Source organism: Balaenoptera musculus, chromosome 3 (genome assembly GCF_009873245.2).
Source record: "Balaenoptera musculus isolate JJ_BM4_2016_0621 chromosome 3, mBalMus1.pri.v3, whole genome shotgun sequence".
Classification (NCBI taxonomy): Eukaryota; Metazoa; Chordata; class Mammalia; order Artiodactyla; family Balaenopteridae; genus Balaenoptera; species Balaenoptera musculus.
Window position 1 is genome coordinate 77483011 of NC_045787.1, and position 56494 is coordinate 77539504.

General features: G+C 39.3%; 1 protein-coding gene across 1 annotated transcript; it reads right to left on the reverse strand.

The window, feature by feature from the left end:
* Positions 1-1497: 1497 nt before the first annotated feature.
* Positions 1498-52314, reverse strand: LIX1 (limb and CNS expressed 1). The gene is made up of 6 exons (XM_036845537.1): positions 50742-52314; positions 31599-31762; positions 15578-15718; positions 12639-12734; positions 5146-5223; positions 1498-3417 (listed from the first exon to the last, which is right to left on the reverse strand). Exons 1-6 carry the CDS (start codon positions 50821-50823, stop codon positions 3130-3132), a joined length of 849 nt encoding a protein of 282 aa, XP_036701432.1. The 5' UTR covers positions 50824-52314; the 3' UTR covers positions 1498-3129.
* Between the last annotated feature and the right edge of the window lie 4180 nt (positions 52315-56494).

The following is a 56494-nucleotide window of genomic DNA, read 5'->3' on the forward strand; positions in this document are numbered from 1 at the left end:
TATAAGAGATAATGTCTTGAATAGTGTTTACCTGTAAACATAGTCAAGGATAATAAAAATATTCTTAGTCTGTCTTCTTTTGTCCTGTGGCAAGAAAGAAAGGCATGGCATGATATAACTGAGAACTCTCTGAAGCATTTCAGAGATAAAGTCAACTACAACAATACTCCTGACTTCAAAAGCTTTCCCTAAAGAAACCGAAAGGTGTTAAACCTTTATGTTTTCTCTTTTTCCTGAGACCTAGCTGACCAGATTCATCATTGATGTAGGTACAGCATTTCAGGAATATCTATGGCTTGATTCTTTTCATATTCTAGAAATAGGTGAATGAATTTAACAGCAAACATATCAATGGACTATATCTTTTGAACAAATGGACAACCAAATTCTGATCATTAGAGGAACAATGACTTTATTAAATCTGTAATATTCTAACATGTTCACACAAATTTAGTGACTAGTTGGCTTTAAGCTGTTTTTTTCATAACAATCTGGTGTATTGGGGTTTTGTGAGAATTGAACTATCTCTTGTCAAAATACAGTGCAATTCTGTATTTAAGGATGATGACATTTATCTTAGAGATAGGTTAATGGGACGATGTCTGAGTTAGTTGGATTCCTGCTGAAAAGCTTAAGAAACTGTAAGTATGTGCTCAAAATTAAGAGTTCTAAACTGGGGGTCCTTGGACAGAGCAATCTATGGATTTTGGGGAGGTCCACATACGCTCTGAAACAGTTTGTGTAATTTTGAATGTATACGCTTCGTTCTATTTTCCTAGGAGAAGGTCCATAGCTTCTATCAGATTCTCAAAGGGTTTATAACCACAAAAGGTTAGGACACATAGCTCCATATATTTAAATAGAGAATCCTCCACTCTAGGCCCCTTCAACACAGTGTGCTATTGAGAACAAGATATAGAAATTGAAAAATAATAATAACCTACTTTGCTCTTCAACCCTGCTCTTCTCAGGGCCAGGATTATAGACATTTATGTGATGTACTGACAGCCGTTAGGTCTTAGCTGAAACTGATTTGCGATAAATGAGCATCAAAGAGAGCAGCAGTGGCAAAGATTCTGACTTTTGCTTCTTTTGCTGAAACTTCCCTACCATTGCAGGAAGAGTGGGCAGTTTTGACCAGCCAGGAAAAGCTGATAGTGGCCAAGACAGAACCTCTGCTTTCAGTGTACAGAATGGGTACAGTTTTCTAATTGCAGGGCAGAGAATACATTTAATATTTTCCCAGCTGATTCCTGTTCCTGCATCTAATTAGATGGTGTCAGCTTGAGGTGGTCATTGTTAAAGGCTGCAAATGCAGTACAGATGTACCTACCTTTAATCACACCCAACATGGGAAGTTGTGGCTTTTCTGAAATGATAAAGAGTAATGACTTTATGAAAAAATTACTTTAAATAGGAAGTAATTTAATTTTAAAATTTATTCAAATTATAAATATTAATTCTAATTCCCATTCAGAAATTTCTTCTAGGTGACGTTTAGCCTCATTACGGGGAGAAATGTGATTTTTTTGTTAAAACAATATTTTAAATAAAATTTATCTAATATTATATAGCATTACTGTTTCAAGACATTTGAGTAGGGCAGATATGTAGCTAAATTTTCCCTGATGTGAAAAATATGATGTATGAAGTTAATTTTTTATTAACAAGGCTAATTCCAAAATATATGCTCAGTATATAGTACTCAGTATACAGTTTTATGGGGATTCAAGGAGTGACAATTAGCACTGTAGATATTTAGATATGAAGCTAAACTCACATTTTTGTAAACTTTAATGTAATTATAATGGTTTTAGCTTTCATGAAACAATGTGCATTTGCGTAAACAAGAAGAAAAGGAAACCTTATTCAAAATTGAGAAAACTGTTTTCTTAAATTTGAATTATTGTAGTAAATGCAAGATAATCCTTTCCATGTTAAAAATAGGGAAATACTTGTGTTTAAAATTGACACTGCTGCCATTCTTAAATCTGAGTGACCAGGAACCATCTAAAAATTGGTTTGTATTTGCTTTTGGTTTTCTAATCTGTTGATTGATCCGAGCCATTTTGAAAAAGAGATGGCAATGTTTTATCCCTTCTTTAAAGAAGATTCCAGTCATTTAAACTGAAAAATGACACTACGTTTGAGCTACTGGTGGTTAAGTTCTTGAACAATAACAAAGACAGCTAATAATTCCTTTTCTCCAATGCATGAGAAATAAATCAAATGTGAATATAAGCATTGTTAAATGCTAATGATTTTTCAAAATGTTTTAACCTTTGAAATGCCAGTAACTTTCTCCATTATAGATATATGACTGAGGTGGCAGAAATAAAAATAAATCAATTCATCTATTTGCAGATTAAAAATGCATATGACTGATTGCAGGACTCATAAAAACTGGACATTAATTCTTCTTGAGGAATACAAGTGAGGGTACTATCCTGGGTGACACTTATCCCCATACGGAAGAGTGGATTGAAAAAAATTTTTATTACTATGACATTTTAAGCCACATTACATTTATATAGTATTTTCATACTATTACCACTTCAAAATCTTTGATAGTGGGATGTCCAGATAAAATCCTCACTGAAGTTTTGGATTACACCTAGTAGAGTGTAAGTGATCTTGTAGCTTACAAAGCTTAGGAAGAAACTCTGACCCCTGGATATTTTTTAAAAGAATCCATATTGTTTATTTAATCCCAAGTATTTTTTAATTGCTATCATGCTACTTTCCCCAGTCCTGGCTGGTGTTCTTTTCGGGGATGCTACATTGACCCATTCTTTTAAACAACATATATAATCTAGCAAGGCACATGTCAACAAGGCTTCAGGTTGAAGCCAGGCCTGGAAAATATTTTTCAAGCAATCCTGTCTCCATCCTTTCAGTCTGAGGTGGAACTATTTAGAATGTGATGGGAAAATTGCATTGAGTGACATGTTGGGTCCTGTAAGGGTCCTGCCACTCTGAGATGCTATGAATGGAATGGGTGGGGAGAATTAGTACAGCCTTCAGGCAGCGTCTATAGCTGCTAAAGCCTCTGATGACCTCCTTCAATGAGCTTCCTAATGTTACAGTCCGGCCTCTGCCCGCCTTGGGGGCAGCTGGGACCTGGCCTTGTTAGTGATAGCTGCAAAGGGCCGTGAGGCTCAACTGATCATCACTGGGTGAGGAAGTGTCAGGATCACTGTAGATCTGAGTCAGGGCTAAACTCAGGATTTCTTTCTTTTCTTTGTAAAAACGTAGTTCTTGTCCTGCTTTCCTGGCTTCCTCCAGCTCCCTCAGGGCCATGCGTAGCTCTTGGGAGAGAATTCCTGGTGACTCCCGCTCCTTCATGATCCAGTCCAGGGCCATGTGGCTGCGCATCTTTTCATCTAGGGAATACTGGGAATAGTAGGAGATGACTTCCTGGGAGCCAAGAAACAAAGTCCAGAGAGTCAGTAAAGAGCAACAAAGGTACCCGGGCTCATGGCCTTCTGACGCCTCATTGCCTGTGCCTCCACCACCCCACACACACCCCCAGGGGTTCTACCAATAACCAGACCTCTCTGATGTTCACAAACCGAAGCCAAATCTCAGGACATACCTCTTAAAGGAAATAGAGGGCTCAGCTGGTACACAAAGTAGGGTCACTCCAGGTTGAATCAAAACACTACCACCAGGAATGACCCAATAATGTTCACAGAACAGAGCTCTGACCTTGCTAGAAAATATGTCTTCCTTTGAAAATGCATTCCTATAACAATTAGTATGAACATTATCTCATTCATTGAACTCTTCTGCTCAGCATTATCTCCTTTGGCAAGATAGAGAGGGAAACAATTATACGGAAGGATTCGGACAGAACTGGGTTTGGTCACACCCATTGCAGAAAGCAGGGAGCTTTGAATCAGGACAAGACTTAGACACCAGGAGAATCAACTTCCTAACTGCTATGTTGTTAGCATAAGGAAGATGACAGACTGAATGGCTCACAGAAACTATGGGAAGAACTTTAAAAATGTATTATGGAATATAGGTATTATCATCATTGATATCATAATGGTACCTTCATGTACATTGTCTCTCACTTTCTCCAAATAATTAAAAATTTGTCACTGTCTGTCAATTCTCATGTTTAAAATTTGCCAATACATTGTAACATCATGTATAAGTTTGATGGATGCACTTTAAGAAGGTCTTGTGGAGTGGATGCATTGTTTATTTTTATTTTCAAGAACATATGGTATTTATTTATGACCTTAACAAATTAAAAACAATCATGGAAAAGTGTTTATAACCAACCCGGCATATTTCAAAGGCTTTTTATTGAATCAAAGGAAAAGAAAAAAAATAGCCAAAGCCATTGTCAGCTACTCATTTCTTTTCCATCTTTGACATTTTGAAAGCCAGGCTTTCTAAGCAAAGAACAACTAAAAACTCCTGGGGCTGCAGTGCATGGAAAACTCTTACACCCACCCTCATATTGCTGACTAGTAGAGGCTCTGTTCCTCATACAAATTCCTGTTAGCAAATTCTCAAAACAAACTACCATCTTCGAAGGCTAATGGGGTAAAGGAAGAATAAATCTTGAGGGATAGCAGGTGAGAATCATTAAGTGCATGGGAGGGGGGTTGTCTTTGCTACTAAAAAAAAGGGAGAAGGGTGCTTTTTATAGGTAGCAAAGAAATAGTGAGACCCTGTCTCTGAAAATTAAAGAAGAAACTTCCAAACCAAAAAACTGGAGTGACTGAAATACCAGGTTGTCCACCTTTATAATCATTTCTGTTGTCCCTTAAGGACATTTGGTGGGGATGAGAAAAATCCTCCTGCTACACAATCAACTCTACCAGAAGCAGTGCAGACTCACATTTCTTTCTGCCTTGAAGCATGGGAGAGGGCACACATTCCAAGCAGGGAGGACAGGTGCATAGAGTAGATTCAGTATTTGACTTAGAAACTAAGTCTGTCTTAATGATCCCTTCATTCTGGCATTCAGTACAGGTATCTAACTCAGTCCTATGCCCGGCCAACATTCTTCTTAGTGTGCATTTTTGGTCAGTCCCTGATGCAACTGGACTGATGTATATCCTGGAAGATGACAAGCCGTCTGCTCAGTCCATACAACGCAAACCTGTTTTTATTGGAAAATCTCACCTGTCGGGAACACTTTGTTTCACGAAGGGCTTTTAGGCTTCCATTCCAGTGCAATAGTTGGAAAATGGTCATAAGCTCCTATAAAACCCAAATACCTGTCATTAGTCTCAAAGCAGAAATGTGAAGGAAAATGTCTCAGTGATTGCTGAGCAGGGCATAACTCTGATCCCCAACTATATTGGGGAAATAGAATATACAGTGCTGTCAGAACACTTTGAGACTTTTCAAATACCACAATCCTAGGCTTTCAGAGCATTTTTCCTTCCCTCCCCTGCTATTTGGCACAAATTATTAAATAATTGACAAATACCTTTCAACATTAAAAATACATATGCTCTAACAATTATACACCGAAGAAATTATGTAAATATACCAGCACATCTTAGAATAATGTATAGGCAAGGCTATTCATTGCATCACTTTTTAAAATTGCCCAAGACTGGGAATATTTTAAATGTTCATTCTTAAAGGAACGGTTAAATAAAATATCATCCTAAAGTGTAGCAGAATACGGCACCCCCAAATATGCCACTTGGGTATATTGATTATTTTGAGCTGTAAATACTTAAAAAACTGCAAAGAGGCTTTCTCTGAACTCCCCTTATCTGCCTAAAGACAGATCCTCCAAAAGGAACACAGTTGTCATAAATCCCCTCCCCAAGAGTTGCATCAAGCAGGGAAGATTGACTCTTATCACAGAAGTAGAAACTAAAGTCCATTCCACACCCAGACAAACTTGGTCACAAACTATCATAGCTCCCATCAATTCTTCTAAGGGCCCATTCATCTTTCTTAAAGATTATTTAAGGCCTGAGAGGCCTATATCCCCTCTCCCCTTTCCCTATTAAGATGGTATTCAATCCTGAATTCTAAGCCACCTTGTGGAGGTACTCATTTTTCCCTGGGTACCTCTCACATATACATGAAGTGTACTTCTGTTTTTCTCTTCTTCATCTGTCTTTTATTACAGGGGCCTCAGCTAAGAACTCGGAAGGGCAGAAGGAAAATGATTCTTCCTCCCTACAACACATTCACCCTACCAAATACGCTGCAATCACAAAGCATGAGAAGGCTCTCTAGTTCTAATATAAAGAGTCTCTATGAGGTGTTGTTAAGTTAAAAGCAAAGTGTCCAACATGTACACTGTGTGCTACTATTTGATTAAAAAGAATAGGAGATGCCTATAAATATTTGCTTATAAACTCCTAGGAGAGTTCTGGCAAGATACAAAAGAATCTGGTAACATGAGTTGCCTCTGGGGAGAAAAAAGGAGGGAGACCTTTCTCTGACATTCTTTGTACCTTTTGAATCATGCGACAATATTACGTATTAAGGAAAACAATTTAAATGTAATGGACAAACATATAATGGACAAACTACAGAAACTGTAAAAAACCCCTAAGTTTATAAATTCAGTCAAGAAAATGCCTTAAAATATGGACAATAAGGTTGAACTGACATTAAAACTCACCCATAGTTTTCACATTCAATGGCTAGGGCTGAGCACAGCATTAAGCCTTTCTATCGGCACCATCCTTTCCCTGCATGACACCCAGGGCAAGCTAATGTGTATTCAACATACTGAAGATTTTATTTTCCTAATCGTATTAGGATTAGCAGTCTTCCACTGAAGTTACCTGCATTTTTTTTTTCTTTTTTGACCAGAGAAACATCTACTGTGGATTAGTAGTACAAACCACAACCACATAATTATTAGAAAATAACAATACAATTAAGGAACTTCCTGGTCATGAAACTAGTTATGAAAACTTAACATTTAGACAGATGTCTTATGCCCATTCAAAAAAAGTGGATTTTTATTGTCTTTTGGTCTGCTTGCTCTGGAAAACGTTTTCACTATGAAAATCAGGAGACGCAAAGTCACTCTGAGATTCCAGTTATCTTAAAATTATGAGGTAAAAGTTAAAGTGATAAGATCATCAGAAAAAATAGCACTATTCTCAAGTCTAGAACTGCCATTAGAATGTAATGCTTTTCTTCTTTTCAGTTTGGGATACAGTTTGGGATTTTGTGTATGTACTACTGCACAGTAAGCACCCCAAGAACCCACAGAGACCTTAGTAAAAGCAAAACCATGTGTTTCCATTAATTAAAATATGACATGGACACCAGCTGAGCTATATGCCTCCTGCCCCAAACACTGACCCCACCATCTGCCCAGGGTCCTAGGTCCAGTGTTTGGGTAGCCCACCCCTCTTATGCTAATTTGGAAAAGTGAGAGTGGTTTGTTCCATAACCAAATCTTGCCTAATCTGGATCTCACCACTATGCTTCTTATCAAAGTAACCCCAGTAACTGAGGAAGACAAATTTGTGCTGCCCTTCTTACCGTACCCTCAAGCCTACTCAGTGAATGCTTTGCAGCCATAAAAATGAATAGGAATGCTCTTTTGGTTCTGATATGGAATAGTCTCTACCGTGTTACAGGAGGGACAATATTTACAAATAAGACATTTTGTTTTATGTTTTATCTTAAGACTCCACTTAAATTTTGTATTCTATTGTTTGCGCATTTTTTTTAAAGAAGAAAATAAATACGACTCCACTCCTTTCCCCACCCTGCAATCTTCATGTAAAGCTGACAACCCAGAAAGATATACTGAGTTTATCCTGTGGCTTCCAATAGCCCTCTTGGCATTGTCCTTGCATCCTTGTGGCCCAGTTTGAGAAACAACCTATTGCCAACAGAGCTCTTAATTCCATCCTCTGACAATTGTTGCCTTAGTAATATATTTTTCTTCCAATGTCCTCTCAGCTCTTATTCTTATCTGTGCACTAAGCCCCCCATCCAGATAAATTTCTTTCATGCCACTCAGCAATCCTCCTAAGACTTCAGAACCCACAATTCTGTGAACAGAACCAGAAATCTTTCCCATGTGCCTTGGCAACCTACATCTCTCAAACACTTCCCCACAGAGACCTGAACTGTTTCTGCCTGCAAGAAGACGATCCTCCTCCTCCTCACCCCCCAAATTTCTATTCTATCACCAAGCAGTTTTTCCCTCTGCAGTAATACAACTGCCTCTTCTTCATTGTTGCTCTTGTTCCTAAAATCCCCCAGGAAAGATAACCTTCTGTCTGCCTTCTTACATTATGTCCTGATCTAGTTCTTGCTCTCCTCTCTGGAGATATGACTCTCACCATCGTCATATAAAGTATATTGAAATATTTCCACATTCTTCCTGTCCCACCTCTTTATTTCCCCTCATATGACCAAGTTCACTATCTTCAGATCTTCCTGAAGCTGTATGAGTCCTGGGCTCAACCCCAGGAAATCCTTGTGTGCCTCACATTGATTCCATTGGAAATCCTTGCATTATGGGCAGACTGGCAAGGAGAGGGTAGCCAGGGACTTCTGTGAGGATTCGTTGCATCGTTTCACCATGACTCCTCACTGTCTGGTCTTCACAGCCTCATTTTCTACCTGTCGAAGCCCTATCACTTTGAAGGAAGTCTGTTTGGTGATCTACCTGTCCTGCTCCTTCCTCACTGAAGTCTTTGTACTGTGTTTGTTACGTGGGCTGATCTAGAAGCCTGGGTCAACTGGGTGGGCTGACAGATAAACAAGAAGCTGGCCTAGAGGTGGGGTTGGGACTAGGGTGAGGTGAGTGAAGCAAGATTTAAGGTACGTCATACAAGTTCAGGGTCTTTTATTTAAAATTCTGCCTTTATTTAAAATTTGGATGTTTTGTTTGTTATGAATTTTTGCACATTTGTTTTGAGTTTTTAAAATATTGCATTATAATATTATTTGCCTTGATTGCTGAATTTTTTGACACTCCTTTAAATTTTGTACCCGAGTTCAATGCCTAACTCTTCTTACCCTAGTCTGGGCCCTTCTGGGGATTTGTCTCAGGGACAAGGCTGGCTTCACGAGCTTGTGATCTGTGCAGTCACAGAGGCTCTGAGCTTGGTTTAGTGCTCCGCTGTCTTGAAATTCTTAGTAATTTTTCAATAAAAGGCCCTGAACTTTCATTCTGCACTGGCCCCATAAATTATGCAGCCAGTCCCCTTCAGCAAAGTAAATTTAAAATCGAATGGTGAATCAAGCCCTGCGTTTTCTTTCTCTTCAAGGAAATTGCAGCTGTAGCTTTCATTCTACAGCTTTTCTGGTTCATTTTGTCATTCATTAAATTTAAACCAACAACAACTGGGCTCTGTCCTCACAGTGCTTCCTGGTGTTGCCTCCTATGAGAAACAATGTTTGGCCTCCCAGCTACTCCCCGGGGAGAAAATGTACACTGCTTCTCTCTGGAACTCTGTCTGGGAGACTGGTTTGGTTCTGTGATTCATCAGAAATAAGAAAAACAAACAGTGTAAATGGAGAACTTGAAAAACAGGTGGGCACAATCTCCCCACCCAAGAGAATAGATTTAAGAGGAAATTTGTTTATGGGATGAGGTTTTAAAAGGCGACCTGGAGAATTTAGCAAAGATGTAAATAAACAACTCGTCTTTGGATTGCATTAGGCTTCAGAATAAATATATTAAGCAGCTTCAGTCAAGTCTGCCTTGAATCTGACCTTGACAAGACCCAGTGGCCATCCCACCCCCCAAACATCAGGCAGTTTTCTCTATGGTGAGGGGCAAGGCTACCTTAAACAGGCATCCCGGCCTCCCTCCCACGAAGTGAAGGTAAGCAGAAGCGTATCATGTTTCCTCTGAGCGCTGCCTCCTTGATGGCCCCCCTGAAAGCCTGCAGGCAGTCAGGAGACACCAGTCTTGCTTTTATACGGTATAGTCATCCACAGCTAGATACAAACACACATCTATTACCCACCAGGGGTACTGAATTGCTGTGTTGACTGCAAACAGCCCAGTTCTGTGGTCAATTCCCATTATGTGCAGAAACAAGCTGATGCATTTAACCCAGGCCACCAAGGAATGTGTAGGAACCCAGCAGGCAACCTGGAGCTGGCGGAAGGAAGAGGGATGTGCTTCATGGCCCTCCTCCTGGGTTGCCAGCATCCCTACTGGGAGGAGGGAGTTTGGATTTTTCCTGCCTTCACATCTTCCTCTTCCTTTGTCCCTCATCCAGCACCCAGCCTCCATTATGAGAATTTATGAAGCATTTCCACAGTATGATTCAAATTATTATTTCATGTATTTTAATACCTTACTACACAGACCACACAGAAAACATGCAGCCCGTAGCAAGGCAATTAAAGTATTACTAAAAGGTGGTTGAGTACAGCCTTTCATAGTACTTGGACAGAATTTTAAGAATTTTTTAAAAAAAAATCTTGCCTTCCCTATATTTGGCAGACTAACCCACTGTGTTAAAAAGTCATTCTTGATTTTTCTGAAAATAGCTACTAAATCCTATACAAGCTATTATGTACTGGGCCAGGCAAAATTCATTGTATAATAAAAGAAGTACAATATTCTTCTGTCAGGGTTGAGGGGGGAGGAATTAACATAAATGAGATTCTTCCTTGGGGAATCACCATGCTAAATGTTTTATAAATGTCATATTATACACGCCCCACAAAAAACCTACACAATGGGCATCATGATGCTTATTTTGTAGATGGGAAAACTGAGTCTCAGAATGGTTGAGCTCACAGGTGGCAAGTGGTAGCACAGGCTTTACATGTAGGTCTGTATGGTTTTTTAAAGTTTGTGTCCCTTCTCTTGTGTCATGCTCTTCCCTTTTATTTTTTTTTCTCTGTTTGACTTTAGATTGTTATGGAAGATTTTTAAAAAAAGCAAAAAACCCTTGACAGTTCCACTCTTTTATTCTATAGCAAGGGCCCTGAAACATTTAATGCAGGGGAGCTACCTTGTCCTCATGTAAAGCCTTTAGGTTAAAGTTGTCAAGGGAATCCATCTGGTAGCCTCTGGCATTTCAAATGAAGCAGTCCTTCTTCAGAAATATATATAATAACAGTTGTCAGCTTTCACTGAGCATTAACCATATGCCAGGAACTGTTCTGGACTTTCTATGTGGTCCCATTTAGTCTTCACAATGGCACAGTGAGGTAGCACCACTACTATTATTGCTTCTATTATTCTTCCTGATTTATGTACAAACGAGGAAACAGATTTAGAGATGAGCAGCTGAGCCCACTCCCAAGCCTGGGCTCAGAACCACTGAGCTGCTGCATGCCCCTGTCTACACCAGAAGGTGAGCTTCAAGGTCTCTTCCAAACCAAGACAAGCAACGTCAAAGGTCAGGGAGACCACAACTGCTTAAGGAGAAACCTGGATGACTGAGATCTTCCTAGGGCAGGGTGAAGAAAGAGTATTTTGTGTCAATCAAATGAGAGAGTGATGAGGAAAATTACTGGTTCTTAAAAATGGGCAGGTGGGACATATCCACCTGAGAAGTGGCTATGCCATTGTAGTCAGGAAAAGAGTTTGAAAGGTACCAAAGGTGGTATTTGGAAGGTGGTGGCTTCAGGGCTCAGCTGTAACACCACTGTAAATTATACCATGATGAACATTTGTGTCCATAAAACTTTATATTCTGATTGCTTCTTGGAATCTAACCTAAAAAAAAAGACATCTTGGCAGGTAAAGTCTCCTCATTATAACATTGCATATTGATTCCTACTGGCATTGATTCCTACTGTATATGGATGGTCAACTGTATTCAAGTTTAATTTTTTAGAGAGTACACTTTTCATTCTCAATAACTTCTGAAGTTTTGTCTGCCCAGCCCAATATAGGATAATAGGAGTGTGAACTCAGAAATCAGACTGCCTGGGTCTGAACCCTGGCTGTGCCATTTGCTGAGCTGTATGACACACTTCCTTCAATGAAGACATGGGGATAAGAAATACTCACATGTTTATTGTGAGGGTTAAATTATGGTAAGATTTGTTAAATGCTTAGCACAGTGCCAAAGTAAGCATCCAATGAGCGTTAGCTATTATTATTCTTATTGCTATTAATATAATTATTTAATTTGCAAATAACAGGTAATATAGTTCCTCAGCTCTATTATTGCTTGTCAACAGTGGAATGAAAAGGGTTACAGATTGCTAAATGTTTTGATTTAGTTAACAATAGGAGATGGCAGATCTTGTTTAACAGAAATACCATAACTGAGGGGAAAATTGTTTAATATACATTGCAGCCACCTTCATCCATGACTTCTGAAAATTAAGAACCAAATGGTCACAACCAACACTTCAAACTGTTTGATTTGGTTTAAGGGGGAGCTTTATACTGAAAAGCTGGTAAAATGTTAATAGGGTCATAAGACTGTAATGTTCCCCGCCTGTTTCTTAGCTCAAGTCTTTTACTTTCCTTTCAGAAAGCAAAGATTGTTCCTGTTTGCTTTTTTGTTTTAGCCTCCTGAGGTGTGGCTAAAAGGGAGCACAGTGCTGGATTCTAGGAGGGTTAAATTAAAATGACCAAAACAAAAATAGAGCAGATTATTGGGACAGGGGCTGTTAGAGATGAGTGGCATTCCCCCAGGCTTCTTGGGGTTGTGTAGCAAAACAAACATGTGGAAGGAAGCAGGTACCTGAAATTCCAGCATGGTCTTCCCCATGTTTGACTCCAACATGTAGTGGTAGGCTCCAATGCTGGTGCTGGGGTCGTCCGCGTCATCCAAAGTGCCCTTGGGAAGTAAGCAGAAAAGGAAAATATCATGGGTTTTTCCTCCTCTTCTTTGGGTGGTCATGAATTAATCCTGTGGCCTCACAGTGAGCCTTCTATTGTCCTAACCCTTCAGGGGTTCATCCTACAACACTACAACTGTCTCCAGTTGATTTGGGATAAAATCCTTACTCTCACCATCACTCATAGTTAAGAGGATTTTGTAATCAATTTGAATCTAGCTTTTGATTAGAATGTTAACTGATTATATACTCAAAAAGAATAATTATCCCAAAGCAGAAATTCCTGTATCTCTCCACAAAGTTTTTGTTTGTGGTGGCATTAATGTTTGAGCAGTTGCTCTCCGAGGCTGCTTTCATCCATTATCGAAATCTTGAAATGCTGACTTGCTCCGTAAGATTCCAATGATCACCAAGCAAATTATGTAACTAACAGGGAAAAAATCTCCAGTTGTATGGACCATTCATATTTTACCACCATGATTCTTAATGGGAGCTTTTCATAATATGCTGGTGTTCGGCCTGGAGACATGGATTTTGGTTTATAGTTTTTCACTTTTGGACCACTTAATCTTTAGGAAACAAGGTGGGTGGGTGATGGGAAGAAATGAAATTCCCCTTCAATTTGGTTAGGGGGAGTGGCATTTAAAAAGCTGACATGAACTCAGGAATGGCATTGGGGCCTGCGCTTCAATATCCCATGGCCCTGGATTCCTGGGAAGGTGGGCAACGGCTTTGTGAGACTGAACAAACAACTGCCAGCATCAGATAGCAGCAAATTTATAGCTTTTGAATGCAATAACATTAACAAACTACTGCTGAAATATTTATGTTGGCTTTTTAAATATCCCAGAGGAAATCCATCCAGAAGCCTGCAAACCATATATATTCTCCTTCCTTAGAAATTTCCATGAAAAAATGATAAATTACATTTACACTGAGGGCACCTCCCTGCTCCTGAGTAAATTCCACACATATAAATCAGGCATCATTTTCCTAACTTCTCTTCCTCAAAGGCACTTGAAATTTACAGGGCAGGAAAATAAAGGCTTCCTTTCATCCTCAGAGCAGATATAGACCAGAGCTCCCTGAGGTCTCTCTGCCAGGACAACCACTCTCTGTCCCTGCCTCTCCCCTTATCTCTCTTCTGCATGATAAGAGCATTTATGAGGGGGAAAAGCAGCAAAAAGGTCACAGCTAGTGTGATAATGTCACCTTCATTATCGGTAGCTTCTCCAGAATGACAGAACCTTTATAGTCAGATTAAGGGAATCAGAGAATGAAAATCTCAGATGGGGTTGGTCCATGCTAAAGGCGAAGCTAGGAGGTGGCTAATCCCTTTGGTAATGCCAAGTTTCTGCACTTGAAGGACACACAGGGCGACGCCTGCCCCAGTTGAGACCCAAGGTTTCCTCCATGGTTAAAATGGTTTATAATTTGGAGGTAAGAGGATCAGGAGCACCAAAAATTCATGGGGCAAATCATCTACTGTACTCCTAGACTGCCGAGAAAATGTCTTATCTAAATTTCTAAGAGAGTTTTTGGCTCTCAAAGCACTTTGTATTTAATTACATCCATTACAGAGATTTCCAAAGCTCTCTGAAAAAAGTAGTTGATATTAAGCATGATAATTCTAACAGCTAACAAATATTGGGCATACGGCTTTTCCCATATCGAAGCAGTCAGTGTTTCCTTAAAAACATAGATTGCAGGACCTCACGCTGGCTGGGGAATTGGCACTTTTAATAAGCACTTCAGATAATTTTTTTTAATTAATTAATTAATTTATTTATTTAATTTATTTATTTTTGGCTGTGTTGGGTCTTCGTTTCTGTGCGAGGGCTTTCTCTAGTTGCGGCAAGCAGGGACCACTCTTCATCGCGGTGCGCGGGCCTCTCACTGTCGCGGCCTCTCTTGTTGCGGAGCACAGGCTCCAGACGCGCAGGCTCAGTAGTTGTGGCTCACGGGCCTAGTTGCTCTGCGGCATGTGGGATCTTCCCAGACCAGGGCTCGAACCCGTGTGCCCTGCATTGGCAGGCAGATTCTCAACCACTGCGCCACCAGGGAAGGCCCCAGATAATTTTTATGATTTGTCAAGTTTGGGAAAAATTGAGCTTCTTTATCTCTAGGTTAAAGCAGTATCCAATGGCATGCATTCTCAGGCCCTAAAAGAATCTGTGCTCCTCAAACAGCAAACATTCAAATAAACAAATCAAGGTGGATAATTTGATCCACCTTGATTTAAAGCTTGATTAATTGTGATTAATCCAGGGAGGCTAAAGAATATTACTGAGACATGGAATAGGGAGCCAGCTCCAATATCATGATTTCCAGCCCAAGTGTTCTTTCTCCTGAAAATTAATGATTTAATGGGTTAAAAATAAAACCTGCACAATTCTTTTTTTTTTAAATTAATTTATTTATTTTTGGCTGCGTTGGGTCTTCGTTGCTGCACGTGGGCTTTCTCTAGTTGCGGCGAGCAGCAGGCTACTCTTCGTTGTGGTGCGCGGGCTTCTCATTGCGGTGGCTTCTCTTGTTGCAGGGCATGGGCTCTAGGCACGGGGGCTTCAGTAGTTGTGGCATGTGGGCTCAGTAGTTGTGGTGAGCAGGCTCAGTAGTTGTGGTGCACAGGCTTAGTTGCTCTGCGGCATGTGGGATCTTCCCGGGCCAGGGATTGAGCCTGTGTCCCCTGCATTGGCAGGTGGATTCTTAACCACTGTGCCACCAGGGAAGCCCAAAACCTGCACAATTCTTAAAGAACTTGTTCACATTAGCATCTCCCAAGATTCAAATGGCTCCGTACTCTCAGTATAGCCAGCTTTTCCCTTCCCTGGTGGGTACTCACACTAGTGGAGGCAACTGCTTCCTGCACACTCTCCATAATGAATTCCTTGGTGATCCTGCGAGAGGGCAGCTCATTGAAGAGGGAGTTGATTAGGGCCACTTTAGCTGCATCGCGTCTGGCCTCAGCTCTGCTTAAGCAGCACTTAAGAAGGGAAGGAGAAAAGGAGTCATTAAAGAATTCAGCATCTCACCATTTCGCCCCATCTCAATGGGTCTATGGACATTTCTATTTATACATTTACTGTCTGCAGCTATTCCTCCATACCCATGGCTAATCCCCTGAAGATCATCCAGATTTTCTTTCAGCCCTAGAGCCCAGGCAAATGTCTTGGTTAGTCTTCAAATGTTTTTGTCTTATTTCACAGTCGTTGAAGGTCTACTATGCACCAGATGCTTTCATACTCTGTTAATAAATAATAACAAAAAAAATAATGGCTACTATTCTGTGCTAGGTGATTACATTCATTATCAGGGCCTTCCTCAAATCCTTATTTCAGAGAGAAAGAAAGTAAGGAAGGAAGGAAAATGGGAGACACTTTTAACACAATAATTAAAGACACAGGTTCTGGAGTCAGACTCCTTGGGTTCAGATCCCAACTCTGGGGCTAACTAGCTGAAAGACTGTGGACAAATTAGTCTTTCTGTGCCTCAATTTCCTCCTCTGTAAATGGGAATAATAGTAGTCCCTGTGTCACAGGGTTGAAGATAGGCTCAATCAGTTAATATAGAGAAAGTAGTGAGAGTATCCAGCACACGGCCACACTCTATGAGAGCATCTCAGGCTTATACTTTTTAACCTTCAGGTTAGGACAAAGGGGCTGCTGTCAAAATCTACTGTTTTTGCTTTTCCAGCATTTATTCCTCACCCCCCTTCTAATAATAGTCCCCTGATTTTCTCGAGGACCACCTTTTCTACCTTGCTCTCAATCCACGCAGTTTGGGTGGGACAGGAAGTTTGGCTTTCCTGAAGTTAGGGGCCATAGGCAGCCTATGATTAGTAACTCACACAAAAAAATTCGTTTTTCCCCAATTTAATACTGCTCTCCATCCTCTTAGCCTGGCCTTCCTGTGGCTCACATGGGTCTGCTCAATTTAACCTGATTCTTTTCTGTCCTCTTTGTCTCTTTTCTTACCAACTCCTCTTATTCAAGTTCTGGTTTGGTGTGGACCCTGGGTCCAGATAGAGGATGAAGCCCTATGAGAACTGCACTGCCCCTGGAGATCGCACATGTTGGAGGACCCCAGGGTGTGATGGCTCTCTCCTACAGGCTCCTGGGAACTGTCTAGGGTCCTAGATCTTACTCCAGGACTCCTAGTGGGAAACAAGCCCCAGGAAGAGAAGCCCAGGCCTGGGTCCTGGTCAACAGGGTGGGCAGACACCCTTGCCTCTGCCACTCAGTGACTGTGAGACCTGGGCTGCCTGTTCTTTGGAGCTTATTTCCTCACTGGGCAAATGGGAAGGCTAGGCTCTCTGGTCTCCAAGGTGCCCACTACCTAGAATGCAAGATTCCCAGAATCAGTAGTACTTGGTTACTGACGTCAAAGAAGAGGGAAAGTACCAAAGACCTCACTTCATTTTGCAGTTTTGTGCCTCAAGGGCTTCATAGCACCACCGGGAAAAAGCCAAACCCTTCCAGTTTGCTTTTAGCACATTCCTGCCTCCACCTCATCTGCCCCATGCTGACCATCCCTGCACTGATCCAAGAACACTCCAAACTCACGCGTTCATGTCCTCCAGAGGCCGCCTCTCCTCTCCATCTCCACAGACCCAGTATGAGTCCCCTGAGGTCAGGCCCTGGCCCCCTCTGATATGCCCCCTGTGACCTCCCTAGAACAGTTGTGACTATTAGTGCAATGATCCTGTACTTGACTATGGATTACCTCCTCTTGCCCTTCCTCCAACCTCCAGGCCTGGGAAGTGCCCCTTATATACTTCTTGAGCATCCTCCAGAGTGCTTACTCCCAGGGTCAGTTCCTGGAATGCTCATGTATGGTTAGTACGTGGGCAAAGTAATGACAAGACTTCTGAAATGGTAGGAACATGACACCAAGGAGGATGGAAAAAACATGTGTCAGGAGCCTAACAGAACAATTAAAGGCAGCTATTTTAACTTAAACAACACAAAGAGATTTCCAATATTTCCTTTAAATGAAGAATGGAGCTAAATTTCTAAATATGTATGTGAAAGGTGGTTTGGGCTTTTTCTCCTTAGTGTTGAATGACAAGCTAGAAGGCTTTGGGGTAGCTTCAGGCAGCAGCGCCCTTCAAGGTTTAGACCTTTCTCAGGGTTTAGGCCACCTGCATTAAACCAGGGTTGGGGGGATCGGAGGAGTTAGGCAGATAGATTGTCTTTGCATTATGGACTTGGCTGGAAATTTACAGGACATTGAGTTCTAAGTCAGCAGTCTAACTGAAGCTTGAGTGCCACCTCTTCCAGGAAGCCTTCCCTGACCAGTCCCAACTGCAGGCTGGGAGGACCAGCATCCATAAGAGGCACACACCACACTACTGTGTAATTGTCTACTAGTGCTCTGCCCACCGACCCCAGACTGTGAGCAACTTAAGGGCAGAGTCTGTGACTTAATCATCTCTGCATCTTTGCACCTGCAACATAGTATGTTGAATGAATAATTGAATGCAGCCTAGGAAATTCAAACACAGGTCACTAATGCGCCTGACAAAATATTCAAGAAATCCTCTTAAAGAAGAGAATTCAAGATATATACTTATTACTTTAAAAAGTCCCATTTCAATATACGCTTTATAGTATTCATAACCCAGTAACATAAAAATATACTAATATGTGAATTTCAGAGGGAAAATTGGCCATTAAGTTCAGACACTCTGAGAGTACTATTTTTGCCTGAGTGTAGGATATGTTTATTATTCTTTGGAAAATCAGTTCCCTGTTAAAAAGCAAACAACGTTTTTGCAAATATTACCTGACATCTGTAAAAGCAGCTCATTTTAACAGGAATTTGCTGTATGTAATCTATAATAATGCCATTGGGGTTTAGAATTTAGAGAATTAGATTCAGATCTGGGCACTCTTAAGAAACTTTATATAACTTTCTATCTAAATAATAGCAATTTAAACCATCTTTCATAGAGAGAGACCTAGTAAACACTACTTAGATAAAAGAAGCTATCTATTTTAAATAAGACCAGCTAAGTACTAGATCAAAGGCGCCACATACATTTACAACCAAATGGCACTGCTTCTGAGATCAAAGTGCTGCAGGGCTGAGAGAACAGAAAGAGCCTCTACCCAGAAAGCATGGAAGAGGACTATGAGACTTAACCAATTTCGAGATTTTAAAGCAGACACATGTCTTTACTTATTTTATTGTTTCAGTGTACAGGATCTTTGGTTAAAATGGGGGAGAAAGTGTACCAATTAATAAGTACATAAAATAAAATAAATTCTGAGCCATCAAAGGCTTCTCTTGCTATTGTTTTTTGCATTTCTGAAAGACAAGTACTTCAAAATGTCTATAATGTTAACCAGCCGCTTTCTTTTAAATTTTGGAGCTACAAATCCAAGCCAGTAAAGCTGTATATTTTTCTTTAGGGATCTTTTAATGGGAACTCTCGAACCATAAGGACCTGTGCTTGGACAAGAAATTTAGCTAAAAGCAATCTACTTGGCAAATCTAAATCAGAGTGTGGATTCTGCTGTAAGAACAGGCACTGTTAGAGTTACCATCAAACAGTGGGAAATGCTGCAAGAAAATAAAATATGGTAAGTGACAGGACATTTTATTGATGTGTCCAAACTGGTGGTCAAAGACATCAGTTGGGGAGTGAATGAAGTATGATGTTATTTCAAAGCAACTTCCTGCTGGCATTAGACTTCCCAGGTTGTATGGTTTATTCTTGCTGTTTTTCAGCCAGACCCCAATCATAAATACAGATTTGTAAACCATGCCTTATCCGCTAACCATTCTTACTTGTTAATATAGAGAGACAACTTCTGTCCTTTGCACTTTGTGAAAGTACAGAGCTGGAATATTTAACAGTCAAGATTTTACTAAAGTCAGCTGTGGATTTCTTTGGTATGTGGAGCCACATGCTTTTCAAGTGGCTAGCAGACCCCACTGAGACATTTATCTTGAGGCTTGGATGCCTTTCATTTGCTGGTAGATTATAAAACACTATAATCATTTCAAAGCCTCTCAACTCTAAAATTAAAGCCAACAAAAAAAAAGAGCATCTGTGGCATTGCTCAGGAAAACCATTTAAAGGCGGTGGTAGCCAACCTCTGAGATAACCCCCAGTGATCTCTGCCTCCTGGTATTCACACACTTGTGCAGTCCCCTCCCATATTGTACAGGTTTGGTCTGTGCAACCAATAGAATATGGCAGAAGCTAAGGTATGTCACTTTTTAAATTAGGTTATAAAAGACCTTGTGGCTTCCATCTTGGTCACAGTTGCTTTCTCTCTGGGAAGAGTCAGCTGGCATGTTTTGAGCAGTCCTACTGAAAGGCACACGTGGTAAGGAACTAACGCCTTCTGCCAACAGCCTTCTGAGTGCGATTGGAAGCTGATCCTCCAGATCCGATCAAGCCTTCAGATGACTCTAGCTCCAGCTGATGGCTTGACTGAAACCTCTGGGACACCCTGAGCCAGAACTACCCAACTAAGCTGCTTCTAGATTCCTGATCCTCAGAAACAGTGTGAGACAATGATAAGTTTTGCAGTAATTTGTTACCCAGCCATAGATAGCTAATACAAAGGCTTTGCTCACATCAGGCAATTGGGAACTCCCTCAGCCAACCCTTGAGGGAGAGCTCACTAACAGTAATCCTCATTGCTGACTCTATATGCTGGGTGCTGAGCTAAGCACCTTATGTCAATTGTCACATTTAGTTATTACCACAATCCTATGAAGTTGGTTTTGTTGTTATCCTTATTTTGCCCACGAGAAAAACAGAGGTTACATATCCCAAGGTCATACAACTTAGAAAGTTACCAAAACAAGATTAAACCCCATGTCTGTCTGACTTGAAAGCTCAGATTTTTAACCACGACACTAATCTGCTTGTCACAGAAATGGTCACCCACCGTGGAATAGAGAAGATATATAATTTGGCTAAAGTCTCCCAGCATCCCCCAAATCAGTACAGATAGTACTTTAGCCCAAGCTCCAACTTTGATATTCCATGGGTCATTTTGACATAAGACACCAAGAGTATCTCCTCCCATTCCCACATGATGAACTCAACTTCTTTTAGAAGAAAAGGGCAAGGAAGAAGCAGTGCATTTGTCATAAGAAACTGTGCTCAATGATAAGGGGCAAGTGCTTACAATTATATTAATACCTCTTCCCTCCTATTGTCCTTTTGATGCTTTCCTCCGCCTGGACTGTAGGGAAAAGGAAAATAGAGAGAGAAAGACCAACTATGACTAGACCAGAAGATCAAATGTCATTCCCTGTTGGAAGTTTCTCATGCTGGCTGGAAGTTGTCCCTTGATTAAGTATGGAGCCAAAAGAATTGGGGGTTTTACCACATACAATTGCTCAACAATTTTAAGATGTGTTTGGTAACTTTTCGAGAGCAAAAGTCATTTAAATCAAACTTCCCCAGCTCCACTGGATAAGAAATTCTCTTTAGACCAGCTCATTCTGGTTCTGTATTTTATTTTTGGATGTTAGATCATGGACAAGCTACTAGGAGCCCACAGGGTACACTATGAAGATCATTGCTAAGCCTAGGCCAGGAGTCCAAACTAATAGTTCAAAAACTTTAGTATTCATAGTAAGATCACCTGGGGAACTTGCTAAATATGCACATTCCCAGGCCTCAGTCTGACCTATTGAATCAGAATCTCTTCAGATGGATCGCCATGGGGGTCTGCATTTTAACAAGCTTTCCAGGTGATTCTGAGGCAGGTGGATCCAGGACTATGCTTAGAAGAATGTTGCTCTAGCTTCTGTTCCTTCTGTGTCTCATTTTTAATTGGCAGAGGCAAAACTAGGTTCTGTGGGGCCTGAAGCTTACACAATTTGAGGGACTTTGAGAAAAACAATACGAAATCACACATTAAAAAGACTGGCATGTGAATTGGAAGGAGCCTATGGCAGAAGTTTCATTTGCTTCATGGTTGAAAGGGAGAACTCTCTCCTCTACTAAAATACTCTACCCTTCTATACTCTGGTCACAAAATGTCTGGGGGATTTCCCCCCTACACCAACTAATTTTCTGATACCAGCTGGGTGTCCTACAATTTAACTCAATTCTGAAACTGTCCACCTGAAGATAGCATCAGATTCCACAGATTAATGGCTCTGTCCTACAAGATGACTCCACTTCAGACACTAATCACAACTCCAGGTTGTTAGCTGTGTTTCTGACCAACCAACTGAAAATGACAGATGCCCACAACTCCCTCCTCTGCTTCCATCATTAGCTAGAACAGCTCACAGAACTCATGAAAACTATTTACTTACTAGATTATTGATTTAGTATAAAAGGATATAACTCAGGAACAGCTAGAGAAAGAGACGCATAAAGCAAGGTGTGTGGGAAGGGGCTCAGAGCTTCCATGCCCTCTCCAAGCAAACCACCCTCCCAGCACCACCAACCTAGAAGCTCTCTGAATCCTATCATTTAGAACTTTTACGGAGGCTTCATAACATAAGCATGATTGATTAAATCTTTGGCCATTGGTGATTAAGTCAATCTTTAGCTCCTCTTCCTTACCAGGAGATGAGAGGTTGGGGCTGAAAATTCTAAACTTCTTATCATATGGTTGGTTCTCCTAGCAACCAGGCCCCATCTCTAGGAGTTTCCCCAAAAGCCACCTCATTAACATAAACTCAGGTGTGGTATAGCCCTTTATTTGTTATAAATAATAAAAGATACCTTTATCACTCCTATCACTTAGGAAGTCCCAGGGGTTTCAGGGGCTGTTGGCCGGGAATCAGACTGCATATATGTTATTATAAATCACAATATCACAATGGTATATCTACCTCTGCTAACATCAAACATGCTAATTTCTCACTAGAGAAATTACTTCTACACAAAAGTCAAGGACAGCAGCATTCAGGTTGAAAAAAAAAATCCTTTATGACTGTTCTTCTAAAAGTAGGCCCTTAGGAAGTATGTAAGTACTCCTAACTTAACTGAGGTCTCAATTTTCCTTTTTGCTCAGCAGTTTTTATTTCTTCCATGATAATTTTCCATGTGTCACACTATGCAACAGAAAGATTAAACCAAGAATGATTTGTGGGTCAGTAGGCTGTCCTGAAATAAAATAGTGGCTAATCCATTTTGTAGGATGTACGGAAATTCTTAAATTAATTGAAATAAAATTTTGGTAGCCACATAAATGTTGTAAACATAGAAATGCCTAATAAGATACTAGTTTTATTGTTAATTATTGATAACAATAAAAATTGAAATTATTATAAGTGTGTTACTGTTCACAGAAACGTTTTCTAGCCAGGATGACACAATTTATACTCTGAACAGTAACTTTCCTGGTAGTCCTCATTTTATTGATAGTTTTCCCCTTGCTTTGTATTAGAACATGTGTTGAGTGACTGTTTCTGGACACTAAGATTTTTCTGTCCATACATCCCAACTACAGGGTTTTCTTTACGAAAGCATGTGGAAACACGTCAATACAAGTGACCTTTCTCCATCTTAAACAAACAGCAGACTTCTTAGAATTTTTTATATTTGCATTTCAAAGACATCAAGAAAAATAAAGGTCTGCAGATCCTAAATGTATAAAACTGAGTTAGGTACACTTTATTCTGTGTCTACCAATGGTAGCCGAGGAGTTGATAAGTGGTCAGTAAGGAGCAAGGTTTTTGGAATAAGACCCATCATGTATTATACATTTGACAGATTTTATCCACGTGCAAACTCAAAGCTGAAGATGCCATCCTCCCTGGGGTCAAGGTCAGGTCAGTGTTATTTAGGTGGCATTTGCTCAATAGCCCATCGGACCCAAGGGGCTCTCCCAAGCTGGGACTTTGCAGGTGGCAAAACCAAATAAACTGACTCTGTGCGAGGTGAGAAATCTTGCCCAGATCCTTTAGGCTGTCAAGTCTGTCATTCAGGTGGTTGGGAGTGTTTTGCTTTTGTGACTCAGAGTCCAAGTCTCAACAATTGACTTGCAGAGTTTGTGTGTACGGCCTGCCAGCTCTGGTCAGTGTCACCAACACCTCAGTTTCATCCTGACAGCAAGCCATCAGCACAAAGAATGCCACAAACCAGGCCCTGATACTAATTGTCCCCCTTTCAATTCTTTAAGACCTTGACTGCCCTGGTCTAAGCATGAACATTTGCATGTGTTCCAATTTATCTATTCGTAGATACATGAGCATTTTTTTCCCTTCCAGACGGTGATGTGAAAAAGGGAAACCGTTGAGACTCAGTCACCCAAGTTAATATCGTGTCTCTTTCTCTGTAGGTCAGGCTGGCTGCAAATACACTGGGAACAATTTGGAGCTCTGTGTGTGCTGGGAATGGGGGTCTTTGCTAGGTATGGGGGAGGGGACTGGTCTGGGGGTCCAATTTTCAGAGAAAACTCACCAGTTCCTGTCAACTGAAAGAAACGTTTCATGCACATGGTGGGTCAGAATGTTATTTTTATAATATAAACCACCTGGCCTCCTCCTCGTTTACCTCCGCCACAAATGCTATTCTACACACATACCTAGACCAAGGTCCCTGGTAACTATTACAAAACCATGTTGTTTTGCTCCTTGAGGTTTTTTTCTTTTCCCTTTTTTCTTTTCTTCTTATTCTTTTTTCAACTTAAGGTGAAGACAAGATGAATTGATCAGGGCTCAAAGTTTTGGTTTATTTTTATAGTTGCTTTGATGTAAAAGGACTTGGCTCTGATGTAAAAGGAGAGGGATGGGGGGTAGGGTGGGGAAAGACGGAGTCAGCCTTTCTTCCTCATTCAGCAGCTTGTGAGACAGTGAGCATCTTCCTAAAGTTTATCAACTAAGGCTGGGGGACTCCCATGGAGATTGTCCCAAGTCTATTTATCACGGAGACTTTTCCTAAGCATTCCTTTCACTACATGCTGCTGTTCTATTTGAAACAACAATATGTGAATATCTCTATTCACTTTGCTTGATTAAAAAAAATAAAGTTAGCAAAGGGTTCTGGAGAATAACTAAGTCTCATTAAAACAATATGCACTTCCAGTTTCACGGGCAAGCCATGAAAGCCTGATCATTAGCTGACATATGACTTTCAAATGGGAAGGGGTTATAACTAACCTTCCTATCTTTGAGTCTCATTAGTTGCAAAACAGGATGCTTTCCTGTGGAGATCTCTACCAGGAAATACCTCCTTTAGAAGTTAAGTTACATTGCATAGCATGTTGTGCATCTGCGTCAAGGTATACAACTCTAGAGACAGAGAAGAGGTCATGGCTGATTTCAAACAGTAATAGTTGGCATTAAAACAGCATTAGTGCAAGGCAGTAGTCTCAGTTTTATGGCAGGAACTAAATCTCTCTTTGGAGCATGGAATGTTAAGGCTAGGCCTTATTTAATAATCAGTAAAAAAGAGAGCATTACAATTCCATTTAGCCAAGTCTATGAATTAATCAAGTTTTCTTAGTCCTTCTCTCTCGGGAAAAACTTAATTTTATAAACTTACTCTATTGTGATTTAAATATACTTTTAATTCCCTGGACTTTGAGAAGAAGAATCATGCAATGCATGAAAGTATAAAACATGTGTTTTATATCTGATAATACAGGTGAAGTGTGCTTACTGCCTTAAAGGTGACTAAAACAAAACCCCTATCCTTTTAGGTAGTATGTACCTTGGAAAAGTAGTTCTTCCAGGTGTCTTCACAGGCAAAGGCTTTGGTTTGAAAACCAAGTGGCATAAAAATGGAAGGCCTTTCAGAGACAGAGCTTTGGAAGAAACTCATCTGCTCTGAGTGTTCCCTCTCACACATCCCAACTGTGCAACACTGTTACACAATGCCAAATACTGGTTGGAAATGAAAAAAAAAATCAATCAACAGCTTGCCTCTGGAAATATTAAATGTCTCAGTTTCACGTAGCACCTGGCATGATACAAACAGCCTAAGTACCTGACCCCAGTGTTTACCACCTGTTTTTCTGTAAAGCAATTTTAACAATAACAAAATACGTGAAAAAAAGTATGACATCTCATTGAATGAGTGTTCTACACTTCAAATAAATCGAGCTATCACATCAATGTTTTAGCCAGGGGATACATTTTTTGTTCAATCATAACTTTTGCACATAAATAATCACATGGTGTAGTACTACACTCAAAGAATTTTTACTTTTTATTCCAAATAAGAGTAAAATACATTAATCCAAATCATTCTAGCAGACTATATGGAAGACCACATCGCTGGCTTGAAAACAAAACTTGAATCACAAATCTTTTAATCAAAATATAAAATAAGGGAAAATACTCAATTAAGTTCCCCCTTTTGGATTTGGAAACAAAAACAGCTGCTGAAACAATGAGTGGCTTTCCTTCTGAGTTCATCAAGAGGGGAGCCAGACGTTGATCTGATGGCCCTTGTGTTGCCCTTATTGTAAAAAATGGAAATTACTGCAAGTTTTCATGGTCATGATATGCGGCTAGGGAAGGATTAACTGCCTAGACAAAAATGGCATAGAGAAAATACACGCAAGATGCATGAATTTCTACTTAATGCCTTAGAAGATAGTTTCTTTTATAAAAGACACAATAAGCACTAATGTGTTTCAGTATAACTTTCTAAAAGACAAATAATTTAATAACAATAGATCATTTTATGTATTGTTTAGAAATTCAAAAATGAATCATATTTTCACTTCTCTTTTTCTATACTGAAGTAGTTTGTGAAGGCACGGTTAAAAGGCAGGGTTATGGCTGCTTTCTTTCCCTCTGGCTCTCTGTTTTTTTCGGGTTGTGGCGTCAAAACTAACTGAAAATTCTTTAATTAGTCTTCTTGGACACAAGCCTCCCATTTACTTCAGTGGGAGGTTTCTTTGCATAAAACCAGTGGTTTGTGTCCACCAGCGCCTTTTGACTGCTTTCCTTTGATTAATCAGAAAACTAAAGCTCAGTCTGAGTACCACTGTTCTAAAGAATGAATGAGCATAATCTCTTACAGCTTTCATGAACCAGAAGGATTAATCTGGCAGTCCAGTCCCATACTCCACTTCAAGTATTTTCAATTACTTGGCACCGTTGGAGGTGACGTCCACGGCTCAGGAAGAAGGCTACTGCTGGCATAATGGTTTCTCCATGTCCCAGCACACGGTCTTGGCGTTAATAATCCATCATGAAATGATTTGCAATGCACAAGGGTGACATTTGATTACGTGAAAGGCATTGCAGGAATGAGCATGTAGGCTCTTAAGGCCAACTGCTGGCAAAAATATGATGAAATGTTATATGGTAAAAATAACATTTAGACGGTTTAGTTGAAACCATTGAAGACAGTTTCTGAACTGACTGAGAAAAGTGTAAGTACATTGCTTTAGGAGAAATTTCTTTCTTTTTTTTTCCTTCCTGGTTTTCCTTTCTCAAATCACATTTTGGGGAGCCAAATAGGTTAAGATTTGGCAGCCAATCACCCAAACACATTTTCAAAACATATTTGATTCAGGAAATTCTGGATCTTTTAAAGCAAGGATGTTAACAATCCTCCTGAGAACCTTAAAATATGATGATTTAAACATAAGGAAAAGGAAACCCTGAAATGATCAGAGAAATCACCAAGAGGCTTCCCTGCTGAAGAGTTCAGCTTTTTAAATTTTGTTTTCTATTTTTTAGAGACCATAAGGAGGATGGTAAATTTACTACATACGGGAAGTCTTATTATTTGGGGTAGAAATTTATGAGACGATAGGGAAATTCATAATTCTCAAGGAAGCAAAAACAAAAACAAAAACAAGAACATTAGAATTTCTTAAACTCATATCCTCTAGATCTATTCACTGATCTGTCAAAAGCATTATATTCTAAGTACATTGCAATGAATGTAGTTATTACATATGAACAAACATAATGCATGGGTGTGTATGGCCAAATGTTGGTTATTCGAGATCATGGGTATAGGGTGGAGGGAAAGTTACTCTGCATAAATGAAATTCAGAGAGAATTAGAAGGTATTTTTAAATCAATAGTTTCAAATTAATCCACTTTCAAAACTTTAATCACAGATATGAACGTAATAATATCAGCTGATTTTAATGTTACTGATTTTTCCTTCCTAGCCCACCATCTTGCAGAGTGAGGTGAAATACCTTAGTTGATATATTATGTTGTATGTAATAGTATATATTGTTTTGTATATCTGTCAATGGTGATTATATTTTTTTTAAACAGGACATATATAAACTTCATTGATTCTTTGGATTTGTTATTCATCATTTAGCTATTCATTGAACAACATTTATTAGGCACTTACTATATGCAAAGCCCAGTACTTGGCGTCTTAGGGATATAAGGATACAGACTCTGTCCCTGAGGCACTTACATTTTATTATAGGGACAGAACATGCATATAAGTAGCTGTAGCATAAGGTAAAAAACATTAAATACTAGAAGAGAAGCAGAGATAACTGCACTGGAAAATCAGAAGAGGTAAAGATTTTTAGTGGGGAGATTCAGGGAAAATTCATGGAAAATGTGATATCTAAGTGAAGTCCTGGAAGATAGTCAGGGTTTAGACATGAAGAGAAGGTGCAACAGCACTTCATGAGTAAGTCATAGTATGAGTGTGGAGTGGCTGGAAGAGGTCAAGGCCTGGATGAGGGACAGTCAGGCTGAAGCACTGAGTGTCAGAAAGGAATTCCAGGAGATAAAGCTGGGAAAGTTGGGGCTAGTTGTAAAGTCTTTATTGACAGAATAAGGAATTCAGACTTTAATAAGAAGGTAAAATAGTAGGGAGCCATTGGAGCCATTTTTTTTTCTTTTTTACTTTTTATTTTGAAATAATTTTAGACTTATAGAAGAATTGCAAAGATAACAGAGTTCCCAGAAAAAAGTCAATATTATCTAAGTTTTTATCCTTTTTTAATAGTTCATGTAGTATTTTTATATCACACTCCTATGATTACATCCCCTTTCTCATGCTGAGTGTAGTGTACGTCTTTTACTTTTTTTTCTTACTCACAAATGTCTTTCTTGTTTATCTTTTCAAAGATATAGTTTTTAATTTTGTTGACCAGGTTTGCCAGTTTTTGCCCAATTTCATATCAGCTCCCCCATAGCTATCCTACATATAAATCAAATCTACCTTAAAACAAAACAAAACAAAACAAAAACCAAAAAAACAGTGAGATCAATGCACAGAAGTCCCTTGATCCATCTTTTAAACAGAATGCTGTCCCTAAGTCTCATACAGCCACAGAGCTGTGTGACTTTTTGTCATGATCCTGCTTGGAATACGGTGGGCCATTTCAATATGAAAATTTGTGCTTTTCTTTAACTCAAAGAAAATTGCTTCTGTTACTTATTTCTTCCCCTTATTTCCTTTGTCTCTTTCTAGAACTCTTATTAGATTAATGTTTACCTCCAGGATTTATCCCCATGTCTCCTGTCCTCTTTTTCCATCTCTTTGTCTTTTTGCTCTAAGTTCTAGAAAATTTACTATTTATTTTTTACTTTGTTATCCTTTACTAATTTGGCTGTGATCTATGTCTATTCATCTGTTTACTCACTTTTTATTTATTTTTATTGTTCTGATTTGGCAATCACACTTTAAATTTCCTGTTCCCTGCTTGCTTCTTTTTTCGTAGCTGTTTTAGGGATACTTATCTTTCCACAATTTTCTGAAGATAATTATTGTAATACTCTTTTACATACTCTGCTGCTTGAATTATTTCTGTTCTTTTGTTTGCTTGCCTTGGCCTTTTTTTTTTTTTTTTTTTTCTTTTGGTTTTCTTCAAATGTTTGGTGATCTTTAGTCCATTGACATTCATGGACAAAAAACAAAAAAAACAGATTAATTTAGGTGGCTGGCAAAACCTTGCTCTGTGGCTGAGCAGCTCTGTTTTCTTAGGAGGCCGCCCCTGAATGGGAAGTCTGATGGGAGCTCTCTAGGAGTAGGCAGGCTTCACCTTGAATGCTCGATGATGGACCTGCAGACTCATGTGGATTAGGGAATCCTTTCCTCATTTGCTGCCTTTCTACCCCCTCCCTTGCTCCCCATCCATGTCTAAGTGTCTAGGGTTCCATCAAGTTCTGTTCTAAGGCTTCTAGAGCCATTTTCAAATCATCCTCATCAGGCAATTCACTTTTATTAGTCAGAGGTAAAAATCCACTGTTGACCACTGCTCAGGGTAGAAGGCAAGACCTCACTGGCTGGCGGTGTCAGAAGTTTTGAAAGCAGTTCTTTAAAATTACTCCATGCTACTGTCAGAGTAAGCTTTCTGAAACACATTGAATATATCATGCTCCTGCTCAGAATCTTTCAGCGATTTTGATTTTATATAGAATAAAACCTGTTCTTCTTTGCAAAGCATGAACACCCCTTATAGTTTGATGTGAGTGCCTACAATCATCTCCTATTGTTTTCCTGTCACAGACACACTTAGGCTCCCCAAATTCTGAAAGTTCTTGTGGTTTTCTCTTGTTCCATGCCTCTGTACACACTGTTCCCTATGCTGAGAATGTTATCTCCTCTTTACCGATTGGCAAAGACACCCTCAATTGTACATCTCAGTGTGTGATTGCTTCCCATGAATTCTCTTCTGACTTCCCTAGGCAGACATAGGTTTGTGGGTCTATTTATTAAACTATATCTTCCCCTTACTCCACATAGGATTTGAAATAATATAAAACAGATACATGGTAAAAGGATGAAATAAATGAGTGAGGCACACTAAGTTCAAAGGGAGAGTAAAGTTAGAAATATAAATAATATCAAGTATGAGGTTAGTCCTAAAAATTACACGACACTAAGTTTTATAGACATACTACAAAGAGATACGCTGAAAATTTGCCTCTGGGCTTCCTAGTTGTCAAAGCTAAGAGGGAAAGTTGAGCGCTTCTGAGTTTCACATTGTCCATAAACTATAAATGAGAGATTTTTGCCAGTTACTGAAAATTAAGAGAGAGTTTACTGCACTAAAGGGGTACTTATAAAGGTGACTGGTAAATTGAGAAGCTCCTACTTTTGTGCTTTCATTGACGCTCTAATATTACTATGTAATTACTATAATTTTTGTACATTTCTTTCCTCAAGGTATGGACCATATCCTCATTACTTGATCCAGTGCTTGATATTTCCTAGTCACTCAATAAGTATTTGTTACGCATTTGCAGACAAATGTTTTTGTGTGAACAGGTGTACAACTAGAAATGTATCATCATTTACACCCATCATAAACATAACAAAGAATTAACCAACTGGAAGAGTCTTTATACTAATTATCAAAACAATACTTGGAATATCTGCTATATATCAGATAAACACATTGCATGTATATTTCATATGACTCTCAACCTACCCTGTGGGTATTATTCCCCATCTCAAAATCAGGGAAATCAGTAAGTTAAATAAATTTCCCAAGGGTCTACAATTATTCAGAGGCAGAACTTGGGATTAGCATAGGTGCCTGAACCCAGCCCTGTGACCCTCAACCTTTGCTATAGGTTCATGCTTTTGTGTGTAGTAGATTGATTAGTATTTGATCACAAATTTCATAAACGTGAAGACTTTCTACTGATGGAAGGGCCCTGATGGAAGGACTTTGCCCAAGTTCCTCTGCTCTTTAAGATTTATTCCAAAATATTTGAGGGAAAAGGCAGCAGCAATCAGGCAAATAAAATACTATAAAATTTATTTTCCATAAAGAAATATCAGGGGACAACACCCTAATAAAAAATACTTCCCATTTAAAAAAATAGGAACATCTGACCAATTTTTCTCTTACATAATGCAATGTGGCACAACTTTTTTCATTACACCCAAGAAAACTTACAATGTACCATTTTATAAAAGGGCTTACTCTGTTTTAACTCAATCAGCTTTCACTGATCAATTTATGGTCGCTTCTTACCTGGAAGTTGCCAAAACAGCTTCCCCCTGGGAGGGTCACATAACTCACAAAGGGTGGTCCAGGAGATGGCAGCGACTCGTAGACCACCACACCTTCACTTGGGAACACAGCCCTCTGTTGCTGTTTGCTTTCCCAAAATTCCTGTAACATTGACACAACATTCACTGAAAAAGACAAGAAATATAATCAGTTATTAAGGATGGACATACCCTAGCAAAAACAACATTTTATTTGCGGGTTGGATTGTGTAACAAGTCACTTCCAGTTTAAGCAGAACGGAGTATGTGTATGTTTGGGTGGGGTGGGGGTGTGGGGTGCTTTCAGTTGTGAAAGAAACAAATACTATTTAACACAAATGTGTTTATTTTTCATGAGTATGGCTGAAGTGGTTTGGCACCCTAATTCTAACAGCATTGCAGTATATTAAATTTACAAATTAGTTTTTGATAACAAATTTAAAAATCTCACTCTTCCTTCTTTGAAAATTATCCTTAATAAACTTTGTCCAGATCTATGATTATCCATGACTCCCACTCCCATTTCTCATAGATTCTTGGACCTGCAAAGTGAAAGCTAAATTCAAAGGTAAAAATATGAGCAATGTAAATTTTTTAATTTATTTGTTTTATTTTTGGCTGCATTGGGTCTTCGTTGCTGCTCACGGGCTTTCTCTAGTTGCAGCGAGCAGGGGCTACTCTTTGTTGTGGTGCAGGGGCTTCTCATTGTGGTGACTACTCTTGTTGCAGAGCACAGGCTCTACGTGCACGGGCTTCAGTAGTTGTGGCACGTGGGCTCAGTAGTTGTGGCTCACGGGCTCTAGAGCACAGGCTCTACGTGCACGGGCTTCAGTAGTTGTGGCACGTGGGCTCAGTAGTTGTGGCTCATGGGCTCTAGAGCACAGGCTCAGTAGTTGTGGCACACTGGGCTTAGTTGCTCCGCGGCATGTGGGATCTTCCCGGACCAGGGCTGGAACCCGTGTCCCCTGCATTAGCAGACGGATTCTTAACTACTACGCCACCAGGGAAGCCCCAAGCAATGTAATTTTAATTGGAACTCACCTATTATAAGATTTAAGAGGAGAAAGGCAGAAAGAAGAAAACTCTTTCATGCTCCTTTCCACCCTAATCCAAAGGAGAATGAAAGCAATTGTGTAATAAGCAGGAGGCTGGGGAAAAAAACCATAAGTGAAACTAATAACATGGAAACCTTGTTAAGGACCACGTCTGTTAGATGACTTCAGAAAACGTAGTAATGGCTACAGCCATGTGTTTTAGATTAAATGACCTATGATAGCCTGTAGAAGTTCCAGATCAAATTAGGTTGGTTTGTTTATCCTGTACTGCAAATTGAATTGTGGAAATTAACAAGGATAATAGAATTGTAGAGGCAAAAGAGACCTTTCAGGTCATGCAGGCAAAGCTCTGCTTGATGCAGGAATTCCTTGCACAATACCACTGACAGCTGCCCATTTGGCCTGATTCTGGACACGTGGAAGGACCTGGTAATTGGCACATCTTGATGTAGCCCGTTTCAAATGCTAATGGTTTTAACTATAAGAAGGTCATTTTGGGGAATGAGCGGAAATCTGCTTTCCTATAAGCTTCATGCAAGTGGGCTATTTCTCATTTCTGGGACCTTATAGAGGTTAATCCCCGTATTCATAAGAGAACCCATGACATACTTGAAGGTGGTATAGGACATCTGTTGTTTTTGCCTCCCTAGCATTTGTTTTCCCTCTTTGTAGGAATAGCACGAAAGTTTTCCCTAAAGAACCACCTTTCCTTCAACCAAGTCTTCTCCAGGGTTGAGAAGTGGGGATTAGACCAAAGTCAAGTCATTTAGAGTCAGTGAGTCCAGGACTTTTGTTGGAAATGTCAGAAGACTGGATTCTCCTTTTTCACTAGAGTTGCTGGGGTTATAGGAGAGAAGTATGGTGCTGCCCAGGCAAGGGAGACTCATGGCTGAAAAGAAAGCCAACATAGAGAAGGGTAGAACCAAGAGATAAAGAAAGACTAAGTTCTGATGTCATAGCTTAAGCTCCTGAACCAACACATCTGCTTTTTCCTTAAACCGTTTTGAACTGGCATCTCACACTTGCGTATAAAAGTGTACTAAAATAGACAACTCTCAGGTTTCCTCAGGTTCTAGATTGAATAGCTTTTCTTCTTTCCAACATTCTTTGTGTAGTATGGTGTCTATGCCCTTTGACATGCTCCTGATATATTTCTGAATACATGTGCTTCAAAATGCTGGGTTTTGTTATTTTGCAGGGAATCAGGAGAGTCTCAGAGTTTGACCTGGAGGCAAAAACATTGCACAACCATTTTCTAAGCTGTTGACCAGAGCACCTGGCTCTTTCACTTCATTCCTAGGTCACCCATCAGCTTCCAGCTTTACAAGGTGTAGTTCAGGAAAATTCGCAAGACGCCCAGGGAATTGGATGCCTGTGTATATTTAAAAACTGTAGTTTTTAGTATTTAAGATGTGTTTTGGGAAAGAAACTGGGAAATATAAGGGTATCAGAGGGGATAATTGAATTAACCAATAAAATACATACTAAGTGGTCAAGGTGAGCTTGGTAATTAGAGACACTTTTCATTCATTCAAAAATATTTGAAGTAATATTTTCTACCAGTTGATGTAACCCAAAATAGAATTAGAACTTTTATTTCCTAAACTGCATTTCTGCTCCCCAACTTCCTCTCCCTCCCATGTCCAGGAAAACAAGTATTTTGTGAGCGGGCTGATTTGTGTTTCAATTTGCCTGTGACCTACAGAATTCAGCAGAGATGTCTCGAAGACTGAAGCCTAAAACCGAAGTCAGTGGTCTGTTACTCTGATAGTCAACAAGGGCCATTAACCGGCTATTTTAAGTTGGTTAATTGTTGAATGATGTTCAGCTGAAAACCGGAGTAAGAAGCTGAAGACTCATGCTTATCTAGGTAAAATGAACATAAGAATTTTGGCATGTAAAACTGTGGATTAAAGAGTTCAAAGGTGGGTACTAAGTAAAATTTCTGCATGAATAAATGTAGCAGTTTTCAAATTTTTTATTCTGCAACCTTGGAAGATTTCTTTGATGGTCTTACATATGTCATCACCTCTAGAGAGTGCAACATATGTACATGCACACACACAATCCATCTTTCTATCTCTATCTCCTCGTGTCGACTGGAAAACCAGATGAATGGAGTGCAGAGGGAAGAAGGCCAGCATGCTGTTTGGAATTTCAAAGATCAGTATATCTGAAGATGCTCTATTTATGAAACACATGCTCCTTTATTTTTTTGAAGTAGCAACAACAAGGTTCATGGACAATGTCAAAGAAAAGGCAAGCAAAAGGTCAAGTACTGCTGAAGAAAACCACCCAAATTTGAGGAAAGGCCTCACAACACAGTTTAGTCGCCAGCTGCAGTTGCACTTTCAGTGCCCAGCCAATGATCCTGCCTTTCACGTTACAAACTTAGGCCACCAAGCGTGTGATATCTCTCCCTACGTCTAGTGACCCATCTGCACAAGTGCCCAGCTCTACCTTATTTCCTTCAGTCTCAAATGAAGTTGTGTTGCTTCTTCTGGGCATTGTTCTATTAGTACTTCTCTTGGCTTCCTATTTTTAAATGTTTTCTCTTTACTCACTCCTCAGCGGCCATTAAGTATGCTCAAGACAACAAATGAATGAATAAATGAATCAATCAATCAATCAATTAAAAGAAACACTCAACCTCAGGACTATTCTTTTTTTTTTTTTGGCCATGCCATGTGGCATGTGGGATCTTAGTTCCCCAACCAGGGATGGAACCCATCCCCCCTGAGTTGGAAGCGCAGAGTCTTAACCACAGGACGCCCAGGGAAGTCCCCCTGCCATTCATTTTTAACCCACCAACAACCTGGCTTTCCTCTACATTATGCTACTGAAACTACTTGGCAAATATCACTAATTCTAACTTTCAGTCCTTATTTACTTGACCTCTAACTGCATTTGACACAGCTGATCAATTTCTTCTAAAAACTCTCATCTCCCTAAGCTTTTCTGACAGTATTCTCCCTGATTCTTCTTCTGTATTTCTATCATTTCTTCTCAGTCTCTTTTGTGGGTTTCTCTTCCTCTGCTCACCCCTCATGTTGATTTGCACAAGAGCCTTGTCCTTGTCTTTTCTTGCTTCTCTCTCTACTGTTCTTGAATGACAGAACCTATTTCCATGAATCCATCTACCATAATATATGCCAATAGTTCCCAAAACATTCTCTTGTAACTCCAACTTTGTTAACAGATACTTCCATTTGAATGTCACAGAAATTCAACATATTCCCAAACTCAACCCATTTTCTTTTCCATAAACTCTTTTCCCGAATTATTTAGAAAGTGATATAATCATCTACCCAGTCACGTAAATCAGAAACCTGACAGGAACTTTAAACTTAATTTCCTCTCTCCAGATCTACTAAATGCCCAGATTTTGTCAGTTCCATATCCTGATGTCTCTGATAGTCATCACTTCCTCTCAGTTAATATTGCCATTGCTGCATTGGTTCATATCTAACCAGATACACCACAGTACCCACTTGACTCCAATCACCCTCCCATCCAACCCATCCTCAACTGTTTCCAGGTAATCTTTCTGAATCTTATAGTTAATTAAATCACTCACATCTTAAAATCTTTCTGTGGGTCCTTCATTACCTATAGAACAAATAACTTCTTGGCAAGTCATAGAAGACCCTATGTCTTGATACTCTTTCTCATTCCAAACTTCCTCAAGTCACCTTCCAGGCCCCTCATGCTCTCATGCTCCCAGGCCTACTGAACCAGAATCTACAATTTAAACAAGATTCTCAGGCAATCTGATGCACACTAAAGCTTGAGAAGTCCTGAGTAGGGTAGGACGAAGTTGCTATTCTCATCTCTCTTATCGTGTGCCTATTATATGCCAGGCACTAGGCATTTTCTCATTTAATTCTTACAATACCCTCTAGAAATAGGTATTATCATCCACAACATAGAGATAAGAAATAAAAGATGCTCAAGATACAATCACACAGCTACTAAGTCTTAGCCTTGGGATTTTTAACCTAGTTTGGTCTGGGTGTATAGTCTAGCTCTTTGCTCATCCTGAGCCACTCCTAATTATAATGGAATTTAAGTTGTTTTCATGCATGTCTACATCTATTAGAAGCATTTTAGAAGAAGAATAAAGGTCAATTGAATATTTGAATGTCATCAAAGGTATGGAAGACGTGTTGCCTTTGTGAGGCTGTGGTAGGAAAGGTGTAGGAGGCTCTGCACAAGAATTACTTCACCTACCATTTTCTATGGGCCATTTTTCTGATACTTGTTCTTGGCAGTCAAACAAAGCAAAGGGTTAATATCTGTATTTTTTTCATACAAGTGATATGACACTTTCTAGCTTGGAACTGTCACAGTGAATGAGCAGTCTGTGTCATGTGAACAGGTATCCTGATTAATCTTCAGCTAACACTTTGCTCTGGTTTAAAACAATGTTGTAAATACCCACCAACCGTGGGATTCAGAGGGGGCTGTGATTAGGCCTCCCATTCCAGTCCCTTCTTTCAAGGAATAATGGCTAAAGGAGAGACAACAAGAGGAACAAGAGGAAATGACAAAAGACAGAGGAGGGCTTTGGAACAGGCTTCCTTTGAAGAGGGGCATGAACAAAAGTCAAGGTCAAGTTTCTCTGTCTGATTGTGCCTTCCACCTCAGGGTCAGGAAGCTATCATCTGGAATACATCGTTTTTGGCTATGCATTATTCCTCCCAAAGTTTAGTGAAATTCTTTCTAAAGAGTTTCTACTTTGTCTGAATGGACACTAAAGGAAAAGGGCTTTATCCACAGCCATGACAAGATAAATTGGTCATCCATAGTGAATCTGGACACCAGACAGGAGAGAGGTAGTGAATCCTCAGCTGGAGACCCAGAGAATGCAGATGAATAACAACTTGGCTGATGCTGGAGCCAAGCTGAGCAACTCTCTGACTTCAGGGTTTAACACTACAGGTCATCTATTGGTCTTGCCTTTGTCAAGGTAACTGATGTTTAACTGGTAAAATTACTATAAAGAAATAGAATGTCCAACAAACACATGAAAGAATGCTCAACATCACTAATCATTAGAGAAATGCAACTTAAAACTACAATGAGGTATCACCTCACATCAGTCAGAATGGCCATCATCAAAAAACCTACAAACAATAAATGCTGGAGAGGATGTGGAGAAAAGAGAACCCTCTTGCACTGTTGGTGGGAATGTAAATTGATACAGCCACTATGGAGAACAGTATGGAGGTTCCTTAATAAACTAAAAATAGAACTACTGTACTACCCAGCAATCCCACTACTGGGCATATACCCTGAGAACACCATAATTCAAAAAGACACATGCACCCCAATGTTCATTGCAGCTCTATTTACAATCGCCAGGACATGGAAGCAACCTAAGTGTCCATCGACAGATGAATGGATAAAGAAGATGTGGTGCATATATACAATGGAATATTACTCGGCCATAAGGAGAAACGAAATTGAGTTATTTGTAGTGAGGTGGATGGACTTAAGAGTCTGTCATACAGAGTGAAGTAAGTCAGAAAGAGAAAAACAAGTACTGTATGCTAACACATATATATGGAATCTAAAAAAAAATGGTTCTGAAGAACCTAGGGGCAGGACAGGAATAAAGATGCAGACGTAGAGAATGGACTTGAGGACATGGGTGGGGGAAGGGTAGGCTGGGACGAAGTGAGAGAGTGGCATGGACTTATATATACTACCAAATGTAAAATAGACAGCTAGTGGGAAGCAGCCGCATAGCACAGGGAGATCAGCTCGGTGCTTTGTGACCACCTAGAGGGGTAGGATAGGGAGGGTGGGAGGGAGATGCAAGAGGGAGGAGATATGGGGATATATGTATATGTATAGCTGATTCACTTTGTTATAAAGCAGAAACTAACACACCATTGTAAAGCAGTTACACTCCAATAAAGATGTTAAAAAAAAAATGAAAGAAATAGAATGTCAAATGGCTGAGGCTGGGGGTATGGGAGGAAGTGGAAGGAGAGAGAATTGTTGGGGAGATCCTAGGAACAACAGCATGAAATCCAGTTCCTTTCTGTGACTTCTATCAGTTTATAACATCTGAGAGTAAAGAAAGCAATTTAACCTCTGAATTGCCTTTGCACATCAAACTTCTTAATGAATCCCATTGCTCCAAATTGTTTTCTCAGACACATGTAATAGACCCTGTTATGGACTAAACATTTGTGTCTCCCACAAATTCATATGTTGAGGCCCTAACCCCTAATATGATGGTATTAGAAAGTGGGGACTTAGGGAGATAGTCAGGTTTAGATGAGATTATGAGGTAGAGCCCCATGATGGGATTGGTGTCCTTATAAGAAGAGATACCACAGCTTCCTCTCTCTGCCTTGTGAGGATGCAGCAAGAAGGCAGCCATTTGCAAACCAGGAAGAGGGCTCTCTCCAAAGTACCGAGTGTGCCAGCAATTTGATCTTGGAGTTTCCAGCCACCAGACATGTGAGAAATAAATTTCTGTTGTTTAGGCTACCCAGTCTATGGTATTTTTTTACAGCAGCCCAAGCTGACTAAGACAAACCTGTTCAGCAATTTTGATAATTTTCACATCAACAAGACGACAATTTGCTATGTAGTTTATAGACATTAGTGTGGATACTTTTTTCTTCACTCTGTTTTAATATCTGAACAGGACAGAGTTTTCAGAGTGGTAACTAGATCCCCAAGCAAGTCTTTCATAAATGAGGTTTTCATTTTCTACTTCCTCAAGCTTTCTCTTTGATTATAAAGTTCAGCATCAAACTTCACAGAAGGCAGTTGACCAACGAAGACATCCGACAATGTGGAACACTTTGACCATCCAACCTTTGACCCTTTCTAGCAGAAATCCTCAATCAGCTTCAGCAAATGCAGTGTCTTTACTTGTCCTTGAACATATACTGCATATTTTTTCCCTGTGTTTTGGTTCAAGTTCTCCTTCCTACCCTGAGTATTGTTTCTGCCCCTCCCTTCTATCCATCCAATTTACTCTTATAGTTCAGAGGAAATGCCACCTCCTCCATCACGCCTTGCTCACTGGTTCTAGCCCAGATGAATGTACTTTTCTGTGCTCTTATTCCATTAGTGGCCCTATGTCTTAGCACTTAATCGCCTATAAGCCATGTAATAAAATAGATGTGGTGCTCCAGGCTAAATTTATCAAGTCAGACTTGGTAGGACTTACTTCTGGACAGAGGAATGAAATGTCTTGTGATAACAATTCATCTTATAGAGTATAGTATTATGTTATTTGCCTCACAGCTGACTGATTCTAGAGGGCAGGGACTCTGGTTCATTCTCCTCTGTAGCCTCCTTGGTATCTAGCACCGGGCTATTCATCTAGAAGCAGTTGTTGAATTCATTTGGAATCTAAGAAAACTACATATCTGTGCTGTGCAACTGAATGAACATACAGAAGATAGGTGAAGGTACTATGATTCATGGAGAGATCAAGACTTCCTTCTAGATAGAAGGTTTCTTATATGAACCACCATGGTGCGCACACAGCATGGATGTGGTGGTGGCAGCCATGGCTCAGAGGGAGATGGCTGAGGAGGTGCAGAAAGATGAAGCCTGGGCAGAGTAGACATGTGATTGCTAGTTGCTTGCCAGCTAGGGCTTTACCTTCATGATAACTAGGACTTAGGGAAATCCTGAACAGGAATGGTAAGTACTTTTGTCTCAGAGTGTCAATTCTAATCCATTTATGTTGACTGCCTGGAGCACTGTGTTGAAAAGGATTTGAAAGTAGTCTCTGGGATCAGGAATTGTGTAACAGAACACCACAATTAACCAGCAATGAGGCACTGGTCTATCTGGTAACCCTGTCTTTGACGGTATAGAGTAAAAAAAAAAACAACAAAGCAGTCAAAATAGGCCTCTGTTCATAAAGGCTTACAATTTGATTGCAGAAATAATGAATTCATAATATAATTTGTTAACAAAATACTAGACTGCTACATTGTAGAACAGAAATGATTTTAAGGTAATATTTAACACTTTAAAATTTATGGCACAACAATTAAATAGATTCAAGGGGAAAAGTAGATAAATGTGAACTGAAAAGGTCAGAAAAAAAATATGCGTAGGGGGACTTCCCTGGTGGCGCAGTGGTTAAGAATCTGCCTCCCAATGCAGGGAACACGGGTTTGACCCCTGGTCCGAGAAGATCCCACATGCCGCGGAGTAACTAAGCCCATGCGCCACAACTACTGAGCCTGCGCTCTAGAGCCCACGAGCCACAACTACTGAAGCCCGTGCCCCTAGAGCCCGTGCTCCGCAACAAGAGAAGCCACCGCAATGAGGAGCTCGTGCACCGCAACGAAGAGTAGCCCCCGCTTGCTGCAACTACAGAAAGCCCGTGCGCAGCAACAAAGACCCAACCCAGCCAAAAAGAAATAAATTAACTAATTAAAGAATAAAAATATGCATAGGAGGAGGGCCTAAGCTGAGCCACCTCAGAAAAATGAGATTTACACCAGGATGGGGGAAGGGATAGAAGCTGTGCTCTCAAAGGAGTGAGAGTCGCATTTGACAAAGAGTAAGAAAAACAGTAATGCCTCAGCTGTGGAATTATGTATGGGAGCAATAGGGAAGGATGCCATTAGGAAGGGGGTACAATTTGATAAGAGACAGGGTAAGGGGAGTTCATTTCTTTTAATAGTTGGAAATTTATCCTATTGTTCTGGTGCCTCAGCTTTACCCAAGTGGGAGAGAAAGGCAGGAACACAGAGTTCCTTGTCCTTTGTCTTTGCCTGAGGTGATGTGCTGCCTGTAGTGGCTCCATTATGAAGAACAAGGGCCACAAATACTTGGAGAGAATGTGCGGTTGCTCTTATGCATCTGGGTGAGCCCAGGAAGAGTGTTTCTCTGGGAGGAGCTTGGGCAGAAAATCTCTATGAGGAGTGAGTAGGAGATGGAGCAAGCAAGAGAATGCTCCTTTTGTAGTCTGGAAGGAGCATGAAGCCACTCAGAGGGCTTTTATCCTAAAAACTCAGAGCTTGTCATTTTCATAGACTGGACACGATGAAGATGCTAATAGGGACACATGATATATGTTTTCATATGGGAACTCAGATGGAGAGGATGTAAATGCCCCATGGATTATAGAGTGTGTTATACAAGAGTCCTCAAATACGGGCTTTGGTTTGAACACAATAAAATGTGTACTGCATCTTCTATCTCCACATTTTATCAACAGGCAGGCAGTTTCCTTACGTAGTTAAAAGCATGGACTCTGGAGCCAGAATGCCTGGGTTTGAATACTGTCTTTACCGCTGTAAGAAACCTACCTAGTGCTCCTGTTCTATCTGTAAAATGTAGTACTTACATTACAGGGTTGCTGTAAAGCTTAAAATGGAAAATGCTCAGAATAGAGCTTCACACATAGTATGCACTAGAGTGTTAGCTATTATTTGTGGTTAGAGAAGGTGAAGGAAGAAAGGAAAAGGCATGATTATATGCTTGCATGTTGCATCTTTGAGACTGACTGTTCTTGTATTGGAAACCATATCATTAAACATTCTAAAAATAGTCTCAAATCTGAAAATTCTCTAATTGTACACATTGTGCTTTTTAATTTATTTCCAAAATATGTGAAGAGTTCAGAGATGGAAAAAAGAAAGCTCTTTTAATATCATTCACTCTTAAAGTCAAAGCTTCATAATGGCCAGAAAATAAATAGATGAAATGCTACATGTCTCAAAATCTGGAGACATGGATGTCTGTCCCAATTTTTCACTTTCTAATAAATGCTAATGGCAATAGAACTGCTCTTAGCAAAAACTACAGAGAGGGGCTAACTCTTATTTGAAATCAATGTTAATGACTGCTTGTGCTTCAGGAAAGTAGAAACATTATAGTTCATTGCCCAGTTGAATTACCTAATACGAGGTAAGTCCTGCATGGAAGACAGTCATTTGTCAGTAATAAGGGGTCTTAAAAGTATGTTATGAATGTTATGTTATGAATCTATCAGAAAAAAAGAAACAATTTCTTTATGCCTTACATGAGAAAAAAATTCTAGCTGGGCAAAATTTCCCTTGCCAAAAACAATTAAAGACAAATTGGAAAGGCAACCATTTAAGGATAAACCATTAAGAGGCTTTCAAGATGATAAACATATTTTCAAATCGATTCTCTGCCTCCAAACAGATGGATTTTTGTTATGCAATATTTTAATATAATCTTTAAATTACCCTTAGCAGGTGATACTTTAAAATAAAGTTAATTAGTATTTTCCATTCTAGCAATTCAATCATGTACAACTTGTTTTTGTCAATGCGATTCCCTAGATTTGTTGAGGAGAAATAGGAAAAAAGGACCCCCAGATAATTTAAGGAGCAAGCTCAAGGCATGATGCCAATTTACCATTCATGCAAAATGGGGTACCTTTGGGTCTTGTGCTTGGCTTGGCTAACTCCAGGACACTGACCAACAGAGCCAGCTGTCTAAACATTTATAACCATCCTCAGGCTTTGACAAGTTTTGACCAGGCTAATGGAATCTTGCTGACACAGCTTGTGTGTCATGTACAATATGTAGGAATCTTGGGCCCCTTCTTCTTTTCTGTAGATACTCTTTCAAAGGTAGCCACAGCCACACAACAGAGCTGAGACAGCTAAGAGTCTTGCTTTGTTCCCAGCATTACTTTCTTTTAGTAACGCTCCGGAGTCAGTGCCTAGCTCCTTCAGCAGCTGGGAAGCTGGTTGTGCTTCTTTTGTTTGCTTTTTCTTTTCTTCTGGTCTGGTTCCCATTCTCTACCCTGAACACTTTCTCTGAGGGAATTAAGATCCTTTGGGTTTTTTTTTTTTTTTTTACAAAATTAACCTCTTGGGAGATTCTCTATAAAATGCAAAAAAGTACATCGTTCGTTTTGGTTTAATTTTCACCTTTAGAATTTTAAATTGCTGAACTATAAGTCACTTAGGGAGAAATTTAAATAACACTCTTTAAAAAATATCTTTGGATGTACAAGGTAATTTTTTAAGAAGGCAGAGGGGAGAGAATATCAAGGAACAAGAGGGAATCACAAAGACATTAAAATAAAAGGTCATTAAATATATCACAATTAAACGGCAGCAGCAATAGCAGGCCTGAGCTCCCAAATGTGCTTTATCTGTGCACCATGGTTCAAATGATGTCATCCAATCACAAAAGCTACATAGACTAAAAACCTGATGTAATCTACTTAACCAATTAGGAAGTATATACTGATATCTTTCCCATGTGCCACTGGGCACTGACATTGCACTATATTTAAGAGACTTTGTAGGACTGTTGACTTTAGATAACAACCAAGAATCCAAGATAACAAAAAACAAACAAAAAAAGCAAACACTGTTACTTTGCTGACCAGTTCTGTTTAGTTAGAATGGTCAAATCTGTGCAAATGTGGCTTTAGGCATGTAACATACCTTCCCCGGGTAGAGTCATTATAAGAAAGCTCTCCATGACCCTGCCACAGCTATCCAACTAGGGTTTATGTACAAGGCACGGACAGAGTTTGGTCCTAAAGAGCTTGGTGCACACAGAGTTGTGTGACCCAGAGTTGAGGGTAGACCCTGAGGATGAATATAAGGACTGGCAATCTGAGTCACTGCCAGTGTGGTATATGGGATAATTTGGGCTGCCCTACCAAGGTCAACCTGAGGCAGTGTTTTGGGGAAGTTGCCTGAGGTGGCTGTGTTTATTTTCACAGCCCATCCTTCTTCCATGCTGCCTCCTGTTTCATGGGGCTGTCAACTTAACCCTGCATGCCATTAGGCTGTGATTAAGGTGTCAATGGATGATGGTTTAGAAAGTCCCAGTACCATTTATTACATCATATTTCACTTGACAATGGGAAAAATCTTTCCCCTTTTTGTGAGGGAGAAAATAAACAAACCAGCCACCAGAAAAGTCTGTTGTGCACCTGCTAGGTGCCTGGCCCTGTGGGAGACACCCTGGGGGTTACATAGAAGTGCAAGGTATGGCTTTGCCCTCCTGGGACTTCCAACTTAGGTGTGGACAAAAACATGCCAGCAAAACTGTAACTCATAGTACAGAGGCACATGAGAAAAATGTAGACTACACTATACAGCCCATAAGTGCGAAAGAGGTGGTGACTAGATGATGGGTTCCCACAGCTGCATTAATGGGATGAGATCAAAATAGGGATCAACTGATTATCATCCCAGTAGAAAAAAAAAAAAAGCAAAACCATAATTCAAACAGTATTCTAAGGACACCAGAGAGAGAATGTAGAAAACTACAGGGAGTGTAATAATTGCCTATTTTGTTATTATTAAACTTTCAGTAGGATTTTTTTTTTCTTTTTCTTTTAAAATAGGATTTTTAAAACTGCCTTGACAGACTAAACTTATATGAGCATTTGAACATGGAAGAAAAGAAATAAGAGCCTTTGGGGTTAAAACACCAATATGAAATGTATTAAATAAAGAAGATTCTTTTATGAACGGCTTCTAAAGTTGTCTTACATTTCTTAAATCAATCTGTAGCACATAATCAGTAAAACCGTATCATTTAAACAGAAAAATCATAACTTAGAAACTCACCCTTGTGCAGCTGTATCCTATTATGGGCTGTAACTTAACACATGAGTTTCAGAAGTTGTTAAAGTTGAGTTCAGGCTAACAAATCTTAACTGTTAAAAAAAAAAGCCTATGGTGAGATGAGACAGCAGACCATGAAGAGGCACCAGATTTGATCACAGGATGGGTGTCACTCATATTTTATTTTGATTTGTTAAATCTTATTTATATATTAAGAAATAAATGTATTAAGACAGATATGGCCATTAAGTGATCAAGAAGCCACTTCTTTTTTTCCATTTTGAAAAATTTTCCTCTGGCACTAAGACTTTCAGTATTTAAACTCTGCCAAATGTATCTTTACTGAAAAAAGGAGAACAGTGCTTATGCCACAGATAGCTGAAATGAAATCTGCATTTTTCTTTTAGTATAAATTCAAATAAAAATAGTTGTGTCCTGTAATAAATAAAGTAAAACTAGCTTTTGAATAGGCTTCTTCAGTAGAATGGACATCCACAGTTTAGATGCTAAAATTATCAGAGTTCAAATTATTGTAATTAAGATGCCATCATTAATCCAAAATGAGCTAGCAAGCAGTGGAGTTTTTTGTTTTTTCATTTTTTTTATAACTTCACTTTTAAAAAAAAAAAATTTTATTTATTTATTTTTGGCTGCGTTGGGTCTTCATTGCTGCACACGGGCTTTCTCTAGTTGCGGAGAGCGGGGGCTACTCTTCCTTGTGGTGTGTGGGCTTCATCACTGCTGTGGCTTCTCTTGTTGTGAAGCACGGACTCTAGGCGTGCGGGCTTCAGTAGTTGTGGCACGTGGGCTCAGTAGTTGTGGCACATGGGCTTAGTTGCTCCGTGGCATGTGGGATCTTCCTGGACCAGGGATCGATTCCATGTTCCCACCACTGGCAGGCGGATTCTTAATCATTGCACCACCAGGGAAGTCCCTGTTTTTTGTTTTTTAACCATGCTCTTTCCAGCACACTTTCTGTGGTGGAATGCAATGCAATACGTGTAGGAATTTTACTGCACAAGTGCCTTCATCCCTCACATCCTACTCCATTCCTTTATGTGAAATGCAAAAACCATAAATGTATCATCAAATTTATAGATTTTAGATAACTACTCTAAAAAGCATGGGATGGGGAAAATACTTGACTCCTGAGAATTTTTCCTCTCTTGCATTCCATACAGCCAGATTCATGATTACTAAGATGTTTTTAATAGCTCTATAGTATGGTCCAATTTTTCCAAAGGGTAAAAATGTACTTTTTGAAGTATTCACCTAACTGGTATAAATACAACCTTTCATGCAGAAAATGTCTCCTCAAATGGAAGAGTTAACGCACTTCAAATATGTGAGAAATTTTTCTTCTAATCGTGCAATGTTTAGTTAAATGTTCCACCGTATTTTTTCATTATAAAATTTTGGGAAACATTAGTGAAATCTAACACTTCACTTTATAAATCAGTGCTAGAAACCAACATGTTCTCATGGCTTTAATGACAACTAAGATAGTTTTTAACTATCTGAAAAAGTTTGCCTTGATTTTGGCCTTTATTTAGTGAAAGTGGTTTCTCCCTATAGGCATGTATTGCATCTTGCCTGAATGGGCAAAAGGATTCTTGCTGTGAAAAATCTGCAATTCTCTCCAGCTTAGTATCAGGAAGTGTACCTGCAGCAGACGTCAATATAATCTTTTCCCCAATACAACATGAGGCCATACACTTCCAGAACTAATCTACGATCACTGCTAACTCTAATGGACCCCTGTTGCTTACACTTGAGCGTGACTCCACCTGCCTTCTCAGCCTTGTCTCCACCTCCCCTGATGCATTGTTCCTGTATTGCCTGATCTGCCTTTGGACAAACTGTTCTCTCTCCTCAAAAATGCCCTTCCCTTATTACTCTCCTGTTACACTCCTGTTCAGATATGCCTATTTAATGGGCTCTCTCCATACGCCCAGAAGAGTCCATTTCAGTTCCACCTCTGTTTTCCTAACAGATACTGCCATGACAGCACAAATGACATGGTAATGTAACACCTCTGAGAGGCAATGTCTTGCAGTGGCTAAAGCTGAGAGGTTGGAAGATAGAATTTGAATCCTGGCTCTATCATTTTATTAGGTGTGGCCTTGGGCAAGTCACCTTAACCTCCACAAGCCTCAGTTCTCTCACCTATAAATCAATAGTACCTATGTTATTGGCTTGCTGTGAAGAGTAAACGTTCTTAGCATAGTGCCACATGATGAGGACTGACATCCTAGCATTACTATTAATGCATGAAGGAGGATCCCAAGATGGCAGATAAGCATATTATGCTCTTGTAATTTGAAGAGTTAACGCTCAGAGTAGGATCTGAAAGTGCAGACATCTTGAAATCATGGGGCGGTGATTTCCTTTGGGAAAGCATGTGAGAAATTGTTAAACAGGGGCAAACAGATAGTAAGCTCACACACAAACTCTCAAAACAGCTGACAAGGGCTGCTTTCAGGATAGCTCATCTTTGGTTGTGACACATGACACATGAAAAGAAACTGGATGTCGCACAAAGCCAAGAATGAAGGGCAACATGGATATATGCCTTAATTTCTCGGCAAAGAGATTCTGTCTGGTGGTAGAGACACCCAGAGATACTTGTTACAAAATGGAGACATTTAGGTAGTGGAGAACAGTCCAGTGTCAGCTTAGATGAGCAAATTACAAACTAAGAGCCCACCTCATTTAAAATTTCTTTCCATTATTTTTCATTTGAAATGCAAAATAGAGAAAAAGGGAAAAAATGTCATGAAATTTATTTCCTTTCAGGAAAGAAAATAAAAAACAAATTACAACTTTTGCTAGATGAACACCTGTCTAAAACAAATGAGAGGTTTAATGCATTACAAAATGCCACTTGGAGGGCCTCCTTGGCTGAGAAAAACATTCATATTTTATTTCCTTAAATGAATGTAACTATCCCCATGTGCATCGGTCTCAGACCAGAAAACTCTCTGGGTACTTTTCCTGACCAACTTGAAGAGAAAATTCAATTTACTATTGCTTGTTTTTAAACAAATCAAAAGCCAAGGGAGGGCAACAAATTAATCAAATGATCGTTTACATTCCTTGTATTATATGTTTCTGAAGAATAAAGAGAAAAAAACTGCCTTTGCATCATAGAAGAGAAATTTAGAAAAACACTTTTAGAATGTTATTATTATTTTTTTATGCTCCTTTGTTCAACTGTGCATGGTTTTAAGCATTGTCGAATTGGCTTTTCATCTGGTAGGGAAGCAAGGTAGCAATTTTTCTTAAGGAATTGGCAGTGATGTGTTCAAGTGCTTAGCTCTTTCCTTCCGGCAAAAAGAGACTGGCCTGGGGTGGGGGAAAAGGAGCCAAGAGTGACTAGAAGGAGAGGAGGCTGCTTAGAATCTGCTATTCAAGGTTGATAGCAGCTTTTTACAGGCTGTGTAAAGCAGGATTGTGGTGGCAGCAACTTATGGGTGTGCCAAAGAAAATGAGTCCATGTGCTAAACCCTGGCACATGCACGGTAGGTTGCCAAGGCATGGCATAGGCCCTAGGCAGACTTGTGATGTCTGCCCCAGAAAGTAAGTGAAACTGTTCCCATTTATTCCATGAGGATGGTGAGTGGTTGGATGTTTGGATATCATAAAAACCCCTGGCACAGAAATCTGCCATTTGGCTTACTTTCATTTAGTCATTTTTCAGATTAGAAACACCTGAAGGGAGAGGCTCAGAAGTTAAAATTCACACCTATTAAGCCATGCAAGCAGTTGCAGAGTGGCAGCCCATTCTAGGGTAAGCAGGCAATGCTATCTGATGAAATTTAAGTTCTATGTTAAGGAATGAAATATATAAAACAGGACACTTCTTTGCTTTTCCATATAAAAGAGTTCCCACAAAGGCCTGGATGATGGAACCTAATGTATGTTTTATTTTAATCCATTTCTATTTTATTCTCTCTGGTAAACTGTAAACAATTGCTGGGATTTAGTTCAGTTCAAAAAGTGGGCCATATAATTTCAGATTAAATTTCTTAAATTCACAATGAACTCAGTGAAAAATTTCACCTCTATTTCCTTTTACTGTTTCTACTATCCAAACCTTCACCACATGATCCCTGGTCCTCTACAGTTTATCCAAAGTCTTAGGCAGGCCAAGATCCTTTTTACCCTTCACTAGTGAATTCAGTGCTATTGTAGGAGAGAGGCATTCTTTCCTCCCCTTTTCACTTAAAAAAAACATGCCAAACCTGAATAGACTCCAGGCTAGACTGGGGGAGGGAGTGATTTTTATTAGTTCTAACATAGCTATTGACACATGCTTGAAGACAATATTTAAAAGAAAGCAAGAAAGTAAGAAAGCAAGAGAAAGAGTAAGAGGAGTAAGAAAGCAAAATAAAGAAAGGAAGAAAGAAAAAAGAAAGAAAGAGCAGGCTTTCACTTTATGCCTTAGTGGGCAAATGGGTTACAATTTAATTTCTAAGAAGAAAATTTTATAGAATAAAATTGCCTAACATTTCTTTCTCTTCATCACACATATGAGAAATATAAACTAAAAGGACATCTGGAAACGAACATTATTCAGCAATCAGAAAGCAAAAATACAAACCGTTGATGTTTTGATGGAGACAAACATACAAGATTCACAAAGAAGAAAGCTGTAACTTATTGAAGTAAAAAAAAAAAAAAATTCCATATGCATTTTACCTTTTGGGCAGTTCCATAGCAAAATTCTGTTTCAGAAGCCCTTTGTAATATGAAACCCACTGTAGATAAGATACAAGGTGAAGAGAGTCTGTTTTGCAGCAGCAGGAAATCAAATTGGTTCCAGAAACTAAGTTACATGATAAATGGTCTAATAGTATTGCTAGAATTGGAAATCTTGATTGAATTATTTTTCATAACCATTAAAAAAAGATTTTGAAATAACTTTGCCATAGCTGTTTAGATTTTTTTGGGGGGGGAGGGGGAGGGCGTTGTTGCAGAAGTGGGAAGACATCTCATTTTACTGGCCTTTTAACTAAAGTGTTATAATTTGTTATCAAAATTTAAGAGCTCAGTGGTGATTTATTAACTTGTTTGCAACAAAAAATTTCAAACACAATAGTTTTTTTAACATAACTAATATATGGTATGGAGGATTAAACAGGTTAAAAAAGAGATATACTTTATTATCATATTCAAGTTATTTTTAGTTTTAATCCTAGTACCAATCAGTCTTGATTTATTTAAAAATCATCTGGAAAAGTTCATTAAGTCTTAGGCGAATCTTAGATTTTAAGACAGACTTCTAAACGGTTAACAAGATGTATCACTGACAAAATATCCCAGCGACTGATACCCGTAGGTGAAATGAAATTATTCTGTCTGAAGTCAGGAACAAGTTAAATACCACTTAGACCACAGCACACGACTACAGAGATTTAGGAGAAAACATACTTAAATAGGATGTGACTAGACGTTTAGGACTATTTTCTAAAAAAGTCAAAAAACGTTTTTCCCTTCAGTACTTACAGTCTTTGAAGACTAGAGCCGGGTCTCTGTGAGGCAAGACTTGGGCAATGATGTGTCTCAAGGATTCCAAGGTTCTGTCCATCTTGGGTCCGCCTGTGCGAGCCTGCTGCACAGTGTCCTCATGCCTGAATTCTTGCAGTCCTGGTCTGAATTTGTGCAGCTCATTGATGCACAGGATTATCAAAGAATCTCTTTTAACATCTGCCAATCAGACATTTCCCAGAATCTAAAGACCCCTCAGGGGGCCCTCCTCCCAGGCTCACTTATCTTTGTTGTATGCTGAGCTAATTAGCTCAAAAGGCTGGCTGACAGGCGGGTTCCCATTGCTTCCTTCTGTTAAACACACCCACCTACAGGCTAGCTGGGGAAGCTCACTAATCATGGGAACAGCTTTCCTCTCCAACCAGATTTTGCCTGAATGGTGTGCAGCTTTCTGACTTCCATATTTCTTTTGGTCACTCATCTTCTAATGTGCTGTCTTCAGGTATATAGAAGCAAGAAGGCTATTTCTCAGGAAAGTTTCCTTAGTAGCAAAGGAGTTTCCAGCTCAGGACTTCCAGCTCAGAATCAGTATAATCTAAATTCTTCTCGGTAAAGAAGTGCTGTAAAGATTGTGGATGTAGCCAGGCACCAGATCATGTATTGTATTTGAATTCAGGAGCATCTCTTTGGGAGCCAAGTGTTTAATTTTTTCACTCACCCAAATTATAGTCACTTTTGATGGGCAGTGGCAAGTAAAATCTCATAGTCTGTGTTTTGACTTGGCTGGGAACGTTTGTTTCCCTCTTTATCCTTCGAGGCAAATCGTTCCCAAGATTGACTTTAATGAATTCTGATATCATTCACTTCATTTCCTTTCATGATAACTTTTTATATTAAAAATTTCAGGAGAAGTAAAAATATATTTTTCAAAGAATATAGGTGGTTATGAAAATATCTGAAGAAAACAAAGCTGCTTTTTCTACTGATGTCCTACACCACTCACAACAATGTTAAATAGTCCTTCCACAGGAGACATGTCATAGAATTCTACTGCAGTAATAAGGGTTTAAACCAGATATAAAAGAACTGATTTTAGTGGCTGTAACCTATGTTAGTTGTTGATGCCTTGTTGAGGACTTCCTCACTTTTATTTAAGATATTTTTCCAGGGTAGGCACAGGAGATCGCTTTCCAATACTCAGATTCCATAATTGTGTTGTACTATATGATTAACTGAAACCGGTTCTTTAAAGACTATATAAAATATTTTCCATGTGATCAGCTTCTTCGGCTAGTTGGTAGAAGCGGTGGGCTTAATAAAAGGAAACAGAAGGAATGAGGCTGTAATAGTAATTCCTATTATAATGACCATCACTTAGTAAAATGCCCACAGAGAGTATGCATATGCCACACACAACAGACATATAGGGTTGCCCCAGAGTGCAAAGATATTATAAAAAAAGAAATTGAAAGAAGTCGCACTTCTTTCATAGGGTCCCGAAGTGTACTTTACATGGGCTGTAACAAATAGGAAATCATCAATGTCCTTGCCATCCAGTTCATAATTTAAAAGAGAAAATAGATGGTTTGTAGACAAAAAATTATTATATATTGATTGGATATGAAGCATAAATGAATGCAAATATTTTCAGTGTGACACTGAGTTAGAAACCAAGATATTTTAGGTTCCCATTAGAGGAACAGAAAAAATAATATGGACTTCTCAGAGGTGTGAGACTAATAATATAAAAGTAGAAAAATTAGAAATAAGTCTGGGATTTCAATCAATAATGGACTTTTTATGGGCTTAAATTTAATTCCAGTAGTACATAAAGTATTTTGGTTGTGTACTGTGGTGGAAGGAACACTGAATTTGGGATTAGTAAGATCTAGGACTTGATTTTAGTTATCTGTATAACTTTGAAGAAGTCACTTATCTTCTCTGGACTCAGAGTCCTCATCTAGAAAATTAGGGGTTTGAGCCAGATGCTCTCTTTCAGATCCAACATCTATGATACTGTGGGTATATTACAAATGAGCACAAATATTATCATACATTTTCTAGCCTTCTGGAAAGTCATATATTTATTTCCTAAAAGCTAGACTGTCTTCAAACAAATCACTGCTATTCTCATCGTCAACTTCATACCCATTCATCAAAAGTAAGGGACACATATTCATAGAGTGAATTAAAAGATACTCACCACTAATGCTAACTAAAATGAAGGGTAAACATTTATTAATAAAACTTATCTTCAACCTCCATAAGATTTTTTAAAAAAGGCAAACTGTGAACATCTGCTTAGAGAACCCCAAAACAGCTTTGCAAAGATAATTTCATAAAGATATCATGATCTTTATTGGGTTATATTTTAAGAAATAATAATAAAAAAAGAATTCTAGAAAGGTGGATATACAACATTCCAATTGGATAGTATATTTTCTTCTTTCTCATTAGGCCCAGTTCTTCAGCAGATGTTTTCTGAAGCCTTTGCATATTCACTTCTTCCTTGTCTGCCCTTAAAGACTTCTTACCTTAAAGTGTTATTGTGAGACTGTCTAGAAAAACAACTCAGTGGTTTCTCACCATTCTCTCTGATACAGAAAACACCTGATGAAGATGGAAGAGCCTGAGAAACCCCTGTGCAGTGTGCCTGTTTTAGTACATATTCTACAGTTCACACATTAGATTTCACTGTCAACTGCAACCATCTCTAGTCATATGCCAAAAGCAAAATCAAAGTATTGAAACAGGGTAGATGACTACAGTGAAAACCAAAATGATATTTTTAGAAATCCTGTTAAGAGTACCACTCAGAAATATGAGAAATGGAATCCAACTGACATATTCAGCGTTCAAAATTTATCACCCAATGGTAAAAGTGGAAGGCTGAGTGCAACAGCACACACCAAGCTCCCAGAGAATACCGATAATAATACAGATGAGTAATATTCTTCTTGTTAATTAGTTCATTACAGGTAAAAACTGATAAGGAGGCAGGGGCCACCAACTGAAATAACATCCAGAATGTTAGAAAACATAATAAATGCAGCGAAGAATCATCTTCGGTTGAAAACAGGAAGTACCTTCACTATCCTCCTTGCTGTGTCACTTCATACAATGCTTGGCCCTGGAGGAGGAAGATGGGGTAGGTGAAATAGGAGAGTTGGCCTGTTGATGAGAGTACAGGTCCTGAAAGATTTTAGCACGAGGTATGCAAACTCCAAAGAGTAGGCGTTAAGTAACTGAGTCTGAGCTTATTTAGAACTATTCAAAACAGAAACAATGGGGAGCGATTGACAGCAGCTCCTTCCAGATTCCAATGGAGATGGGTGGGGGAACTGGCAGGTCCTAAATACCAGATTGCCCGAAGAGGGTCAGAGCCCTGTGCAATGTTGCTGGGGACTTGGGGGAGAGGGAAGAAGGGCAAGGCTAGGAAGAAACTGACTTTGCAGGGGTAATGACTAATGACTGTTCAGTGTCAGCTTTGTTTAGCCTCATCTAGGAAGAGGCCAGTAGGAGGAATGAAAGGCTGGTTAGCATCAACTTTGTTTACTCTCAACTGCGAAGGAACAAGTAAAAGTAATGAAATGGCTTCTCAGTGTTAATTTGTTTACTCTCAACTGGGAAGAGACCAATGAAATGTTTGAATCAAGGAAGGTATTTATGAGAGGGTCAGTTGGAAAGGCAACTTCAAATTATCAGACAAAAGAAGTTTAAAAACACAGGCAACATAAAAGAACTTTATCTCAGATATTCGTTCATTGATATTTTGCTATATTCAGGAAATCATTATTAAGTACTAATCTGTTGAACTACATGAATAATTAGAAAATTGATAAATCTCCCATCTACAGATTAAAGGAATGTACATTCTCTCATTTTTATAGAAAATTATGAAAAATGCTTTCCTGAAATAATTTCCCTCCCCACCAGATAAAACCACTAGTGAACTGCCCTTTGTCTTTGCCAGGGCAGTCAGAGAACCAAAAAGCACAATGAAAGTAAACCCTTCATTTATCTGCACCTTCTGTTTCATATATATTTGGGGATCCTGAATGAGCCCACGTCATCTTGATTGTTTTGTGTAACCAATCACCTAGCCCAATCTTGGTATTTTGTCTCCAAAGAGAAGTAAAACTGATTCTTCAAGAAATACTTTAGAGGCCAAAGATATCATTGGAGGAGGCTTTGCTAGTTCACGGGTTAACACTTCCAAGATAAACAGAGTTATTTAAAGGTGGAGGAATTTGGATGTTCAAATTTACGAGATTGGAGATAATGATGCCAAGCCCTTGGGTCATGAGCTATGTGTTCAATGATAACTGAATTGATTACCTTAACTGTGGCTGGCTGACTTCCAGCATAATAATGTATTTTGAAAAGAAGAGTTAAAAAATTTTTTTAGCTTGTTTTTAGAGTGGACTATGCCAGTGGCCTTTACAACAATGTTTTATCTTTAATAAATGTTTATCTGATTATTGGTTCCTCTCCCTCTCCTTGCATATTCTCACAGGACCACCACCCCTACTCCCCCTGCTTCCCGCTTTCCAGGATAGGAATTTATTTTATTGGTTGTTGGGGAAAAAAAATATAAGCTGTGGCTATAAAATGATCAGATTCATCTTAAAAGAGTTAGCTGAACTCCAGTTAAACAAAGGTCTAAACCACCCAAGTACACTGGTTTTCCTACCATTCACCTTGCCGGTAGCATGAATTCCATCTTTTCTCTCACTCCCAACCTTATTCAGTCTATGTGACTTTGGAAAAGTAATTTTACGTCTAAAGATGTTTTCCCATCTCTAAAATAAGAACTCCAGTTTTATTTTTTTATCTAAAAATAAAAATAAAGATGCGGTCTTCTATAAGGGGCATGCTGGGGGGGTGAGACACACGCCCAGTTTACATGGACTAACTAGAGCTACCCTCTTCCTTCTTTAGATAAAGTCATGTTTCTGGGGTATGAATTGTATGAAATGTTTAAATCTCTGCAACAGTGAGCAAGTTAAAATGAAAATCTAGACTATGAAAAAAATTATAGTTGATTAAAACAAACCTAGGGAAAACGTTTTTGGCTATAAACAAATGACAAAACTGAGATTAGTTGATGGCAATGTTAGGTTCAAGCAAGCCAGTAACTTCACTGCTCTATATATTTTAGATGAAGCTTCCTGTAAAGACTGCATCATTAGTATACTCTTAATTCAATTCAGGCCACACTTACGGATATGCTTACATTAAGATAAAAGCCTGGTGCCCATCCATTTCACACTATAAACTATAATTTCCATTTCACTTCCTATGCAGTCACCACCAGGGCAATGCACTTAGCATGCATCCTGCTGACACAGAAGAAACATTATTTCTTTTCAAATTTGTTTAAAGAAGGAGGGATAGGAAACTGTATAGAAAGGGGGCTTATTTTTCCACAAATTGAAAACTGGAGAAAGACCAAGTTAGACCAAAATATATTCTTCTGATCCTCTCAAGGTACCTCATTAGCCTTGAGCTCAAGGAAAAAGAACTACTCCCCCAGCACCACCCTGCTTCCCTTCCACCTCCTCTAAACCAGAAATATTCCACTCAGGGCTTCAGTCTACTGAGATGGGTTTCTTGGGCCCGTGAGAAGATGAAAAGGCCTGTTATGGGAAAAGCAAGTGAAAAAACCCACCCACTTTCTAAAAATGGAGGAACTTTGTGAAAGATAGGACTCAAAGCCTGGACCTGGTTGTGAGGACTCTCTTTTCTCATATCTCCACGGCACCAGCAAG

Bases quoted from the DNA above. Each gene is read 5' to 3' on its own strand.
- LIX1 (XM_036845537.1), bottom strand. From the start codon at position 50,823: ATGGACAGAACCTTGGAATCCTTGAGACACATCATTGCCCAAGTCTTG. The intron at 31,763-50,741 runs GTAAGTACTGAA...TGTCTTTTTCAG, and splicing joins GGCTCTAGTCTTCAAAGACT to TGAATGTTGTGTCAATGTTA. The intron at 15,719-31,598 runs GTAAGAAGCGAC...TCCCTTCTTAAG, and splicing joins GCTGTTTTGGCAACTTCCAG to TGCTGCTTAAGCAGAGCTGA.